Raw genomic sequence first — 72089 nt, 5'->3', positions numbered from 1 at the left:
CTACAACTAGGATACATGTTACAATCAAACAGCTGGTGTGTAATAAGGACAATACTTTCAGTAGAAACACTTTGTAGGACTCAACAAAAGACAACCCAGCAGGCACAAGATATTGATACAACGTTGATTATACATACATGTCCTTTAAAACTGACTTTGAAACAGCTAAGCAAAATAGTTGTATTTGTAAATTGAAACAACATTGGTTGGATTGTTGGGAAATGACCAAAATTCAATGGTCAAATCAACGTCAGAATCCAACATTGATTAAACGTCGTCAAAAAGCACGTTGTTCCAACGTTAGGTTTGAGTTGCTCAATGTCAGGACCTAATTCAACAAGTTCTCAATGTTGTTTTAATGTCTTGTGCCTGCTAGGGAGACTGGCATATTCAACGTAAAGAAAAAAGACTACTTCTTGACTACAGCAACAGACCTAGGACAAACTGAAAGTAAAGCATACTTTTAAATGATACTTAGAAGTGTACGAAAACAAGATAAAACAGCTGAAGCACAGTTATCATTTACGGCTCGCTGTTAAATTTTACATTTAAAAAATACATGTTTTATTATTAAAGAAATGAACATTTGTTATCACATGAACACACACAAAAGTACTGAAAATTGGTGTGTTGAATATCGGTACCGATTCAAAAGTGAAAATTACCCATTCTTAACTGTGTTACCTGTTTATGTACAAAACTTAAAGCTGTGACGAACAAAACCAGGATGCTCTGCCAGGACTGTCACAGTGAGAGACTTTGGTTAAAGATTAACTGCCAAGTCAATATTTAAACAAGCTTAGAGCAGAAACTCAAACTGGGCCACGACAAGCAAGGTTAACTTTCATTGAATATTGCTCATCTAAACACTTCAAATAGGAGACAAAATAGTTTTACTTCCGATATGTATTCAGGCATATTTCAGCCTTTGCGTATTACACTAAGGCGAACGTATAAAACAAGGTATTGAGGACAACAAGAAATAGTATGATGTGAAGAACTTAGCCAGCTTTTGCAACAAGGAAGAATGTATCAGCGGTGTCCAAAGTGCAAGTGGAATTCTTGTAGGAGGAAATGTGAACATTTCTACTGACACAGATGACAGTGCATGATATAATGTTATTTTATTGTACTTTGTAAGAGTTGTGCTGCCTCGTCTGACGTCATGTCACTTTTTGCAGTGTGTTGTTTGAGTGTGGTCATGTGACTGCCAAGCTCCGTTTGATTGGTGAAATGGAGTCAAAGGTTACTAGTCCTTACTTGGATTGGTGAAACAGTCATGTGACACTGCCTGCTGGAAGAAGTCTCTCTAACAAACCAAATGAATATGTTTTTGCAAGCAGTAATCCATCCATCCATCCATTTTCTACCGCTTATTCCCTTCGGGGTCGCGGGGGGCGCTGGAGCCTATCTCAGCTACAATCGGGCGGAAGGCGGTTTACACTCTGGACAAGTCGCCACCTCATCGCAGGGCCAACACAGATAGACAGACAACATTCACACTCACATTCACACACCAGGGCCAATTTAGTGTTGCCAATCAACCTATCCCCAGGTGCATGTTTTTTGGAGGTGGGAGGAAGCCGGAGTACCCGGAGGGAACCCACGCAGTCACGGGGAGAACATGCAAACTCCACACAGAAAGATCCCGAGGCCGGGATTGAACTCACGACTGATCAGGACCTTCGTATTGTGAGGCAGACGCACTAACCCCTCTGCCACCGTGCTGCCGCAAGCAGTAATCAATAGTTATAAATAAATATAATGATGATATAAATAAGTGTAGCAATCGGAATAAAAGTCAATGTACCAAAGTAAAAGTATAGTGCAGGGGTGTCCAAACTTTTTGACTTGGGGGCCGAAAAAAATGTGGTCAGGGGCCAAAACCATTTGCATATATATATATATATATATATATATATATATATATATATATATATATATATATATATATATATATATATATATATATATATATATATATATATATATATATACACATACATACAGTATATATATATATATATGTATATGTTTACATATATATACATCATGTATATACATATATACAGTATATACTGTATATATACACTACCGTTCAAAAGTTTGGGGTCACCCAAACAATTTTGTGGAATAGCCTTCATTTCTAAGAACAAGAATAGACTGTCGAGTTTCAGATGAAAGTTCTCTTTTTCTGGCCATTTTGAGCGTTTAATTGACCCCACAAATGTGATGCTCCAGGAACTCAATCTGCTCAAAGGAAGGTCAGTTTTGTAGCTTCTGTAACGAGCTAAACTGTTTTCAGATTTGTGAACATGATTGCACAAGGGTTTTCTAATCATCAATTAGCCTTCTTCAAACACATTGTACCATTAGAACACTGGAGTGATAGTTGCTGGAAATGGGCCTCTATACACCTATGTAGATATTGCACCAAAAACCAGACATTTGCAGCTAGAATAGTCACTTACCACATTAGCAATGTATAGAGTGTATTTCTTTAAAGTTAAGACTAGTTTAAAGTTATCTTCATTGAAAAGTACAGTGCTTTTCCTTAAAAAATAAGGACATTTCAATGTGACCCCAAACTTTTGAACGGTAGTATATATATATATACATCATGTATATACATCAATCAGTCAAGCTTTGTTGCAGACTCCAACGTCCAAGTAGACATATAATCACATACAGTACATAAAACAAACAAAATACAGTATAAAAGGCATTATCACACACATACATATATATATATATATATATATATATATATATATATATATATATGTATATATATATATATATATATATATATATGTATATATATATATATATATATATATATATATATATATATGTATATATATATATATATATATATATATATATATATATATATATATATATATATATATATATATATAAAAAATATATATATATATATATATATATATATATATATATATATATATATACCTCCTTAAAGTTTTGTAATCAATCAGAAATATCAAGCCGCTAAAATGCACCAAGCATGCATAAGTGTGGAAAGTGTTTTGCATTTTTCCCATCATGCTTTGTAATGGATTTAAATGGATGCAATTTAGATTTTTTCATGGCGAAAGGATGTTTTATAATAATGTCCACAAAGTTCAGTGATTAGGTTGTGTTATGTGTGACAATGTCTGCTGACATTTTGTGTTGGTTGGATTTTTTGTTTGTTTTTGCACCATGACTAGGGAAGGGTGTTTGCATTGGGTCATACTAGTAAATGCTGTGCATTCCTTCATTCAAAATATAATTAAAGGCTATTGACCTGTAATACCCACATTCTCCATTAAAGGGTGACATAATGACAGCATATAAATTATCAGACTGTCAAAAGGAATGTAGACTCCCTGTGGGTAAGATTCTTTATTAAACTCAGAACATATCGCGGGCCAAATTGAAGATGTAGATGAGCCACATTTGGCCCGCGGGCCGTAGTTTGGACACCCCTGGTATAGTGTATTTTTGTCACAAAAAATATTCAAGTAGAAGTAAAAAGTATGTTGCATTAAAACTACTGTGAGAAGTGAAATGTATTCAAAAAGTTACGTAGTTAAAGGTAACGAAGTAATTGTAACGTGTTACATCATAAAGTAAGCGGATAACAAAGAATAGAGTATGTGTAAAATATTTTTTATGAGGTTTTCACGTATAAAGTGGAACTTTTGTGAAAGTGTACTCATGTGGAGAGAAACTTCATGACATTTATATTCAAGCTCAAAGTATTGACTGAATTAAAAGGGAACTGCACTTTTTTTTAAATTTTGCCTATCGTTCACAATCATTATGAAAGACATGACGACAGAGGAATTTTTTAACGCATTCTAAATATTAAATAAATGCGATCAAAAGTCCGCTTACAATGGAGCCTATGGGAGCCGCTCTATTCTGCTTGTAAAGCCCTTAAAAAACGTCCATTAGGGTTTTATGTACATGATGTATCCATTAGGGTTTTATGTACATGATGTAAGTATATATGTAATGTAGTCACGGGCACATTTATAATAACACTTAATATTTACATATTTTGATCATTTTAAACATACGTTGTGCCTTAATTTAAAAAGTGCATCATGACATTCGCTTTTTTTTCCAATATCACGGATTATTACTCACTGCAGACTTCATGAGAGCCTGATTGGTTGGTGTTCGTATGATGAGTCACAATTGGCTACGGTTAGGGTGAAACATTCCGGACTGGCCAATCAGAGGCAAGATAAGGCGGGTCATTGAAACCAGTAAGCAAAATCATAACAGACGCGCACTCATGTCGCATGATGACGAGGGAGTCGGAGACAGAGGGACGCTTCAAGCTGACGACTCAAAAATAAAAGAAACATTGAAAATGGCAGAATGATTCTCTGCCACAGATTAGATTGTTCCTTTAGTGATGAAGACGACATGCAGGAAACCCACAATAATGCATGTTTTTAGCCAAATGTATGCATTAAGAGAAAACAATGCCCAAAACTTTAGTTTTTAGTTGTTTACTCAGTAAAGCAAAATCATAACTTCATCAAAGACGTCAAGCTGACGACTCAAAAATAAAAGAAACATTGAAAATGGCAGAATGATTCTCTGCCACAGATTAGATTGTTCCTTTAGTGATGAAGACGACATGCAGGAAACCCACAATAATGCATGTTTTTAGCCAAATGTATGCATTAAGAGAAAACAATGCCCAAAACTTTAGTTTTTAGTTGTTTACTCAGTAAAGCAAAATCATAACTTCATCGAAGACGTCCAATGAAAATTTAGGAACACACATTAAGGTGAGTTGAGTTCATGAAAAGTTGTACTGCACATAACCATTATCAACTCTTCCCAAACAACACACAAGTCATTGTTTGTTTTTTTGTCAAGATATAGATAGATGCAGTTTTTTTTAATGTTGGTAGAGAAAATTAATAACATTATAGGCATGGGCCAAAGAAAAGGCAAACTAAAATAAATACATAGAGTTGGGTGTGGGGACCCCTAGAGGTTGTTGTAGGGTGTCCCCAGCGAAATGACAGATAGTTAAAGGCCTACTGAAATTATTTTTTTAAATTTAAACGGGGATAGCAGATCCATTATATGTGTCATACTTGATCATTTCGCGATATTGCCATATTTTTGCTGAAAGGATTTAGTAGAGAACGACGATAAAGGTCGCAACTTTTGGTCGCTGATTAAAAAAAGCCTTGCCTATACCGGAAGTAGCGTGACATCACCGGAGGAAGGACTCCTCACATTTTCCCATTGTTTACAATGCAGCGAGAGAGATTCGGACAGAGAAAGCGACGATTACCCCATTAATTTGAGCGAGGATGAAAGATTCATGGATGAGGAAAGTGAGAGTGAAGGACTACAGTGCAGTGCAGGACGTATCTTTTTTCGCTCTGACCGTAACTTAGGTACAAGGGTTCATTGGATTCCACACTTTCTCCTTTTTCTATTGTGGATCACGGATTTGTATTTTAAACCACCTCGGATACTATATCCTCTTGAAAATGAGAGTCGAGAACGCAAAATTGGACATTGACAGTGACTTTTATCTCCACGACAATACATCGGCGAAGCTCTTTAGCTACTGAGCTAACGTGATAGCATCGGGCTCAAATGCAGATAGAAACAAAATAAATAAATCCCTGACTGGAAGGATAGACAGAAGATCAACAATACTATTAAACCATGGACATGTAAATACACGGTTGATAATTCCCAGCTTGGCGAAGCTTAAAAATGCTGTTGCTAACGACGCCATTGAAGCTAACTTAGCAATGGGACCTCACAGAGCTATGATAAAAACATTAGCGCTCCACCTACGCCAGCCAGCCAAGGACTTCACCCGATCATCCGTGCGGTCGGCAGCTAGCGTCAGCAGCTAGCGTCGGCTAGCGTGTCTGCTATCCAAGTCAAAGTCCTCCTGGTTGTGTTGCTACAGCCAGCCGCTAATACACCGATCCCACCTACAACTTTCTTCTTTGTAGTCTTCATTGTTCATTAACAAATTGCAAAAGATTCACCAACACAGATGTCCAAAATACTGTGGAATTTTGAGATGAAAACAGAGCTTTTTTGTATTGGATTCAATGGGGTACCAATACTTCCGTTTCAACGATTGACGTCACGCGCATACGTCATCATATATAGACGTTTTCAACCGTAAGTTTAGCGGGAAATTTAAAATTGCACTTTATAAGTTAACCCGGCCGTATTGGCATGTGTTGCAATGTTAAGATTTCATCATTGATAAACTATCAGACTGCGTGGTCGGTAGTAGTGGGTTTCAGTAGGCCTTTAATAGTAATGGACCCTTATTGGGTCCATTTGTACACTCTCAGTTGATTGAGACATTGATATTATATTATATTATATTATATTACATTGACATTATTATACATGTGGGACCATAGATATAAATGCCGTTACATGGAGCTTTTCCCGTGTAGCTAGTAGTGTAGCTTCTTACAATTCTACAGGGATCGCTTCCCCTGTAGCTTAGTACATTTAATCGAGACTAACTTGTAGTATCTAAGTAGCATCACTGCATGTATGTACAATCAACGTTGTATTAATGCGGGTACAGTTTTAAAATGCAAAACAAGCATGGAAACAGACGTAGCAAAACCACAGGCAGGAAGTCAGAGACTCGAAGCCATTCTAACCGCCAAGATACCTTGATTGTGAAGTAGAGAAACAAGAAAACAAGTCAGGACACAGACACATTAAAAAAGTTGTAAGGTTTATGCCACAATTAAACTATATTAACATTGTTGTTGTTCAATACAACTATGAGTACAAACGTGTGCGTTGAATGTTAAAAGCAGTCGCGTGCGGTGACTTGAAGCTTTTCGAGCAGGAAGTAGTCCATTAAAGGAAGAGAAAGACGACACTGGTGATGTTCTTCTCCCGCTGCTGATGGACGTGTGGAGGAGTGTTATTTATCGCCATGTCTACAGACGACTACTTCCTGTTAAAAGCCTATTATCAGGCTGCTCATTATCAGACTGCTCAGAAGCTTTTAGTTCCCATAAACTATCTTTCATGCCAGCAAAGACTTCCAGTCTTCCCAGCTTCTTATGACCGATTCAACAGCCACTGAAGTGAAAACTTGCAGATGAAAAGTGTGATGAAGTAGTTGGAGCTTGACAAGCCTGGACATGATTGCTTTTCTGGAATGTGTGGGTTGTTTTTTTTTACCCCACGGTAGGAGGGGAGGAGCAACTATATGGAGGGTCAAATGGGGGAAAAAATTATAGATAATAATAATAATAATAATACAAGTTTTCTTGCACACGAGAAATTTGTGCAAACTTCAAACATTCCTCACATTCTTCCTGAATAGTTGCTGTCCTGGGAAGATGGCGGCCTGAAGGCCTGTCACCTCATTGATCTGGAACAAAAGCTGCAGACCACACCCTGCACCTTAATCTTTGTGTTTGTCTACCATTGTGAAGGCATGCTTCTGCTCTGCAATTAAAATCATTGACATGCGTAAACAAAGGGGAAGGGTCGGGGGGGCGTAATCCCAAATAAAAACAAAGACTGCCGTGGAGAAGAATCAAGTGGTGCATTCCTTTTATTTCAAAGTATTAACTTGAAAGCAAGTCAAGGAAGACCCAACAAAAGCATTGAAATGTCAAGTAAAAAAAAAGTATCAGTATCAGCAATTATTGCAGTGTGTTTACTTGGTATCGGATCGATACGGATATTTGCAGTATCGGCCACGCCCTATAGCCTGCAGGACTTACACAGCTGGCTTCCAAACAAGCGGGCGTTGTCTTCTCCAAAGCAAATAATGTCAACACACGTGCACAAACACGCACACACGCACACACACACACACTGCGCCAACACAGACAATCTATTTATAGCGGCAATGTGATCACAAGCCCATGTACAATTTCGACATTATTGACTGGCGATGTGTTTCCTCACTTCCTTGCTCCCTGGGAGTTTATTGGAAATCCTGAATCATGTATCTCACCTGGATAGTAGAAGGATGAGGACATATTCCGACAAGTTGTTACACTTTGACAACCAGTTAGGGCCCGGAAATGGCAAGGACACAAAAAGAAGCTTGCTTCCACCCCCCCACCCCCCCTTTTCTTTGCGAGGATTATGTGTCATTCTTCATCTAAACAAGAATACATGAACATCCCAGCATTTGGCATCCTAATGACAGCAGACATTGTACTGTAAGTGATGTTTTAAAAAGTCTGCAGTGAGTAATAATCAGTGATGAAGAAAGAAAAAAGCGAATGTTGTGATGCGTTTTTGAAATGAATGCGCCGCGTATGCTTAAAGGCCTACTAAAACCCACTACTACCGACCACGCAGTCTGATAGTTTATATATCAATGATGAAATCTTAACATTGCAACACATACCAATACGGCCGGGTTAGATTAGTAAAGTGCAATTTTAAATTTCCGCGAAATATTCTGCTGAAAACGTCTCGGTTTGATGACGTTTGCACGTGACGTCACAGATTGTGCGGACATATTGGGACACCATTGTGGCCAACTATTAAGTCGTCTGTTTTCATCGCAAAATTCCACAGTATTCTGGACATCTGTGTTGGTAATTCTTTTGCAATTTGTTTAATGAACAATGAAGACAGCAAAGAAGAAAGCTGTAGGTGGGATCAGTGTATTAGCGGCCGGCTGCAGCTACACAACCAGGAGGACTTTGAGTTGGATAGCAGACGCGCTACCGTGAGTACGCAGCTTTGGCTTCCAAACATTTGATCGCTTGCCCGTACGTGCGTGCCGCTATGTGCATGTCACGTACGTAACTTTGGGGAAATATATGTGCTGTATGAACTTTACGGAGTTGAACGGTACTTTGGGCTGTGGGATTGAGTGTGTTGTGCGGGTGTTTGATTTGTATTGGTGGGTTATATGGACGGGAGGGGGGAGGTGTTTGTTATGCGGATTAATTTGTGGCATATTAAATATAAGCCTGGTTGTGTTGTGGCTAATAGAGTATATATATATGTCTTGTGTTTATTTACTGTTTTAGTCATTCCCAGCTGAATATCAGGTCCCACTCGCCTCTCACAGCATCTTCCCTATCTGAATCGCTTCCACTGCCCTCTAATCCTTCACTCTCACTTTCCTCATCCACAAATCTTTCATCCTTGCTCAAATTAATGGGGTAATCGTCGCTTTCTCGGTCCGAATCGCTCTCGCTGCCGGTGGCCATGATTGTAAACAATGTGCAGATGTGAGGAGCTCCACAACCTGTGACGTCACGCTACTTCCGGTACAGGCAAGGCTTTTTTTTATCAGCGACCAAAAGTTGCGAACTTTATCGTCGATGTTCTCTACTAAATCCTTTCAGCAAAAATATGGCAATATCGCGAAATGATCAAGTATGACACATAGAATGGACCTGCTATCCCCGTTTAAATAAGAAAATTTCATTTCAGTAGGCCTTTAAAATGAACAACACACATAAAAATACATACATTAAACATATGTTTATTATTGCAATTTAGTCCTTAAATAAAATAGTGAACATACTAGACAACTTGTCTTTTAGTAGTAAGTAAACAAACAAAGACTCCTAATTAGTTTGCTGACGTATGCAGTAAGATATTGTGTCATTTATCATTCTATTATTTTGTCAACATTATGAGGGACAAACTGTAAAAATTGATTATTAATCTACTTGTTCATTTACTGTTAATATCTTCTTACATTCTCTTTCAACCTGTTCTATCTACACTTCTGTTAAAATGTAATAATCAGTGTGTGAATGGGTGAATGTGGAAATAGTGTCAAAGCGCTATACAAGTATAACCCATTTTTAAATATTTTAAATGTACCCGCTACTACATTACATGTACCGTATACCTACATGTATATAAAACCTTAATGGAGGTGTTTAGATGTTTTTTTAAGGGCATTGCAGGCGGAATTGAGCAGCTCCCCTAGGCTCCATTGTAAGCAGACTTTTGATCTAATTTATTTAATATTAAGAATTTTAAAAAAAGAAAAAAATAACATTCATCGACATGTCTCTCACAATGATTGTGAAAGATGGGCAAAATTCCCCAAAAAAGTGCAGTTCCCTTTTAAAGGCACCATAAGTTAATAATAAATACTTTATAATAGGCTTCATAACTACCATTGTGTTGTCTTCGACTAATTTCATTTGATCACACCTTTTCTAACATTCCACATTACAAAATAAAAAAATGATGTATGATTCATGCTGATATTTTGTCTGATTATTATCGGTATTAGCAAATACTCAAGGCTCCAATATCGGTATCGTATTGGAAGTAATTATAGTAATAAAAGTTAAACGTCAGTAGCATCCTACAGCTGTATCAATTATTACACATGAATACAAACATTTAATACAACTTCATGTGCCATGTTGGCCCTAAACACTGAATGTTATCAATAAAAGTACTATAAGATGTATTTTAACAGAGAGACAGAATGTAAAAAAACGACAAATAAAGTTTATAAAATAGAATTAGATTAGTAATATTAGTATTTGATTCCAGAACAAAGGGTGGTTTTAGTATTTGGTGTAGAAATCCCTGTACATTTCCAATCTATTGATGCTCCTCTAGTCAGGGACGTGCACATGATTATAGAGGGGCAGGGGCTCAAAGTCAGAAAAGGGCAGGAATTTTTTTTTTTGGTCCTTTACACAATATGGAAATTAATGTAAAATTAAATTTGCTAATAGCAAGCTAACTACTTAGTGTCCTTTGTAGGTAAAAGTGATTGCCATTTCTTTTGTGTCAACAAATTATGGTCATAATGAGTTAATTCACATTATCATAGGCTTGGAAGACATGAAAAGCAACAAAACACTGGTTTATTATTAGGCTATTTTTTGTTAAAGATAAGCACTTTAATATTGAACATTGAACAGTGCAACATGAACTTAGAAAAAAAATACAAAAATAAATACCCAAATGGAAAAAACTTCAATGTGAAAATCTGTCCTTCTTCCCTTAACTTGATGAAAACACCATCAAGTTGTAACTTATGGTCTATCTCACTTAATGCTCAGACTAAACAACTGAAACCCAATACAGGGCCAAAAATATGGACCAGGGGCCAGTAGAGGGCTGTATCCTTTCTTTTTTTGGCATTGTGCTGCAGGCATAATCAACATGAATCAAGTTTAAATACAGATGGCAATATTCCTAACAGATAACCTACATCTTATATCCCCAGAATGCTGAAATTATTATTATTAATAATAATAATAATAATTATTATTATTATTATTATTATCATTATCATTGTTCTTCTTATTATTATTGTTATTATTATCATTATTATTATTATTATTTTGTTAACCCACACAGTAATAGCAAAGTCACAATAACCTTATATCTAAAACTCTACTGTGAGAGAAATGTGATCCGCCGTAAACGTGCATTTTATTTTGAAAATTAACCCGGTGTTTTATTTTGTACATTACTTCCTGTCCCGCACGATCCGCTCTGCTCTGTGCGGACTTGATGTGCCGTGCTCAATTGATGCGCCGTGCTCCGACGTCCGGCAAAAACAGTAATACAGCGTTTTTCTGAAATATTACCCATATTAGATGCTGAATAAGTGGACGGCGACTAGACCATAACTCACAGGTTCAAGTTGCTCCACTGTCACGTCTGAGTAACCCTGGCTCCAAACTCCAAACATCTCAGAACAAGCTAGTCAGGTTACTTCTAGACCTCCACCCCAGATCCCACCTCACTCCTACCCACTTCTCTAAAGTGGGCTGGCTCAAGGTGGAGGACAGAGTTAAACAACTTGCACTGAGCCTAGTCTATAAAATTCGCTACACTTCCCTGATACCGAAGTACATGTCAAACTACTTCCTTAACGTAAATGACCGCCATAACCACAACACCAGGGGGTGCGCCACTAACCACGTTAAACCCAGATTCCGAACTAACAAAGGTCTTAACTCATTCTCTTTCTATGCCACAACAATGTGGAATGCGCTCCCAACAGGTATAAAAGAAAGGGCATCTCTATCCTCCTTCAAAACCGCAATAAAAGTTCACCTCCAGGCAGCTACAACCCTAAACTAACACCCTCCCCGGATTGCTAATAATCAAATGTAAACAATCAAATGCAGATACTTTTTCTTTTTTTTATGCCTTCTGATCTCTCTCTCTCTCTCTCTCTCTCTCTCTCTCTCTCTCTCTCTATGTCCACTACTTGATGTCCATACCCCCCCCCCCTCCACACCCCTGATTGTAAATAATGTAAATAATTCAATGTGATTATCTTGTGTGATGACTGTATTATGATGATAGTATATATGATAGTATATATCTGTATCATGAATCAATTTAAGTGGACCCCGACTTAAACAAGTTGAAAAACTTATTCGGGTATTACCATTTAGTGGTCAATTGTACGGAATATGTACTTCACTGTGCAACCTACTAATAAAAGTCTCAATCAATCAATCAAAAGGCTGCAGCCCGCAGATCGAGGAGGGGCTAAACGTTTAAAGGAAGCGGCAGGCTCAAACAACCCGGTATTACAAGAAAACGTGGAGTTTTTGTACCGCTGGTTTTTTTTTTGGTTTTTTTTTACATCCCTGACAGGAATTTATTAATGTTGTTTAAAGAAAAAAAAACACACACACACAGGCAGAGGGCACTTTTTAAGACGAGGCAAAAAAGGGCAGGGGCTCAGGCACCCATAGGGCCCTATGTGTGCACGTGCCTGCCTCTAGTACATTCCAGTCTTGTGCAGGTCTACAGTCTTGTTACTGAGGTCAGCCCTTTGGTCTTGCCCCAGGTGGTGTAAAGGTTTGAATGTGTATTTTGTATAAATCACGAGTTGAGATTAGTACAGGACTCATTTGTGTGAGTATGGACAAAAACACTGTGTGGGTCACAATGCTTTTTGCTTAGTATGGGATCAAATACTAATATACTTCATGTACAGCAGTACCTTAGCACTGTCTTTATACTAACTTGCTTTTTCCCTTTTGTTGGCTATCACAACGTACTTGGTACTTTGTACCAGAGAGTGAGTAGTACTTTGTCATTGTTGTGAAATGAAAGTAATACAAGACGAGATTCTATCCTGTAAACGACGCTAGTAGGTTCTGACTTTCCCCGGCCTTGACAAGCCTGAATCATCAAAATTTCCAATATTGCAACAGTATTGCAATACAGAATATTTCACAACATAACCACAATTGTTCCTGCCTTTGTTTGTTTGTTGTTTACAATAATATTTTTTATTCTTACTGTGTAAGTGTCAATAATATCAAATTATTCACTGTTGCCCCTCTGCATGCAAATACTGTTTGACAATAACTCCATCTGCTGGACAACAGTGAAAACAACAGCTACAGAACTAACAGCAGTTCACAAACTTTTTTTTTTTTTTTTTTACTAAGGACCACCTCAGAAAAAACTCCACCATAATGACGAACATTAAAATACAGTAGCGTAGTAGCCCTAAGTATTCATTAAAAATAAGGCATAGGTTTTATTTAACAAGTATAGGTAACATTACACACAGTTTGAACAGTAACACACTGAAGAAATCCTGTACTTTAATCAAGTGATTCTATGGCGTACCACTAGTTAAATGAAGGCCGCGCACCACTTACTGAAGTAGCTTTCACAAGAATCTATGAGCAAATATTGATTGGCCTCAGCGAGTGGTGTGAATTTCAGCTTTTTAAGGGAGCTGGTTCTTTTGGCTAGTTTAAAAAAAAAAGAGCAGTCTGTTTCGGCTCTTCTGTTATGGCTCTTCAGATTTGTTGTTGCTTAAATTGATTTGATACCAAAACTTAAATTAATTTCTCATGTAAAAATAAAACAACACTTTTTAATTTGTATAAACATATCAAATGTTAACTTATTTATACCTCAACATAGAATATAATGCTACAAAAAATAACCATTAAAAAATGAATGGATGGTGTCAACTTGCAATTCTCAACTATCTCTTATGTGTGACTGCCATCTACTGGTCTCACATATCATTACACCATGTAACAAATAAAATAGCTTTAAAGTTATAAGCACAACCAGAATTAATCCGTACATTAGGCGCACCGGGTCACTGTTGATTTTTGAGAAAATGAAAATATTTTAAGTCCGCCTTATAGTCCGAAAAATACGGTACTATGATAAAAAAAAATGTTTTAACTACTATTCAGTTCAACTTTGCATTTTTAACATGACTGCAAATTGCAAGTTGTTTCTACAGGACTGCTTTTATTCAAGCCTGAATGCCAACCTTTTTACTCGTGAACATTTTTATTCATCCATCCATCCATTTTCTACTGCTTATTCCCTTCGGGGTCGCGGGGGGCGCTGGAGCCTATCTCAGCTACAATCGGGCGGAAGGCGGGGTACACCCTGGACAAGTCGCCATCTCATCGCAGGGCCCATTTTTATTCAAAGTATTAGTAATTGTGTAAAATACTGTTTCTTAACCATAGGGCTGGAACTCATTGTTAGGCTCGAAGGCTGCCAAAACTCATTGTTAGGCTCGAGGGCTGCCAAAAAAATATTTATTCTAGTAGAACAATTTCCTTAGTGGATCAATAAAGTTTGTCTAAGTCTAAGTCTTAGTCAGTTCTAATACACTTTTCCACCACTTGAGGCAGTAATGACAATCTCAGACTAACAATAAGTATGGAGCTGAAGTCATTGAGAAGTTTCTTAACCGCAAAAGTTATGACTAAAGTGGTGAATCTGTATTTTCATTTGCACTTTAATTTGACAGTTAAACATATTCATTATGTATTCCTTATTTATTTTAGCACAACATAAGGAGATGTATTCAGTTATTCATGAGTCCCTTCTTTTGCAGTGTAATTGGTTAGTACTTATTTTTTCTAATCAGCCTGAGCTAAGCCTAAGGTTTATGTGTTAAATAAATTATAATATTTGTGATTAACACGTGCTTTCATATCATTGGACAAGGTTGTGAACTGTAAGAAGGTTAGATAGTGTATAGTTATTGAGGGCGGTATAGCTCGGTTGGTAGAGTGGCCGTGCCAGCAACTTGAGGGTTCCAGGTTCAATTCCCGCTTTCGTCATCCTAGTCACTGACGTTGTGTCCTTGGGCAAGACACTTTACCCATCTGCTCCCAGTGCCACCCACACTGCTTTAAATGTAACTTACATGTTGGGTTTCACTATGTAAAGCGCTATATAAATATAATTGACTTCACTTCACCATTAAAATCAAGGGTAAGATGAGTAATTTAGTGTTAATATTTGAGTGGGCTATGGGCCCCTCTGTTGTGGAAAAGTTGGGCCCCGAGGTCAAAAAGGTTTAAAACCCCTGGTGTAAAATACAACTGTTTTTTTTAAGTATGTTCTAATCCAGTGGTTCTCAACCTTTTTTCAGTGATGTACCCCCTGTGAAAATGTTTTTAATTCAAGTACCCCCTAATCAGAGCAAAGCATTTTTGGTTGAAAAGAAGAGATAAAGAAGTAAAATACAGCACTATGTCATCAGTTTGTGATTTATTAAATTGTATAACAGTGCAAAATTTGCTCATTTGTAGTGGTCTTTCTTGAACTATTTGGAAAAAAAGATAGGTTTTTATTTATATTTATAAAGGATTTTTTAATTGTTGCTATTTTTAGAATATTTAAAAAAAAATCTCACGTACCCCTTGGCATACCTTCAAGTACCCCCAGGGGTACGCGTACCCCCATTTGAGAACCACTGTTCCAATCTACGGGTTGTCCCTCTCGGGGTCATGGGGGTGGCTAGAGCCTATCCCAGCTGCATTTGGGCGGAAGGCGGGATACACCCTGGACAAGTCGTGACATCATCGCAGGGCCAACACAGACAAACAGACAACATTCACACTCTAGGGCCAATTTAGTAAGGCTTAGTAAATCTCGTTGATGGTGTGCTGAGTCTGGACAGTTTTCCATGAATATCAGTCACAATGCTTAGATAATGTCCACAAATAATTATGTTAGTTTATAAGGGCCTGACAGAGTCAATTTTGGTAGTATGAAATCAACATTAGATAACATCAGAGGAACTCCTTCGACTTGTAAATGGGACAAAACAAACATCATGTTTAATTGACCCACTTCCTGGGAAACTTATCAAGGAGCTGTTTGTAATATTAAGACCATCAGTGCTAAATATTAACTTATCACTCTGGCACTGTTCCCCTGGCATTCAAAAAAGCGGTTGTTCATTCTCTGTTCAAAAGACCTGGGGCCGTACTTATCAAGCTTCTTAGAATTACTCCTAAGAAGTCTGCTAAGAGTTGACTTAAGAGTAAATAAATTCTTCGCTGAAAGCTGCACTTAAAAGTTAGTTATCAAGCGTCTTACTCACACTTTCAGCGAAGTGCAGGACTGAATCTTAAGTGTCACACTCAGAGCTGAATTACGACATTACTATGTGCCGTAAACGGAATTTTAGGTGACGTCATTTCTGTGTCCATAGAAATGACCAATCACGGAAGGGAATCCGTTGTCTAAGAATAAAGAAATATCTTGGAAATATTTAAGTGGACAATGGGAGTGTATATTTTGACAATAAACTACAAAATAATACAAAACAAACTAGTCCCCGCCGGCACTCACGCTACCGCTCCCTCTCTTCTATCGCCCACACACTCACTGACGTCACTCACCTCACGGCCACACACATACGCTACTGTCATAACATTTTCTTTCCAATTCATTAATTAGGCAACTAATTTGAAACTGGTGTGGGTGGCTCTATATATACTAGCCCACTGCAGCCACATGCAGAAATCAACAAGGAATCGAAAAATATTAAATATGTGACAAAAATTATATCCGCTCTGTCTAAACGATACCGTTTGATCAGCTGCTCGTCATAAAAATAAAAATAAACATTGTTCCGTTCCCTGAACGTTCGCGCACGTCTCTCTCGCCTCAGTGCCATCCCCTGCTGGCAACTCCTAACCACTTAAGACACCTCTGAAGGTCTCTTAAATATCGTGGAGAGTAGGAGTGATTCTTAGACTTAAGAACGTTGATAAAAAGCTTTTATTCTTAAGTTTGAGAGTAGGACTAAATTTCGCAAATTCTCAGGACTTAAGTGAAAAATGGCATTCTAAGAAGCTTGATAAGTACGGCCCCTGACCTTGATCGGGACCTCATGGTAAACTACCACCTTCCCTTTATTTCAAAAATCCTCTAAATAATTGTTGCACAGCAGCTAAATGAACACTTAGCATCTACAATCACTGTGAACTCTTTCAGTCCGGTTTGACTAATGATCTATTGCTAACTACGGATGCTGATGCGTCATCCATGTTGCTGCTACTTGATCTTAACGCTGCTTTCCATACCGCCAATCATAACATTCTACATAAGTATTAAAACATATCAAAACACATATTGGTATGTCAGACTTAGCCTCGTCTTGGTTTAACTCCTATCTTACTGACAGGATGCAGTGCGTCTCCCATAACAATGTGACCTTGGAGTATGTTAAGGTAACGTGTGGAGTTCCACAGGGTTCAATTCTTGGCCCTGCACTCTTGAGCATCTACATGCTGCTGCTAGGTGACATCATACGCAAATACGGTGTTAGCTTTCACTGTTATGCTTACGACACCAAACTCTACATGCCCTTAAAGCTGACCAACACGCCAGATTGTAGTCACCTGCAAGCGTGTCTAAATTAAATTAAACAATGGATGTCCAGTAACTTTTTGCATCTTAACACGAAGAAAACGGAAATGCTGATTATCGGTCTTTACAGACACCGTCACCTATTTAATAATACCACCTTAACATTTGACAAGAAAACAATTACACAAAGCGACTCGGTAAAGAATCTGGGTATTATCTTCGACCCAACTCTCTCGTTTGAGTCACACATTAAGAGTGTTACTAAAACAGCCCTCTTTCATCTCCGTAATCTCGCTACAATTCGTCCCATTTTATCCGCCACTGACGCTGAGATCATTATTCATGTGTTCATTACGTCTCGTCTCGATTACTGTAACATATTATTTTTGAGTCTCTCTATGTCCAGCATTAAAAGATTACATCCATCCATCCATCTTTTTCCGCTTATCCGAGGTCGGGTCGCGGGGGCAGCAGCCTAAGCAGGAAAGCCCAGACTTCCCTCTCCCCAGCCACTTCGTCCAGCTCTTCCCGGGGGATCCCGAGGCGTTCCCAGGCCATCCGGGAGACATATTCTTCTCAACGTGTCCTGGGTCTTCCCCCTTGCCTCCTACCGGTCGGACCTGCCCTAAACACCTCCTTAGGGAGGCGTTCGGGTGGCATCCTGACCAAATGCCCGAACCACCTCATCTGGCTCCTCTCAATGTGGAGGAGCAGGGGCTTTACTTTGAGCTCCTCCCGGATGACAGAGCTTCTCACCCTATCTCTAAGGGAGAGCCCCGCCACCCGGCGGAGGAAACTCTTTTCGGCCGCTTGTACCCGTGATCTTGTCCTTTCGGCCATAACCCAAAGCTCATGACCGTAGGTGAGGATGGGAACGTAGATCGACCGGTAAATTGAGAGCTTTGCCTTCCGGCTCAGCTCCTTCTTCCCCACAACGGATCGATACAGCGTCCGCATTACTGAAGACGCCGCACCGATCCGCCTGTCGATCTCACGATCCACTCTTCCCTCACTCGTGAACAAGATTACAGTTGGTACAAAATGCGGCTGCTAGACTTTTGACAACAAAAACGTTTGATCATAATACGCCTATACTGGCTCACCTGCACTGGCTTCCTGTGCACTTAAGATGTGACTTTAAGATTTTACTACTTACGTATAAAATACTAAAGGGTCTAGCTCCATCCTATCCTGCTAAATGTATTGTACCATATGACCCAAGTAAAAAAATCTGCGTTCAAAGATCTCCGGTTTATTAGTGATTCCGAGAGCCCAGAAAAAGGCTGCAGGCTTTAGACCGTTTTGTATTTGGGCTCCAGTATTTTGAAATGCCCTCCCGGTAACAGTAGATGCTACGCGATAGAAGCATTTAGACTTAAAGGCCTACTGAAACCCACTACTACCGACCACGCAGTCTGATAGTTTATATATCAATGATGAAATCTTAACATTATAACACATGCCAATACGGCCGGGTTAACTTATAAAGTGACATTTTAAATTTGCCGCTAAACTTCCGGTTCGAAACGCCTCTGAGGATGACGTATGCGCGTGACGTAGCCCGACGAACACGGGTATGCCTTCCACATTGAAGCCGATATGAAAAAGCTCTGTTTTCATTTCATAATTCCACAGTATTCTGGACATCTGTGTTCGTGAATCTGTTTCAATCATGTTCATTGCATTATGGAGAAGGAAGCCAAGCAAGCAAAGAAGAAAGTTGTCGGTGCGAAATGGACGTATTTTTCGAACGTAGTCAGCCACAACAGTACACAGCCGGCGCTTCTTTGTTTACATTCCCGAAAGATGCAGTCAAGATGGAAGAACTCGGATAACAGAGACTCTAACCAGGAGGACTTTTGATTTGGATACACAGACGCCTGTAGAGAACTGGGACAACACAGACTCTTACCAGGATTACTTTGATTTGGATGACAAAGACGCAGACGTGCTACTGTGAGTATGCAGCTTTGGCTTTTTTTTGCGTATGTACGTAACTTTTTTAAAATATATAAGCTTTATGAACCTTGGGTTAGGTGAACGGTCTTTTGGGCTGAGTGATTGTGTGTGTTGATCATGTGTTTGAATTGTATTGGCGTGTTCTATGGAGCTAGGAGCTAGCAGAGGAGCTAGGAGCTAGCATAACACGTACCGTACCGTAAGTGCGCGTCACGTACGTAACTTTTTAAAAATATATAAGCTTTATGAACCTTGGGTTAGGTGAACGGTCTTTTGGGCTGAGTGATTGTGTGTGTTGATCGGGTGTTTGAATTGTATTGGCGTGTTCTATGGAGCTAGGAGCTAGCAGAGGAGCTAGGAGCTAGCATAACAAACACGCAGGTGTTATTATGCAGGATTAATTTGTGGCATATTAAATATAAGCCTGGTTGTGTTGTGGCTAATAGAGTATATATATGTCTTGTGTTTATTTACTGTTGTAGTCATTCCCAGCTGAATATCAGGTACCGTGAGTATGCAGCCTTGGCTGCTAAACATTCGATAACTTGACCGTATGTGCGCGTCACGTACGTAACTTTTTAAAAATATATAAGCTTTATGAACCTTGGGTTAGGTAAACGGTCTTTTGGGCTGAGTGATTGTGTGTGTTGATCAGGTGTTTGAATTGTATTGGCGTGTTCTATGGAGCTAGGAGCTAGCAGAGGAGCTAGGAGCTAGCATAACAAACACGCAGGTGTTTTTATGCAGGATTAATTTGTGGCATATTAAATATAAGCCTGGTTGTGTTGTGGCTAATAGAGTATATATATGTCTTGTGTTTATTTACTGTTGTAGTCATTCCCAGCTGAATATCAGGTCACCCCCGGCTCTCACAGCATCTTCCCTATCTGAATAGCTTCAACTCCCCACTAGTCCTTCACTTGCACTTTACTCATCCACAAATCTTTCATCCTCGCTCAAATTAATGGGGAAATTGTCGCTTTCTCGGTCCGAATCTCTCTCACTTCATGCGGCCATCATTGTAAACAATAGGGAACTTTGCGTATATGTTCAACTGACTACGTCACGCTACTTCCGGTAGGTGCAAGCCTTTTTTTTATCAGATACCAAAAGTTGCAATCTTTATCGTCGTTGTTCTATACTAAATCCTTTCAGCAAAAATATGGCAATATCGCGAAATGATCAAGTATGACACATAGAATAGATCTGCTATCCCCGTTTAAATAAAAAAAATTCATTTCAGTAGGCCTTTAAACTTTATAAGTCCAATCTTAAAAATCATTTGTATACTCTGGCCTTTAAATAGACTCCTTAATCTACTTTCTCTCATTTCTGCTCTGCCCCCCTCTCCTGCATGGAGAGGTTATCAGGTGACCACGGATCAGCCTCCACAGAGAAGGCGGTAGCTGTTCAAAGTCGGTACCCAGGGTGGACCACTCATCTTTGCATCAGTTGGTGACGTCTCTGCGCTGCTGACTTGTCTCCATTCAAGAGGATCCCCTGCTGGTCTCCCAATGGACTGGACTTTCACATGAAGTCAGGACCCGGGGTGGGTCACTCCTTATGCATTAGGTGGTGATGTCTCTGCGGCCCGAGCCGAGGATGTCGTTGTGGCTTGTGCAGCCCAGTGAGACATTTGTGATTGAGGGCTATACTGTGTAAGTAAACTTTGATTGATTGATTATGTTCGATCTTGCTGGCTGCAAAACAAGTTTACATTTGGATTCTAATAAAGTAACCCAAACTAAACACAGCACACATTTTGGAATGTTGACCACTTTTATTAAAAACGTAAACACACATTAATCACATCCTTCAGAATACAAGCATTACATTAAAAGTGCAAAAATAAATGATATTCGCCAAATGTTACATACACAGTCGTGGTCAAAAGTTTACATACACTTGTAAAGAACATATTGTCATGGCTGTCTTGAGTTTCCAATCATTTATACAACTCTTATTTTTTGTGATAGAGTGATTGGAGCACATACTTGTTGGTCACAAAAAACATTCATGAAGTTTGGTTCTTTTATGAATTTATTATGGTCCTACTGAAAATGTGACCAAATCTGCTGGGTCAAAAGTATACATACAGCAAAGTTAATATTTGGTTACATGTCACTTGGCAAGTTTCACTGCAATAAGGCGCTTTTGGTAGCCATCCACAAGTTTCTGCTTGAATTTTTGACCACTCCTCTTGACAAAATTAGTACAGTTCAGCTAAATTTGTTGGTTTTCTGACATGGACTTGTTTCTTCAGCATTGTCCACACGTTTAAGTCAGGACTTTGGGAAAATAATTTTTTTCCTATTTTATGCAGTTCAATTACCTTTTCTCGCAGATCCTTTGACAATTCTTTTGCCTTCCCCATGACTCAGAATCCAGAAACATCTGTGCAGTACTGGATGAAAGATGCAATGGTCTGTCAGAAGCCCAGAAACTCATTGCCCTTTTATACACACACATTAATTACAAACAAACAGGTCACAGGTGAGGATTGGAACCTTGATTAGCCATTCAAACCGGTTTGTGTCAACTTTTGTGCATGTTATCAGATCAAAGTCACTGGGGTATGTAAACTTTTGATCAGGGTCATTTGGGTACTTTCTTTTGTCATTTTGATTTAAAAAGAGTAAACACAGTTGTTTGCCAATACATAGCTTCTCACAACCATTAAGCATGAGTGGAAGAAAGGTTTATGTGTTATCATTCATATTCTCTGTAGAATGGCCAAGAAATCATAAATTCTCCCAGGGTATGTAAACTTATGAGCACAACTGTGTGTATATATATATGTATATATATGTATATGAAAGACTTAAAGGTATACTAGAGGATGTTGTGGACCATGTTGACTATTGGTCCTCCTAATTGTCCATCATTCTGGTGATGTTACGTAAGGACATATATATATATATATATATATATATATATATATATATATATATATATATATATATATATATATATATATATATATATATATATATATATATATATATATATATATATATATATATCATATAAAAGAAATGGCTTATCGATAAGCCATTTTTTATTTATTTATTTATTACAACACCAAAATAGGCCTCACAACGCCAATGGTTGTAATTCTGTAGCACTGAGATTTGGAATCAAATGTAAAGTAGATTACAAATACAATCTATTATATAAATAAATAATATATATATATATGTCCTTAGGTAACATCACCAGAATGATTGACAATTAGGAGGACCAATAGTCAACATGATCCACCCAGAAATAAATAAAACAAATGGCTTATCGATAAGCCATTTAAAAAAAATTGTTTTAATATTTATTTATATGTATCATTATTCTCCTACTCACCTTTCCAGTAGAGGCCTCTCCCTTCTCACTTTCTGTGCTCCTCTGCCCTGACTCCTACTGGTCAATAGGGGTTGTGGAGTGATTATTATTATTATCTACTGATGATAGTCATACGTGAATGAGCTCAGCTCCTGTTCTCCTCCATGTGTAAAGTGAGAAACACAGCTGATGCTCCAGAAGGAAGTAACCCCAAAGATAGCAAATGGTAAAAAAGAGTGCACATTTAACTTTATAAATAACCAGGACCTTCATGATGCATTTCAGGCTAACTAGCTAACTAAGTAGCAGCATTGTTTTAGAGCGGGAATGTAACATTTTGTCAAACACAGACCTGGTGTAAAGTGGAGCTAATACATTTTACTACAAGCAGTGATGAATACTTACTTTCTTGAAAAAGTTTCTTATATCCATTTTGCATCCGTTAACGTTCTTGTTCTGCGGTGCTGTGTGCTTCGTACACCTGCAGGACCACAAAGTCGCAGAGAAAATGCGGACTGGATTTTGAGTGATGTGGGCATTTTCTATATGAACAAGTCCAAGGACCGCAAGCAAGCTCGCAGAGAAAATGCGGACTGGATTTTGAGTGATGTGGGCGTTTTCTATATGAACAAGTGGAATGGATTGGATACCGACGCACTAAAGGGGCTCTCTACTTTACGCTATGAAGTGAGGGGAAACTGAGTGAATAATGACAGGTTATATGATTATTTATTTAAACTCATATTCGGGCCACTTTATAATGAATATGTCGGCATGTATTTGTAAAAAAAATAAAAAATAAAAAGCCCCCCTAAAATAGGCCTAACAACGCCAATGATGGAAGACGTTTCCATCACCAACACTTCCACATACATTTAGTTAATGGAGAGAGAATTTAGAGAACGTGGTTCATGTATTCCCCCAATTTTTCCTCCATGCCACTTGCACTACATTTGTAAGTGTTAAATCATTAATGTTAGGAAAATTGTTTACATTTATTCTTCAGACTTAATTTTTTTGTGTTGACATGTCAAATACATAATTACTAACTGTGTAATGCTGCATATAGACTTTTCTATCGGGATTGGGGGAGGGGAGTTAACTTTTCCAGGGGGAGGTACACTCTTGCCTAGGGTGCAAAATGACTGCTTTTTTTCTGTAGGTGACTTGATTGGCAACACTAAATTGGCCCTAGTGTGTGAATGTTGTCTATCTGTGCCCTGCAATGAGGTGGCGACTTGTCCACTAAATGATTCCAGAGCGTGGCGCACGTTGCTGCTCACTGCTCCCTTCACCTCCCAGGGGGTGAACATGGGGATAATAATAATAATAATAATAACTGGGATTTATATAGTGCTTTTCTAAGTACCCAAAGTCGCTTTACATGTTAAAAACCCATCATTCATTCACACCTGGTGGTGGTAAGCTACTTTCGTAGCCACAGCTTGTCAAATGCAGAGGACAAATTTCACCACACCCAGTGTGTGTGTGACAATCATTGGAACTTTAGCTTTACCCCACTTTCTGCCCGAGTGCAGGTAGGATAGGCTCCAGCAACCCCCGCAACCCCGAGAGGGACAAGCAGTAAAAAATGGATGGATGGATGGAATATTCAATTGTAGTCAGAGAAAAGCTCCATGTTTTCCTCCAACCAGATTTTCACTCATTAATTTACATTATACAGATTAAATTCAAAAAAGGAGAATATGGTGTAAAAGTCCATTCATGTCAGCAATTCAACTTCAAATGTGAAACTAACATGTGATATTAACTCATCACATGCATAGTGAGATATATCAAGCCTTTATGAAACCCCACATTTTCTAAGATTTCATACACTGTAAACCATAATCATCAAAATTATAACAAATAAAAGCTTGGCATATTACAATTTGCAAGTAATGAGTTTAAATCACAGGTTACTAAATGCTGTAATTTGATGATTTTTTTTTTCTACATAAGAATATTTATTTCTTATGTTTATTTTCTAAAACGTTACGTATGTGCCTCTTAAGACTTCACTGTATTCTTTGTAAGGTCATGTTACCTGTAAACTACCGGTAAACAAAATTGATGCTAATCAACCTTTTTCTTTTCTTTTATTCCAAATAAGAATTGATGAGAGAACCAATAAAGAACCAAATTGTTAAGCAGAACCGAAAGTGGAATCGGAACCGGAATACATCTCATGAATTCCCTTCCCCACTGCAAAATAAAAAAAAATAGACTGTAGATTTTACAGTATAACACTGGCAGCTTGGTCGCCAGAATTTTACTGTAAAAAGAAAAAAAGTGGCACCATTTTTCCATTTACAGTAACGCACTGTAAAAACAATGACCCTAGAGCTTGGGGTTGGTTGTCACATATACATCGGCTTTCCGAAAAATATATTTATTTTAAGCATTTGTCAACTTCTCAATGATTACGAGTCTTCCCCCTGCTCCATTGGCATGGAGAATGTCACACTAGACACTGTAAAATCAGACCAAAACATCCTGTTTTACTTACTGACATTAGCTAACAGTTAACATTAGTTAATAACTAGCAAGACATGACTGTTTTTTCAACCTCGGGAAGGAGAAAAGTGAGAGGGAAGAATAAGAAGTGAATGATATTCATCATCGTCAAAAACACTATTGAGGTGTGCGTGTAGACTCTGCAAAGCAGTATGAGCTCAGCACTACTAAGATAATTGGCACCAGTGACGGGGGGTGGGGGGGGGGGGGGGGGGGTGCATTCATAGCACCCCCCCATATTAGTATCAACTAAAGCCCACACTTAAACTTTCCACATGCAAGATTGAATCTATTGTAACCTATTTTTATGGGCTTTCCTCTTTGTGATGTTAATTCCTGTTACACGCTGTTATACAGTATATGCCTTGCGCTCTTATTTTGAAGGCGCTAAGAGCGGAAGTGATGACACGGAGTGGAGCGGAGGTTTTTGAAAGAAGGTAAATAAAGTGGTCCTCGTGTAAACTGGAGCCTCCGTGTTTATTATTTTGTAGTTTCATACAGTATAGGCGACATTTATAAACCCTCGGTTACACTATTTAAAAAAGTTATTTAATAAGAAGCCAAAAAGTGCAAAAACAATAATGTTTATGTTGGAGGAGTTGTGAATGACCGTAGGGCCACAACATTAGGTACACCTGCAGACTGCAGCACGGATTTCATATTTCATTCATTCACAACTCCTCCAACACGAACATTATTGTTTTTGCACTTTTTGGCTTCTTATTAAATAACTTTTTTAAATAGATTAAATCTTGCACGTGGAAAGTTTAAGTGTGGGCTTTAGTTGATATAACACTCCCGTCGGGGGGTGCATTCTATGACGGGAGTGCATTAATCCAGCACAACAGCGGGGTATGGACTTCATTTATAAGTAAAGGTAAGACCATAATAACGTTTTTTTATTAAATATGCTTTTTTGTGTACTACAGTTTGTATGTGTAAAGTTAAAGTTAAGTTAAAGTACCAATGATTGTCACACACACACTAGGTGTGGTGAAATTTGTCCTCTGCATTTGACCCATCTCCTTGTTCACCCCCTGGGAGGTGAGGGGAGCAGTGGGAAGCAGCGGCGCCGCGCCCGGGAATAATTTTTGGTGATTTAATCCCCAATTCCAACCCTTGATGCTGAGTGCCAAGCAGGGAAGAATGCTGGTATGAGCTTTTAAACATAATCCGTTAACTGCTGCCAATCAAATGGTGAATAAGATACTCTTTAGGGTTCATATGTTTGTAAATCTGACTGTGATGAAGTCAGTGCCTCACCAGCCATGAACCTCACCGCACGTCACTGATTGGCACCATAATGAGGCAGAATGAGTCAATAAAGGATATAATAATAGCAAAAACGTGGTAAAAAATTCTAAACAACGGACATTTATCCATTAAAATATCAAGAAGCTGCTGATAGTGTGTATTCCAAAGCAGCCGGACTGTCCAACGCAATTGCTGTACATTATTATATTACAACAAAACTACAGTTGTTTGCAGTACATTCTATTGTATTGTTTTTCATACAATATGTCTTATCTAAAATGTTATTTTTAATTCTAAAAGGCATGTTACATGTTAAAATTGTGATGTTTTGGAAGGGCCAAGCACCAATTAAATAGATTTTAATTCATTTCAATGGGCGACGCGGTTTAACAATACACATCTTTCAAGGTATAAGCTGCATCACAAAACCAATTAAACACGCATCCCAAAGTACTACAGTGTATTGAGGATAAGAAAAGTAAATAAATCGTAAACATTTTAAATTCATACAGACATTGACCAAGTGGTCACTGCAGACCTGATCGTGTTGACTCTACTTCACTCAATGAGAGCGACAGATTCAAATGAGCAGCAACCTTTCTCTGCATTTTTTCCCTGTATGACGGGACTATCCCAAGAACTGTAATACTTTCTTTTGAAATACATGTTGGAACCATTTCCACAGGCAAGGACTGAAAATGTTGCTGTGTTGTTCACTTGACTTTTTGCTAGGAATTTGTGTGTGCATCCTATTAAGGGTTCTCTGGGACTCACAGGGAAGGTGGTCTGTTTTTGGATACTATGGGGCCTATTTAGGGTCTTTTTGGGGGTACATTGTTTCCTCGTCTTTCCCCATTTTAAGGAGGTTTGTGTATTGTATTAATTTTAATTTTTTAATAAAGAAACATACTAAAATAAACGCCTGCCTCTCACACCTTGCCGTGACCACCCACAGGGTCCTGCCTAGATAGTTGAGAGGTTGACTGCTCGCTGGTAAATAAGTTTGATCGTAAAACAAACTTGTTTGTAATCTACAGGTACCTTTGTTTATTGTATATGACAGCGTTCTTTGAAATCTTTGTGGAGTTTGTTGATTGTCACCAGATATGAACAAAAACATAACTGAAAAAATTGCCATAATGAAAAGTCCAGGTTGACATATGAAAAAACATGCGAGTGTTATTAGCAGCAGAGCACTGCAAAAGAAAATAACATGTTATCTTTTTTTATTAGTGAACTGAGCACACACGACTGATCTTCTTTTCAAAAACGATATGACCCCAATATGGACACCAAAGGCAAAACAATTCAAAATATAAAACATTTTGTCTTATGATATATACATGGAAGGTTCAGCAAAGGATAGCAAAATCTGAAACACAGGTCACTAAAACTTGTGAAAAACGGTTTATTTACAGGGAGAAATATACAGTATTTGAATTTACGATACACTGAGCTCAGAGATCTGTTTATGTTGTTTACCGGTGACCTATGATTATTCTTGTCTTTTTGGACTTATGTTACAATGTTGGTTATTGTTGGTAATTACAATTGTCATCGAACCCTTTTAACCAGAGTGTGGCGAACTTAAGACATGATGATTAATCTTTTTACGGGAAGTTCAGACATCAAAGTGATAGCTCTTTGCCTTGCACTCTTTCATACCTGACTAATCAATACCCACAGCTGATGTATCTCCTAATCTAGTAAACAAGCCAACAAAAACAAGTTGCTGATTTTTAACATAAAAAGGAACTTGGAAATTCATAAAAGGAATAATAAAACCAACGACACATGACTTACGACTAATTCTTCTTTTTCTTCTTCTTTTTGTCCTTTTTCTTTTTGTGTGACTTTTCTTTCGAAACCTTTCGTTTGTCGTCGTGGCTGTCGTCGCTACTTTCATGTTTTTCCTTTGCATCTTTTAGCTTTTTCTCATTGGATGTTCCTTTACTTCTTGTGTCCTCCCTAACTTTGGCATGGCTTTCAACACGCTGATCCTTGTTCTGCTCCTCTACATTTGGAGATGTAACACAACGAGAGACAGTAATGAGCATCCTCTCTTTCTTGATCTCCTTCCACATATGATTCTTCTGCTCATGCCTGTGAGCAATGTAATCATCCTCCTGTTTGATTCTGTCCTTCCCTTTGTCTCCTCTTTCAGTACCACTGTGGCCCTTGTTGTCTTTCAGACTTAAGTGCTGTTTAGCATCTTCGCTATGTTTATTCGCCTGCGTTTTCTGCCAAAAGACACAAACAAAAAAATTAAAGGTTACTACTATAAATCGTTTCCGTATTATAATAAATAAATAAATGTATTGTATTGTATTGTACACTTTATGTTGACAACTCGTCTATGTGGACCAATTCATCAAGTCTTGGTCCACTGTGTTCTTATTACTAAAAATAGTTTCTCTTAAAGGGGAACTGCACTTTTTGGGGGGGAATTTTGAGTATCGTTCACAATCATTATGAGAGACAAGAAGACAAAAGTTCTAACTAAAATCAGCTTGGTCCTGGTAGCTAGCAATGCAGCTAATGGGGGCAATAAATTCTACCTCAAAATCACTTTAAAAATGCATTCAAAGCTGTAAGCTGTATAATAACCAAGCTCTAGCAACATTGTTATTGTAAGAGCGTATGTACTGTAGTTGTAATAAACCGCATGATATGCTGCGCGTATCATGATAAATATTTAAAGTGTGACTCATTCGAAGCACAGTTGTACGTTTGGTCAAGCTGGGTATGTTTTTCCGGTTTATTTGGGTAAGCACTTCATTTATGTCGAAATAGCTTGGCTTTAAGTTCCACATTTACAGCTTCGAGTCAAGCCAACTTCACTCTCTCGGCTTCCGTCTGCTCCAACATTACACCCTTCCTTCGTGCTGGCTTCTTTCTATAAGCAGCAGTTCATCATCAGTATATTAAGCTTCAAAAACGATAAGGTTGTGAATCCTCATTTGACCAAAAATAGTGGTCTTCTTTTTCTGTTACTAAATCTGCCATGGTAAGAAAAAACACTCGCGTATGTTTCCAGAAGTGAGACACACAGTTGTTGCCAGAAGTCGAACGGGCGCTGCTATGGAAACGGAAATAAATGTGCGGAAGAAATCCGTTACTGCAATGATTAAAATGACCAAAATACAGAGAACATTGTACATATTGTTATGAACGTGCCTGTTAGTATATTATATATAGACTTGCAGTGTGTATACAAAACATTGATGGAGGGTTTTGAAGTTGTTTTAGAGGGCTTTGAAGGTTACAACAGTGACTCCAACTAAGGCTGAAACGACGCGTCGACGTAGTCGACGTCATCGGTTACGTAAATACGTCAACGCCGTTTTTGTGCATCGACGCGTCGCATATTTACGTCACACTACCGTCATGGCGGACCGCAAAGCAGACGATCAAAGCAGACGATGCGAGCGGTGCGAGCGAGGGGGGAAAAGCATGCCAAAAGTGGTCAAAAGTGTGGGAGTATTTCAATAAACGGCCTAATAATGTTGTGTCGAGCGGAAATGGCCTATCATAGCAGCACAACGGCTATGAACGAACATTTGAAAAGAAAACCATCAACTAGTCAATCGTCCGCGCGAGCATACGTTGTCATCATTACACAAAAACATGAATGTGTCATTTGTATCTGCTAGGGGTGTAACGGTACGTGTTTTGTATTGAACCGTTTCGGTACGGGGCTTTCGGTTCGGCACGGGGGTGTACCGAACGAGTTTCTAAGCTAAAGCTAACTTTAGCTGCTAAAGTCTTACCAAGCTGCTTCGCTCCTCTGCCTCTGTCTCAGCACGCAGCATTGTCCCACCCATACAACCATCTGATTGGTACACACGCAGCATTGTCCCACCCACACAACCATCTGATTGGTACACACAAAGCATTATCAGCCAATCAGCAGTGTGTATTCAGAGCGCATGTAGTCAGCGCTTCAGCGTGGAGCAGATAGGTGTTTAGCAGGTGAGCATCAGGCAGCGGACTCTCCCCAAATGATAATAAACACCTCCCAGTCAACTACTAGTAACATCACTATGAGCCCGTTGACCTTCTAGAAATATAAACTGCAGCTCAGCTCACTCGCAGTCCTGGCTTGAGGTGAAGGCTAATTACCTCTCAGTTCCAGCCACATCGACCCCTTCTGAGCGCCTATTTTCAGCTGCTGGGAATATTGTAAACAAGAAAAGAACCAAACATGTAGACATGCTAACCTTTCTTCATTACAACTGTTAGTCACTCACTGGAATGAGTAGAATTGGTTATTGTGTACTGTGTTGGACTGGATGTTTATTTTGCACATTTTAAAAGCAATACTTAATGTTTACAGTGCTCCAGAATATTTAGATTGGCACTTTTTTGTATTGGATGTTTATCTTTATTTTTGCACATTTTAGCAAACAAGCAATACTTTCACTTTTGTTGAAATGTTTACACTGTTGTTACAGAATATTTCGTTTTGCACTTTTTTGTATTGGATGTTTATCTTTATTTTCGCACATTTTAAAGCAAAATAAGCAATACTTTTACTTTTGAAATGCTTATACTATTGCAGAATATTAAGATTTGCACTGGATGTTGACTTTTATATTTGCACATTAAAAAGCAAAAAAGCTACTTTTAATTTTGTTAAATGTTAAAAGTTTTAAATGTTTACATTGTTACAGAATATTTAGTCATGTTGTTGTCAATGTTGACTGAGTGGCCATAATTCTTTTTTTTTGTAAATAAAAGCCATGCCTTTTGAAAAAACGGGCCTACATTTATTTTTTTCATCTTCATTTTGAATAAAAAAATAATCGGTAAAAGGAAAAATAATCTATAGATTAATCGGAAAAAATAATCTATAGATTAACCGATTAATCGAAAAAAATAATCCATAGATTAATCGATAGAAAAATAATCGCTAGCTGCAGCCTTAACTCCAATTAGCTGCATCTTCGAAGCTTATTTAAAATACTAAAAAAAAAGTCATGTGTTCTTGTCTCTCGTACAGATTGTGAATGATTGGCAAAATTCCCAAAAAAGTGCAGTTTCCCTTTAAGTCGACATTGACATACATGGTCGACCGCTTTTGTCAACACAAAATGTGAGAGCCTAATGAGTCATTTCTATGAAAAATGTGTTTTAGTATTGTTAACTTCCTCCTCATCACTATCGCCTTAGGGAGTGTGTGGCACACTTACTGGCTGTATCGGCACTGCACTGGTTACTAGAAGCTAGCAGCTATATAACAGTTAAGCACGCAAGCTAGATATTTGCAGACCTGCCAACATTTAGGACATTTTAGTAGTACAACAGTATGCATCCATTGCCACACGGCTTCTGGACCAAATCTTAAGGTACAGTGTTCTTTCCATTTTGAGCGAGCAGTACTAGGGCCACTTGTTGGGAGTGGCAGCTTAGAAGGGAGCGCTCTGAATGTGTACATGTTGGCCAGTCAGCATTTGTAGCAAGTGTCCTTAATTGAACAACATTGCAGTCTAAAACAGCACATTTGTTAATACAAACCAGTATCAAATCGTTATATTTACATAAGTCTCCAAGACAGAAGTGTATTAGAAAGTGTCCAGTAACAAACATGTCTGCACCATTCAATTTACTGTGCCATGAACTTAACTTTATTAAATTATTGTGGCCACAAAGTGACGCAAAAAAAGAATTACCACTCATAAATCAATTCCAGATGTTAATTGTGGAGGTTTCCCTCCAGTAGGTTCTGCAGACTACCACACACTGCCAGGAGAGCCCGCATCAGAGTTACAACACTCTTTTATTTCCATGACAACGTATACGTGTTTTGCTTTCCAGCAAATGCTTTCTCTGCTTTTGCGTCTCTCTCGCTCTCCCTCCAGCTCCAACAACGTGTCTCATCCCGGCTGCTGCTAATAAAGGCGACAGGTGATTAGATAACAAGGCCCACCTGGGCCATCTACGCACCTGTCGCTGTCTTTGAGGACGGTCCTGGCACACCCCGTTCCGCGGCAGGCCCGCAGGCCACGCCCCCCTCCACATTAATATTAAATAGTTTAGTGTTTTTCATACCTACCATTGTTATCTGTTTGAATAATTTCTCATGATCAAAGAGGCATATGGACACAAAGTGCAGTTACGTCTTATGGCCATCAGGTGCCATCCTTTCAAAATTCTTACATAGTTTTTTATTTTTGAATCTTTTATGCCCATAAATTGCTACCTTGCACAATTTTCACATTTATTGTAGTTATTTATGTTGTTATTGTTATTTTTTTCTTCCCTATTACTTTGTTTATAATGCTTTTGTTGCTGTTAATAATCACTACCCAACTTCACTCAGTATGTCAGCTGCCACACCAGAGGAAATAAGATCCTGGACCTGCTGTACGCAAACATCAAGGATGCGTATAGCTCCATACCACTACCAGAGCTGGGCTGGTCAGACCACAACCTTGTTTACCTCAACCCCTGTTATGTGCCTCTGATCAAAAGACAGCCTGTGACCAAAAAAACAGTGAGAAGGTGGTCAGAAGGGGTCCAAGAGACACTACATTGCTGTTTTGAGGTAACTGACTGGCAGGTGCTCATGGAGCCTCATGGAGAGAACATTGACGGGCTCACAGAGTGCATCACAGACTATATCAACTTCTGTGTTGACTCAAATGTACCATCAAGGACGGTCACCTGCTACCCAAACAACAAGCCGTGGGTGCCCAAGGACATCAAAGCCCTACTGAATGAGAAGAAGAGGGCATTCAATGCTGGTAACAGGGAGGAGGTGAAAAGAGTTCAGGGGCTGCTGAAGACCAGACTCAGGGAGGCCAAGGAGAACTACAGGAGGTGGAAGGGAAGCTGAAGGACAACAACATGAAGGCGGTTTGGCGAGGTATGCAGACCATCACCAGCCTCAAACTGTCGGGGGGTAGGTGGGTGGACGGAGACAAAGCGAGGGCCAATGAACTAAACCAGTTCTTTAACAGGTTTGACACAGTGGCTCCGACAAGCTCTTGCCCCCCCCCCCCCCCCCCCCCGGGACATGCCAGCTGGCCCCCTGACAACTTCAGCGAACCGATCCATCCCCACCTCCCCTCCTCACAGCCCCCCAACTCCAATGACTACCTCCCCCCACTTAACACCTCACCCTCAGCTTGATGAACCCTCCCTCCCCCAATCACCTGAGACCCCCTCAGTGTGTCTGTCTGCAGAATAGGTGAATGCAAAGCTAAATAAGCTACAAACAGGCAAGGCCGTGGGTCCTGACGGTGTGAGCCCCAGGGTATTCAAAGCCTGCGCCCCACAGCTGTGTGGTGTGCTCCAGCACATCTTCAACATGAGCCTTAGGCTGCAGAAAGTCCCCACACTGTGGTCCCCATCCCCAAGTGCATGCGACCTAGCACGTCGAAGGACTACAGGCCGGTGGCTCTAACCTCCCATATCATGAAGACCATGGAGAGGTTGGTCCTGGAACAACTCCACCCTACAGTCAAGCCCCACCTGGACCCACTCCAATTCGCCTACCAGCCCCGACTGGGAGTGGAGGACGCAGTCATCTACCTGCTGAACCGAGCCCACACCCACCTAGACAAGCCTGCGAGCAGTGTGAGGGTCATGTTTTTTTTACTTCTCCAGTGCTTTCAATACCATACGGCCTGTGCTACTGGGTGTGAAGTTGGAGACGATGCAGGTGGAGGCCCCCTTGGTGTCCTGGGTTGTTGATTACCTGTCTGACAGACCACAGTACGTGCGACTGCAGGACTGTGTGTCTGATAGGCTGGTCAGCAACACCGGGGCCCCGCAGGGCACAGTCCTCTCGCCCTTCGTCTTCACCATCTACACCACCGATTTCCACTATCACTCAGAGTCCTGCCACCTTCAGAAGTTTTCTGATGACTCCGTGATAGTGGAGTGTATTGAGGATGGTGATGAGGAGGAATACAGGGCACTGGTGGAGGACTTTGTCACATGGTGTGGAAAGAACCACCTCCAGCTTAATGTGATGAAGACCAAGGAGCTGGTTGTGGACCTGGGAAGGAGGAGAAGTACTCCGGCGACACCTGCTTCCATCAGGGGGGTCGATGTGGACATGGTTGAGGATTATAAATACCTGGGAGTACACATCGACAACAAGCTGAATGGGTCAAAACACGCTGAGGCACTCTACAAGAATGGACAGAGCCGCCTCTACTTCCTCAGGAGGCTAGGATCCTTCAACGTCTGTACAAAGATGTTGAAGATGTTCTACGAGTCGGTGGTGGCGGGCGCCTTCTTGTACGCCGTGGCCTGCTGGGGCAGCGGGCTGAGAGTGAGGGACGCAAACAGACTGGACAAGTTGGTAGAGAAGGCCAGTAACGTGGTGGGAGCGGAGCTACACTCTGGCGGTGGTGTCAGAGAGGAGAAGTCTAGCAAAACTCCTAGCCATTATGGACAACACCTCCCACCCACTACACTCGGACCTTGCGGGGAGAATGAGCACGTTCAGTGGAAGGCTCAGACTCCCAAAATGCAACACGGAACGACACAGGAGATCCTTCATACCAACAGCCATCAGACTGTATAACGCATATGTTCCTTCTTGACTGCACTTAAATGTATAGTATATGTAGTATATGTAGAATATATTTATATTATTTATATATTATATAATATATTATATATATTATATTATTTATTATTATTTTTGTCTATTGTGAGCGAACTGTGGTGCTGAATTTCCCCCAGGGATCAATAAAGTACTTTCTTTTCTATTCTATTCTATTCTATTCTATATGCATATTCAATTTCTACTTGAGGTCCATGAAACAGTGTTTTTATCTACAATAATGTTTCTCCTGCAAAATAAATCATTTTGAATGTGTTGTGTTTTTTAAATAAAACTTGGTTAATGATTGATTTCAATATACATTTTTTTTGAAAATTTTGAGCACATTCAAAAATACAGCGATAATAATGATAACCGTGATAAGACATTTTCATACCGTGACATCCCTAATTCACATACAAAAGAGACCTGGGTTGGATTTGAAAAACAAATGACTGAATTGGACTGCTCATACTGACATAAAAAAATAGATACCGATCACATATGGGCAAAAAATCCATTAATGCTGCAATATCGGTATAGTATTGAAAGTGAAAACGTATCAAGACACCCCTAATTGCGACGGTAAAGGGACTCACACGGCCGATGTTTCGTTGGCAGTGGGCGGCTGCGTGACTTTCAGCACCATTCAAATCGCCGATGAACTCCTCACATATCTGGCAGTAAAAACCAATCACTGGTGAAAGGAAACCAAATCCTGCAGCAAAGAAACAAGACAAACCAAGGAGGGACTGAATGACATGAATCAATTTGATAAAGTGCTAAAGAGTAGACCTTTAAAAAATACTTTACCGTCCTCTTTGAACAATGTCCCAACTTCTTTCGTCAACACTTCAACTTGATGTATTTTGCTTTGTTTCACTTTGTTCCTTTTGGTTTCCTCATCAGACTGAAAAAAGAAGGTGACAAGTTAGATCAAACCACCAATATAAAGTTGCATTGTTTAGTGCACCTGTTCGGTTGTGTGCAAACAGGCAGTATTTGTTTCTCTCTTTTTTTTTTTTAAAGAAAGGTACTGTTAAGCCCGAGGGTTATTTTTAGTGACCGATTATCGTCAAGGTGTAAAAAATCCTGTACCTTGTGTTGAGTGCAGGATGACTGAGATATTCCAACCCCTTCGCTCTTTTCCCGTTTCTCTTTGGTTACTAGAAAGGTAAACACAAAATCTTCTAAGTCAACAATAAAAATCATAATTAGGCAAGTATAAAGAATCAGGTGGCAACAGTCTTTAACAGATTTAGTCCACCTACATGGCCAGACGGCACAAAAATGTATCCTTCACAAACTGGAGAACTGAGGAAAAAAAGTCAAAAATCAACGAGAAAAATAAAAAAAATATTTATAATTTCATCTGAACGAAGAAAGCACATTCTCCATAAACAATATCCGAAGTATAAAACAACATTCCTAGTCAAACTTTAGCCTGTTCTTTTTTCGATTGTATAAAGTACATGAGGTTGGTACCAATGAATAAGTTGAGTAACTGTTTTCATAAATCCTCTCACCTTTAATGAGTGACTGTAAAGAAACCAAAGCTTGGCGTATATTGTGTTTGTGCTGAGGTGGTAATCCTGAGGGAGCGACCAATGGGACTGAACTGAGAGTTTGCGCAGAAATCAACGGTTTTCCTTCACTGTGGCAGGCTGTCTTTTCCGTTGAATTACTACTTTGTGTTTTGCGCAAACCTTTTAATATATTTTTTAGCTTCTCACATTCTTTGTTGTCCAGAGAAGGAAAGGCTTGGCTCGAATATAGCTGACCACCCGAAATACTGAAATCTGATTTATTACTGAGATGCTGCTGGCTGCCCAGATTGCAGCTCTTCTTTTTGTCACAGTCTGGTTTGACCAAGTCTCCAGTTGGGAAAGTGGCAAACATTTTGTCTGTTGCGTCTTCATTCCCATACAAGAAAGACTCCTCGTCTTCATATTCATCAGCTCTTGTCGTCATCTGACTTTGGGGCTGAAGCCAAGAGAAGTCACTGCCTACTCTGTCATGAGGCAGGACCATGCTCTCAATTTCAGACGACGTTGAAGTCTCCATTTTGGGATGTTGCATTTCTAGGCGTTTATCAGAGGCCTGTAAATAGAAAACATTTTCTTTAACACATGCAGCACATTTGCCTAATTATATAGTCAAAGGTCAATGTGTTTTTTTCACTACATCTTTGATTGATGCTAACACTACACAGGAAACTGATACAAAAAAATAAGTGTTGCTGTTTTAGGCCATGGCCACACAAACATGGATACTTAATAAACCCATACTTCTCTAAATGTAGGCCTCTTGCCCAGATGCAAACACATACTTTTGTCCTTAAAGGCACACACTTTTGGACACCATAAGCAGGAAGTCAAGTGTGTTCGTATAAGTTAGAGAAATTGGTTTTTTTTTACATTTCCTGAAAAATTCAGTAGAATCTATCCATAATTGTTTGAGTTATGTTGCTAACAAACACACAATCAAACCCTGGCGAAAACATAACCTCTTTGGCGGAGGTAAGAAAGTCTGCGTTCTTTAGTACTTGTCTCACTCGATGTCGCGGGGGGCTGCAGCCTATCCAAATGCACTCGAGTGGAAAGCAGTGTACACACTGGACAAGTTTCTACATATTAAACCGTCACCCAGAAAATATTTTTGAAGTCAGCAAAGCCAAACATCAGTTTGTGAAGTATTTACATTATTATACTGTTAACTTTTCTGAGAAACAGCATTTTTTAAACTGATTTGAACCAAGTGCAGCTGGGATAGGGTCCAGCACTTCCCGCGACCACGAAAAGGGACAAGCGGTAGAAAATGGATGGTATGCGGTTAGAGAAAACAATGCCCAAAACCTTAGTTTTTAGTTCTTTACTCTGTAAACCAAAATCATAACTGCTCTCTTCATCTAAGACAGTGGTCACCAACCTTTTCAAGCCAGAGATCCCAGGTCTCAGCAACAAGCCAAAGCAAGATCGACCCCTGCTTTAAATATGTTTTATATATATATATATATTTTGGCAAGATGGCGGCGCCCTAAAGGCAGCGGCTTTCAAACGCTCTTGGGAGTGTAGAGCGATTTGGCAAAAAACACCCGTCATTTCTGTCAATTTCATGGCTGGCTCAAAGCGTGAACACTCTGTGATCACATACGACCGACAGACAATTCTGGATGTGGATGGATCGGGACGTTATAGACTGAAAGATGCATGTACGGTGGACCTCCTCGCTAGCATGGGAATACTTCGCGGGCTACATCGAGCGGCCTTTGTAGCAGCGGAGTCAAGTACTAGCGGTGACCGCCAATGGAGACGACGTAAGCGGTGTGAGCGGAAGCAGAAGCGGGGATGCCGAGCGGGGCTAACAACAAAGGGAAAAGCTAACCAAAGAAGCGTGGAGTGTCCGGGTAAGAAGTCTTTTAAACTAGAACTAGCCGGCGCCAGGCTGGATAATCCCTGCACACATAGCAATTCTCTTAGAATAAAACACAACTCACATAATGTTTTTTCTTTTGTGACGGTGTCAGAGGCAGACATACATTGTACTGAGGTGGCTAACTACGATGCGTTCAGTCTATCGCAGCATCAAGCAAACAATCTTAAAATTCCCGTTGTATCAAGTCCTAGAAATGGTCGAAACTATTTAAAGTGCACTACGCATAATAAACGCAACATTATTAATATTGCTACTTCGGATAATTTCAACAAACAATCCTCAAAACAGCCCACTACCTATAATATGGGCTTTTTAAACATAAGATCATTATCTTCCAAAACGTTATTAGTTACTGAGGTCATTAGAGACAACAAACTTGACATCGTTGGTCTCGCCGAGACCTGGCTCAAACCAGACGATTTTTTTGCGCTAAATGAGGCATCTCCTCCTAACTATACCAATGCGCATGTTGCCCGTCCTCTTAAAAGGGGAGGGGGTGTCGCACTAATATACAATGAAAACTATAATTTTACACCTAACCTAAATAATAAATATAACTCGTTTGAGGTGCTCACTATGAGGTTTGTCACACCGCTGCCTCTCCACCTGGCTGTTATCTACCGCCCCCCTGGGCCCTATTCGGACTTCATCAGTGAATTCTCAGAGTTTGTTGCTGATCTAGTGACGCACGCCGACAATATAATCATAATGGGGGACTTTAATATCCATATGAATAGCCCATCGGACCCTCCATGCGTGGCGCTCCAGACTATAATTGATAGCTGTGGTCTTACACAAATAATAAATGAACCCACGCATCGCAACGGTAATACGATAGATCTAGTGCTTGTCAGGGGTGTCACCACCTCTAAAGTTACGATACTCCCGTACACTAAAGTAATGTCCGATCATTACCTTATAAAATTCGAAGTTCTGACTCATTGTCAACAAACTAATAATAATAATAATAACTACTATAGCAGCCGCAACATTAATGCTGCCACAACGACGACTCTTACTGACCTACTGCCTTCGGTAATGGCACCATTCCCAAATTATGTGCGCTCTATTGATAACCTCACTAACAACTTTAACGATGCCCCACCATTGATAGTGTAGCACCGCTAAAGCTAAAAAGGGCCCCTAAAAGGCGTACCCCATGGTTTACAGAAGAAACTAAAGCCCAGAAATTATCATGTAGAAAGCTGGAACGCAAATGGCGTGCGACTAAACTTGAGGTTTTCCATCAAGCATGGAGTGATAGTTTAATAACTTATAAACGCATGCTTACCTCAGCTAAAGCTAAATATTACTCAAATCTCATCCACCTCAACAAAAATTATCCTAAATTTTTGTTTAGTACAGTAGCATTGCTAACCCAACAAGGGACTCCTCCCAGTAGCTCCACCCACTCAGCAGATGACTTTATGAATTTCTTTAATAAGAAAATTGAAGTCATTAAAAAGAGATTAAAGACAATGCATCTCAGCTACAACTGGGTTCTAGTAACACAGATACGACTGTATATACGACGGACACTGCCCTCCAAAATAGTTTCTCTCTCTTTGATGAAATAACATTGGAGGAATTGTTAAAATGTGTAAATGGGACAAAACAAACAACATGTTTACTTGACCCAATTCCTGGGAAACTTATCAAGGAGCTTTTTGTATTATTGGGTCCATCAGTGTTAAATATTATAAACTTATCACTTTCCTCTGGCACTGTTCCCCTAGCATTAAAAAAAGCGGTTATTCATCCTCTATACAAAAGACCTAACCTCGATCCCGACCTCATGGTAAACTACCGGCCGGTGTCCCACCTTCCATTTATCTCGAAAATCCTCGAAAAAATTGTCGCACAGCAGCTAAATGAACACTTAGCGTCTAACAATCTCTGTGAACCTTTTCAATCCGGTTTCAGGGCAAATCACTCTACGGAGACAGCCCTCGCAAAAATGACTAATGATCTATTGCTAACGATGGATTCTGATGCGTCATCTATGTTGCTGCTTCTTGATCTTAGCGCCGCTTTCGATACTGTTGATCATAATATTTTATTAGAGCGTATCAAAACGCGTATTGGGATGTCAGACTTAGCGTTGTCTTGGTTTAACTCTTATCTTACTGACAGGATGCAGTGTGTCTCCCATAACAATGTGACCTCGGACTATGTTAAGGTAACGTGCGGAGTTCCCCAGGGTTCGGTTCTTGGCCCTGCACTCTTTAGTATTTACATGCTGCCGCTAGGTGACATCATACGCAAGTACGGTGTTAGCTTTCACTGTTATGCTGATGACACTCAACTCTACATGCCCATAAAGCTGACCAACACGCTGGATTGTAGTCAGCTGGAGGCGTGTCTTAATGAAATTAAACAATGGATGTCCGCTAACTTTTTGCAACTCAACGCTAAGAAAACGGAAATGCTGATTATCGGTCCTGCTCAACACCGACATCTATTTAATAATACCACCTTAACATTTGACAACCAAACAATTAAACAAGGTGACGCAGTAAAGAATCTGGGTATTATCTTCGACCCAACTCTTTCGTTTGAGTCACACATTAAGAGTGTTACTAAAACGGCCTTCTTTCATCTCCGTAATATCGCTAAAATTCGTTCCATTTTGTCCATAAGCGATGCTGGGATCATTATCCATGCGTTCGTTACATCTCGTCTCGATTACTGTAACGTTTTATTTTCGGGCCTCCCTATGTCTAGCATTAAAAGATTACAGATGGTACAAAATGCGGCTGCTAGACTTTTGACAAAAACAAGAAAGTTTGATCATATTACGCCTATACTGGCTCACTTGCACTGGCTTCCTGTGCACCTAAGATGCGACTTTAAGGTTTTACTACTTACGTATAAAATACTACACGGTCAAGCTCCTGCCTATCTTGCCGATTGTATTGTACCATATGTCCCGGCAAGAAATCTGCGTTCAAAGAACTCCGGCTTCTTAGTGATTCCCAGAGCCCAAAAAAAGTCTGCGGGCTATAGAGCGTTTTCTATTCGGGCTCCAATACTATGGAATGCCCTCCCGGTAAAAGTTAGAGATGCTACCTCAGTAGAAGCATTTAAGTCTCATCTTAAAACTCATTTGTATACTCTAGCCTTTAAATAGACTCCCTTTTTAGACCAGTTGATCTGCCGTTTCTTTTCTTTTCTTTTCTACTCTGCTCCCAACCCGGGGTGGACCGCTAGCCTGTCCATCGGATGGGGACATCTCTACGCTGCTGACCCGTCTCCGCTCGGGATGGTTCCTGCTGGCCCCACTATGGACTGGACTTTCGCTGATGTGTTGGACTTTCACAATATTATGTCAGACCCACTCGACATCCATTGCTTTCGGTCTCCCCTAGGGGGGGGGGGGGGGGGGTTACCCACATATGCGGTCCTCTCCAAGGTTTCTCATAGTCATTCACATTGACGTCCCACTGGGGTGAGTTTTCCTTGCCCGTATGTGGGCTCTGTACCGAGGATGTCGTTGTGGCTTGTACAGCCCTTTGAGACACTTGTGATTTAGGGCTATATAAATAAACATCGATTGATTGATTAATTGATATATATATATATAACTCAGGACTACTCAGGACCTTCGTATTGTGAGGCACATGCACTAACCCCTGCGCCACCGTGCTGCCGTATATATATATATATATATATATATATATATATACACACACACATAAACATATATATGTATATGTATATATATGTAAATTGGTACAGTAGCGTTCCGTTATTGAATTCCAGGTACCGGGAATTGGTACTGCACCGATTCAATTGTGAACGTACTAAAGTTGTATGGTATACCGGTACTAATAAAATACCGCAGTAGTAATGAATTGAAAACGGTACTATACTGCTGTTGAAAAACACCAGTGCTTTTTTTTCATCCGCATGCTGTCGTGCGGCGAAGACGTACAGAGCTGAGGAGCATGCTTAGTGTATCAGCACACGCACACTCACAGAGAGCACAAGAAGAAACAGCATGGAGAAGAAAAATGGCAAATATAGGCAATTGTTCTGGTTAATAAAGAGGGTGCGTGAAGCGCAATATAGATGGAGGTATTTGGGCTTCAAAACTATCGATCAAGGTGACCCTTTTAACACGGAAGCGCCACGCTGAAAGCTATGCTTCAAAACATGCCTCGCCAAAGGTGGAAAGACCGTATTACCACTTGCGCTTCAAACTTGGGTAAACATTTAAATAACAATCAAGACTTGCAAAATGAGTTTTATCTCCCCTGTTGTGCCCATACAGATATGTAGACAGGCACACAGCTGTGGCTTGTAGCCAAATATTAGCAGTTAAAACCGCCCATGTAGCGCAAACTAAAGAAAGTGAAATGACTGAATTTTGTAACAAATTCATACAATTTGTGTTTTAATTTTAAAAATGTGTGTTTTACCTATTACATGTCTTATCTGTGTAGTATCAGCCATAGTATTGTTTTTAGTATTTACTAATGATTGTATTTTTCCTAATGCACAGACCAAGAGTGGCAACCATGAAGCATTTAATATAATGTCAGTAAAGCTTCATATTCTTTTCTAACCTAATGATAGATTATGGCAGGCTATATGTAATATATACACCGTATTTTTCCGATTATAAATCGCTCCAGAGTATACATCGCACCGGCCGAAAATGCATAATAAAGAAGGAAAAAAACATATATACGTCGCACTCGAGTATAAGTCACATTTTTGGGGGAAATTTATTTGAAATTTATGTGACAAATAGACATTTGAAAGGCAATTTAAAATAAATAAAGAATGGTGAACAACAGGCTGAATAAGTGTACGTTATAAAAACGCATAAATAACCAACTGAGAATGTGCCTGGTATGTTAACGTAACATATTATGGTAAGAGTCATTCAAATAACTATAACATATAGAACATGCCATACGTTTACCAAACAATCTGTCACTCCTGATCGCTAAATCCGATGAAATCTTCTTCCTCGTTGTCGCTCCTGGTATGCGCCGCTAGCGTCCTTTCTTTCTGCTGCTCGATCGCCGTTTTCTGCTGCATATTTCACTACGTTCAGCTTGTAATCTGCAGTATATGATTTCCTTTTCGGTGCCATTTTTGTTCGGCCCTTCTCAGTTTTTTTTAAATTATCCATTTTAATAGCTACGGCAGCATATAGCATATAGCAGTTAGCATTCCATGATCCACAATGCACTTCTGCAATGACCCTCCCCCACCAAATTCTTATTGGTTGACGTGTGTGTGACGATTGCTGACATTTGCTTCGTCTCTTCCGTGAATTAGATAAATATTTTGATTTGATATTTTATGGTAATGTGTTAATATTTTCACACATAAGTCGCTCCGGAGTATATGTCGCACCCACGGCCAAACTATGAAAAAAAATGCGATTTATGATCCGAAAAATACGGCACTTGTAAATTGTTCTTTTAGTGCAACAAGAAAAGCCCAAAGTGTTTAATGCTTTTTAATTTTTATTTTAATCTTTCTTAAATTATTCTTTGAGCGCAATAACAACCATATGTTTAATGTATCGCAAGATTGTTTTGTTAAAATTAAGCCAAAAATTACATTTTTTTAAGGTCCTCTTTATTTTGAAAAGTATCTAAAAGTACCACCGGTACCAAAATATTGCTATCTGGACAACCCTAGAACGTACCATCCATATCTAGCTGTGTCCCCTGATCGCCAGGAGTCTTCAATAACGGTTAAAGCGATGTTAAATGTTCATGTATACAGTTCATTCATCATTTCTATGCATTGCACATTGCTTTTTGCATGAAATACTATAAACATTTTTTATAATATATTTTGAGGTCTTTATTTTTTTTTCAATATTTATGATGGGAAAACTTGCTTCGGATTTCTCATGATTCGGTTTTGTTTGGAAAGGATTAGTAGGTAAAAGCATGGTAGCATTGTATAGGCATACATAGTGAAAAAGCATGTGACTCTGGGTGTGGCCTGTATAACAGATGAAACTACAAATGTAAAATAAACAAAAGAAAGACAGTATGTACCTGAATTGTGAGGACTGCATCTTTGAGAGTGGGCAGCCGCTCTTCCAGGTCTTTGTTGTTCATGACCAGTTTTAGTCCGTCCAACAAACTATTGCTTTGGAGACTACTACTACAACTAGCACCACCATTGCTGTGCTTGGGACTCCTTTCCTGTTTGTTGTCTTTGCCATGCTGTCTCTTGCTGCTACTGCTACTTTGTGATGTCGAACGCCTATGTCTGCTTTTGCTCCTTGTGCGATTTTTCTTGCTTCGGCTTCGGCTTCGAACTCTGCTTTTGCTTCTTGCACGACTTTTACCACGAACACAACTTTTACTCCTTCCTTTGCTTCGGCTTCGTCCACGACTCTTGCATCGAGATCTTCCACGGCTACGGCCATGGCTTCGACTTCTGCTCCGACTTTTGCTTCTGGTCAAATGCTTCTGATAAACACGATCTGATTTGACAGCCTCTTTTAGGACATTTGCCGACTTTAACGCATCCGCCAGGTTGCAGGCCATGTTTCCTTTAAGGTAGTCGGGAAAAGGTTTATTTTGGGCAATACATCTCAAGAACTCTTCACCAGCATGGTCACTGAAAAGATGCAACCAATCAACAGCAAAATCAAGAAGAATATCATTAAGAATGTTCCAAATTGGACTTAAATCAAACGCGTATTAACACATACCTGTTGTCTGGTCGATGTTTGGCAGGAGGGAGATTCCATGGCGCTGGAGAGGCAAGCGGCTGGCTGCCTCCTGCAGAAATCGCTGTATTAGGGTCCATGGGGAAGCTGCTACAGTGGGGCTGAGAATATTCACAATGCATGAATGGTGATACTTAAGCAATGTTTATACTATATCAATTACCATGTAAAATTAAGAGAAAATGGTACTTTCATTCGTAATGGGAGTTTTTGATGCGGAACATTTGGTTCAGTGTAGAAGTGTACCGATTTCTCACACAACATGCCTCTACTCAGTAAACAAATACAGTGCAGCCTTCGGATAGCAGTACTCATGACTCGCAATAGTGCCAACAAGAAACTTAAGTAGTGCAGTGCGATATTACAATACAGTATGTAACCTTATGTCACTAAACAAGGCGCAGAAATCCTAGCCGCCACACCTTGAAAATTAATTCTTTTTTTTTTTTTACATGAAAACTAATTAAAGTAACACAATGTATTGTAGGCTCCAGAAGAAGTCACAAAAAGACATTTTTTTTTACTTTTATTGTCAATCGTATAACAACAACCGGCCCAAATCCAACAGTTTTTACCTCCGTACAAACACTTTCGTCTCTGTGCTTTCTGAGACACAAAACAACACTTACTCATTCTCCGCCAATCTGGTTTCAGGCACAGATGGTGTGTTTGCAACCATGGGGAAAAATGAACATCAAATGAAAACCACAGGAACATGAAGCATTACCACCAGCAAGTCGTTACAGTATGAATGCATCATAAAATGTCTATTGGGCAATGTAAAAGTAATTCTTTATTTTTTATATAGTAATTTTACGTCTGGGCTGCGGCAAATGTAACTGCAGCAACAATGCTACTTTCTGGTAGCATTTTTAAATCACTTGACAGAACTTTAGGGCTAGAGCAGGCAGGAGTACGGATGTAAACAGCACTGCAAAAGCGGAGACCACAATGGAAGATAAAACAACAAAACCCGAAGAGGTATTGGTGCCGAAATGAGGAAAGATTTAAAACATCAAACAGAGGAAGGGTAATCTTTAAAACATGTCGCCAACAAGTTCTGAGAGACTTGAAGACGTCTATTATTTTTTTATCACTTGAAGACATGGCATGAAGAACAACACATACAGTGTCAAAATGTGACAAAATACTCCCATTACCTCAAAACCACGAGGTGATGAAAAGAAAAATACACCAAACAAGCCTAACTGAGTTGAGTTTATGACAAGCAATCCTGCAGACAAAGAGAAATTACAGATGCCATCTCTAAATTCATATGCGTCAACATGAATTTGGTATTCACGGTTGAAAAGAAAGGCTGGCTGGCACTAACAATATTTTTTTGTTTTGTTTTTCAATTGTCTTGTAATTTTTATATATAAAATACAGTATATGTTTTATAAAATATAGGAAAAAAGACAAGTGACATATGAGTGTGTATATAATTTTGAGAAAAAATACTATTGTGATTTGTATTCAGGGTTTCCCCTTAATGTAACTTAACGTGGCGCATTGCGGCCCATAGAGCGTGTCCATTTTCAGCCCACAGCTTTTATAGCATATGGCATATAGCAAAAATAAAATGTATTTATTTTAAGCAGGTATTAGCCACTATTGTCTTTCCACGCACGGGACAAAATTACAATAATTTTTTTAAAGAGCTTGACTTTTCACACTTGGTCACTGCTAACCCTGTTATCTTGACTGTATTCAATATGTCTTTGAATCTTTGATTCAGGTTTTTAGCAGTAGGTCCTTCAAAATAGCAGAGTAGTCTTATCATGTAGAGGAGGTTCTCCAATAGAAATGTCAGATAATATCGGACTGCCGATATTATCGGCCGATAAATGCATTAAAATCTAATATTGGAAATTATCTGTATCGGTTTCAAAAAGTAAAATGTATGACTTTTCAAAACGCCGCTGTACGGAGTGGTACACAGACTTAGGGAGAAGTACAGAGCGCCAATAAACCTTAAAAGGACTGCCTTTGCGTGCCGGCCCAATCACATAATATCTACAGCTTTTCACACACACAATGCATACTTGGTCAACAGCCATACAGGTCACACTGAGGGTGGCCGTATAAGCAACTTTAACACTGTTAGAAATATGCGCCACACTGTGAACCCACACCAAACAAGAATGACAAACACATTTCGGGAGAACATCCGCACCGTAACACAACATAAACACAACAGAACAAATACCCAGAACCCCTTGCAACACTAACTCTTCCGGGACGCTACAATATACACCCCCCGCTACCTCCTAACCCCCCACCTCAACCCTGTCCACCTCAACCTCCTCATGCTCTCTCAGGGAGAGCATGTCCCAAATTCCAAGCTGCTGTTTTGAGGCATGTTCAAAAAAATAATGCACTTTGTGACTTCAATAATAAATATGGCAGTGCCATGTTGGCATTTTTTTTCCATAACTTGAGTTGATTTATTTTGGAAAACCTTGTTACATTGTTTAATGCAGGGGTCACCAACGCGGTGCCCGCGGGCACCAGGTAGCCCGTAAAGACCAGATGAGTAGCCTGCTGGCCTGTTCTAAAAATAGCTCAAATAGCAGCACTTACCAGTGAGCTGCCTCTATTTTTTAAATTGTATTTATTTACTAGCAAGCTGGTCTCGCTTTGCCTGACATTTTTAATTCTAAGAGAGACAAAACTCAAATAGAATTTGAAAATCCAAGAAAATATTTCAAAGACTTGGTCTTCACTTGTTTAAATAAATTCATTATTTTTTTTACTTTGCTTCTTATAACTTTCAGAAAGACAATTTTAGAGAAAAAATACAACCTTAAAAATAATTTTAGGATTTTTAAACACATATACCTTTTTACCTTTTAAATTCCTTCCTCTTCTTTCCTGACAATTTAAATCAATGTTCAAGTACATTTATTTGTTTTATTGTAAAGAATAATAAATACATTTTAATTTAATTCTTCATTTTAGCTTCTGTTTTTTCGACGAAGAATATTTGTGAAATATTTCTTCAAACTTATGATTAAATTTTAAAAAAAAATTATTCTGGCAAATCTAGAAAATCTATAGAATCAAATTTAAATCTTATTTCAAAGTCTTTTGAATTTCGTTTAAATTTTTTGTTCTGGAAAATCTAGAAGAAATAATGATTTGTCTTTGTTAGAAATATAGCTTGGTCCAATTTGTTATATATTCTAACAAAGTGTAGATTGGATTTTAACCTATTTAAAACATGTCATCAAAATTCTAAAATTAATCTTAATCAGGAAAAATTACTAATGATGTTCCATAAATATATTTTTTAATTTTTTCAAAAAGATTCGAATTAGCTAGTTTTCCTCTTCTTTTTTTCGGTTGAATTTTGAATTTTAAAGAGTCGAAATTGAAGATAAACTATGTTTAAAAATTTAATTATCATTTTTTTCGTGTTTTCTCCTCTTTTAAACCGTCCAATTAAGTGTAAATATCATTAATTATTAATAATAACATAGGGTTAAAGGTAAATTGAGCAAATTGGCTATTTCTGGCAATTTATTTAAGTGTGTATCAAACTGGTAGCCCTTCGCATTAATCAGTACCCAAGAATTAGCTCTTGGTTTCAAAAAGGTTGGTGACCCCTGGTTTAATGCATCCAGCGGGGCATCACAAAATCAGGCATAATAATGTGTTAATTCCACGACTGTATATATCGGTATCGGTTGATATCGGAATCGGTAATTAAGAGTTGGACAATATCGGAATATCGGCAAAAAAGCCATTATCAGACATCTCTAGTCACCAACATTCATCCCTATTAGAGCTATTTTGACTGAAACAGGAAGGTATAGATAAGAGACAGAATGTCCGATTGAACAATTATACAAATACTGAGCATTTCAGCAATTATGCTTCGACCTTTTGGCGAGCTACTCAAAATCAGACGCATTTCCAGAGACGCAAATTTGCATAGTACAATGTGCAACATTATCTCACGTTTTAGACCTTATTTAGCGACAAAACTTGACATTATTTACTTCCGACTGTTTGTTTCATTTGGTCCAGCAGCACAAGTGCGTGCGATTAACACAACATTCTGATTTTGAATAGGATATCATCATTGTATATGTAATATACCACTATATTGATGCACAAATGATTTACAGTATGTTGAGCAAAACACATTCCGAGGTGCCGACATTTCTCCATAGATCGTGTAATAGATAGATGCATAATACGCAAAATAAAAAAAACAAGACAACACACATACTTATACAAATATAAACTCACTTCTGACATGTCTACGCTATTATGAACATTTAACACTTTTTGTTGGATATAATTTGTCTTATCACCATTATGAAAAGCTGCTAACATCACACATTTCCCTTGGCCAGGTCTCGTGACAGAGTGGGACCTCTTTTTCACTTTGGCCACATATGACCACTGTGCTGCATGGTGCTGAGTGTTAATGTTGCTGCAGTTGTCTTTAGCAGGCTAGTCTTACTCCTTTAATTAATATTATCAAAATATATATTTTTTTACTATTATATATACTATTATATATAATATATACTATTTTACTATACTAGGAAAACTTATTTCAAAATATACATCTTTATCGTTTTATCGGCGAGCCCTGATTTGTCTTGGGCTGCACCAAACCTTTATTCCCTGAATCGATTAATTTATCGATTATTATTCGATTAAAATGTAGATTTAATTTATTTTTGTAACAAACTGTTTTTTTTAGTGTAGTAGTGCAACTATTTTTATGAACTCCTTAAAAATACACCGACAGTATTCTTGTATGCATAATATTTAAATGCATGTTTGGACGGAATACAAAAGAAAATGACTTTAAAGAGTCGTTTTACTTCCTCTGCTTTCCTGGAGAATCGCCCTTGATGCCTTTTTAAGTGTTTGTGCATTACAGTGTGCTGGTCTGAAAAGTTAGTTTTACTTTGAAGTTAACAGAGCACTTCAAAAGGCTCATTTTCTACGGTGTCATCTCAGGGTGTTCTGATCAGGGTTTTATGCTGCCAATTCCTATAGCGAGTATCTATAAGTGAGATCAGCTGATACGATAACATGTATTAAATGTAAATTGTATTATTCATTTATGGTGAGGGCAATTCACTATATGATCTAAAAAATGAACCATAAAATCACCTTAGTTTATGGGAAGTTAATTATTTAATGACTGATACTAATACTTTAAATCATTTAAGATCACTCAACGATTTTGCTTTTATATTTATAATCACAATTATAATCAGCGGGACAACACATGAAGGTATCGTAACAATATCAGTGGGTGATCGTTTGGAACACAGTGGCATCTTTTTCGCCGTGTGCGGCCATCTTTTCTCGACGCAAGGTACATGACGTCAACGTATTTAAATTGTTGGTGACGTCGACTAAATCGACAAATCGCAGCAGCTCTAAATTTGAGATATACCCCCTTTTTAGACCAGTTGATCTGCCGTTTCTTTTCTTTTCTCCTCTGCTCCCCTATCCCTTGTGGAGGGGGAGTTACACAGGTCCGGTGGCCATTGATGAAGTGCTGGCTGTCCAGAGCCGGGACCCGGGGTGGACCGCTCGCCTGTGCATCGGTCGGGGACATCTCTGCCCTGCTGGCCCCACTATGGACTAGACTCTCACTATTATGTTGGATCCACTATGGACCGGACTTTCGCTGATATGTTGGATCCACTATGGACTGGACTTTCACAATATTATGTCAGACCCACTCGACATCCATTGCTTTCGGTCTCCCATAGAGGGGGGGGGGGTTACCCACATATGCGGTCCTCTCCAAGGTTTCTCATAGTCATTCACATCGACGTCCCACTGGGGTGAGTTTTTCCTTGCCCTCATGTGGGTTCTGTACCGAGGATGTCGTTGTGGCTTGTGCATCCCTTTAAAACACTTGTGATTTAGGGCTATATAAATAAACATCGATTGATTGATTGATTGATATTAAGTCACAGTTTAACATTGATAACCAATTGGTAATTTTATATGCTATCGCAATGTTATCAAAAAAATAAGCTTCACAATTTTTGAAAAAACTGCCACAAATTCAGGCATTTGAGGTCGCAACAATCACCCCCAAAAAAGCCTTTAAATCTTGTCATATTGAGGATTGTCGACTTGCACAAATGTACATCTACAGTAGTACATCAAATTACGAGTATTTCAAGATACAAGCTTTGTTTAATGCTATAAGTTGCGGCCATAAATTGAGTTACGAGCCTCCCCGTCACCAGGTGAGGTAGTACTTGTCCACAGACCACAGCCAGATATGTACTCAATTCTGCCCTCCAACCACCGAACTGAGACAGACAGTGCGAAGGAGAAGAAGCGGACAGAAACAGAGAAATAAATGATTAAAAAACATGTTCTACCCGGTAGCCGACCTGGTAAGTCAGCCCGACACTGTCAGTTCGCAATACACAAGCTGCAGCCAGTCTCTGCAGCATGCAGCAACAAAAGTTCAAAAGACGTACATGTATCCATAAAAATATGGAGCTGCTGCCGCTGCTTTGTTTGACGCGTTACAGTTTGTGGTGTATCCTGACTCAAAAAACTGGACAGTCGAGCATTACCTTTGGTACACAAACATACATATCGCTTTCTGTCAACTCTGACCTCTCCGGTTCGTCACTCATAGACATCGGTGTGCAACATACAGAACACTTTCCTAGTTCCTATTGCTACATGAGAGAGAAGCACCTGTAGACCTGCTCAGTGGCCTTGTGGTTAGTGTCCGCCCTAAGGTTGTGAGTTCAAACCCTGAGTCATACTAAAGACGATAAAAATGGGACCCATTGCCTCCCTGCTTGGCACTCAGCATCAAGGGTTGGAAATGGGGGTTAAATCACCAAAATGATTCCCGAGTGCGGCCACCACTGCTGCTCACTGCTCTCCTCCCAGGGGGTGAACATGGGGATGGGTCAAATGCAAAAGATAATTTCACCACACAAAGTGTGTGACTATCGTTGGGACTTTAACTTTAGAAGACACCTACTAAAGTCTGCTTTGCAAGTTAAAAACTGAACAATATTTTTACAATATAACCAACATTACATTAGTTCATACATCTACTGCAGTTGTTTGTAGTGCATGTTATTGTAAAGTTTTTCAAACAACATTTATTTCCTAAAAGTTCGTTTTTCTTTTGAAAAAACATACTACATTCGTATGCGTATTAAAATGGTGGTGTTTTGGGAGGACCAAGTACGGATTAAATTTATTTCAATGCACAGGTCTGATTTGACATAGGATTGTTTTAAATGATCTTGGTCGTGGAGGTAAGTTGAGGTACCACTGCATTTTCATATGACAGACTATGTTAGTCAATTGGTGAATTAAAAAACACAACATAGATCTGTAAAAAACTACAGAGCCCCTAAAGGGACATGGAGGGAAAAAAATGTTTTGCGAGATCTTGCAATACTTTTCTCGCAAAACATCCATGTACCTTTAGAAGCTCAGTAAAAACAAAAAAGAAGACCAGCTACAAAGTCCTAAGATTTTTGGAACTATTTACTCTAAACAATTGAGTAGAAAAAGCCCCGCTCTACAGCCTTATGCTGCTAGCATTAGCTTACGAGTTGTGAACGTACATTGACTGGATGAGGTCCTGGAGGGCTGTTGAGTAGAAATTGATTGCCCGGCATCGGCGAGGACGAAAATGTTCCACACGGTGCAGGAGGAAAATGTATCGGAGGCAGACAAGGAGCCCCGGCATTGTACAGGCTGTTGTGATGTTGAGGTACCCCAAAAGGCCGCGGAACGCCAACTGGCTGATCGGGACGGTACATGCTCGTGTGTGTTAAATAAATCTAATAAAAGACCAGGAACCGGATAACATAACCGAATATAAAGTGAAAATCCAACGTAACGTAAATGTGTTATGACGAAGCTGTTAGGCCAGTCAGACAGAATGAAAATACTTTTTTTTCTTCTTCTTTTGTTTAATGGCGGTTGCAAGCAACCTTCTAGTGTGTCTTCTTCTTCTTCTTCTATGGAGTTTATTGGCGGTTGGCAAACCAACAAAGGTGCATTACCGCCACCTACTGGACTGGAGTGTGGGACTGTAAATTGGGATTCCAAATAAATACAAATAATAATTAACTAAATAAATAATAAGAAAAATAAAGAAAATAAAAAATAAAATAAAGAAATAAAGAAACAAAACAACTAAATAGGGAACTTAAATCCTCTCCATTAGGCCTGTGTTTATCAGATATGCCATAAGATGCTTGAGCATAGCTTCTGCCTCTGCTCCTAGCAGGTTCCCAACACTTAATATCATCCTGGATTCCTCTGCCGCTGCTGTTAGCGTCCTCCTTTCCTCCTCATACCCTCTACATTCTAACAACACATGCTGGACACTTTCATCCTGCCCACATTGGTCACATCTGCCATCAGGGTGTTTTCCTATCCTGTGTAGTGAACTATTCAGTCCTGTGTGCCCTATCCTAAGTCGTGTGATCACTGCTTCTTCCCTCCGGCTCCTGCCCCTCCTCCTTCCCAACCCAACGTGTTTCTGTATGTTGTAAAGGTGTCTTCCCGTGTCTTGGATGTCCCAATATTCTTGCCACACTTTACCCACATGTTTCTTGATTATTGATTTACCTTCTTCCCTACATAACGGTATGTCCATATCTACAGTGTGTGATCTGAGTGATTGTTTGGCCAGAATATCCACTCCCTCATTCCCTTCTATCCCTACATGGGCAGGAACCCAGATGAAGCAAACAGCTAATCCCCTCTTATTCATTCTGTGCAGTTGATTATGTATTTTGAGAATGAGATCTTGCCTACATGACTTCATGGTTTTGATGCTTGTAAGTGCTGCCCAACTGTCTGATGCTATTAGTGTATTTTTATGGTTATTTCCTTCTATCCATTCCAACCCTAAAATGATAGCTGCAAGCTCAACTGTGAATACTGATAGATGGTCTGTGGTTCTTTTCTTGATGTGTATCTTGTATTGTGGAATGAAAACTGCAGCTCCTGTTCTTCCAGTATCAGGGTCTTTTGACCCATCAGTAAAAATCAGCGTTTTGTCTGAGAAATGTTTTTCCAAATAGCCTTCGGCTACCCCTCCCGCAGAGGCCTGCCTATTCCTTTTCTTTAATTGTTGCTGTATTTCAAAATGTATTGTCGGTTCTATGAACAACCAGGGAGGAGTACATGAGTATGGGACTGTCGGACTGAATAGAATATGACCTAAACCGGCTTGTACTGCCTTTACATTTCCTATCCACCCAAAACTCATAAAATGTGACTCATTATGCTCCCAACAGTCCTCTAGGATGGCTTTAGCAGGATGTGAAACACTATGCCCTTGGAGATTGACCCAGTAAGCTAACAGCAGTTTCAGTCTCCTGATCCCTAATGGTTGTTCCCCCATTTCTACCTGTATGGCTGCTACTGGAGAGGATTTAAATGCCCCACTGCATATTCTCAGACCCTGTGTCTGCTGCACATCCAGCTTTTTCAGGTGGCTGTCTGCTGCTGCTAGATAGCCTATGCCCCCATAGTCTAGCGTTGCTCTCATGATGGCCTGATATATATTCAGCAGTGACGCTCTAGTTGCACCCCAGTGTCTTCCTGAAAGGCATCTTAAGAGATTGTTGACTCTTTTACATTTATCCCTCACTTTGTCAATATGCTGCCGCCAAGTCAGCTTTTCATCCATCCACATTCCAAGCAGTCTAACGACACTAACCTGCTCAATTTTTTGACCATATATTTTCAAGGAAACCTCTTTGTGACGTCTAGAGAAGCAAATCCCTTGCGTCTTTGCGATAGAAAACTTAAAACCCCATTCATCTGCCCACTGCTCCACCGTCCTAATTGCTGCCTGCAATTTCTTCTGAATATATGCAAGATTCCGCCCCCTTATCCATAATGCCCCGTCATCCGCATACAATGACTTCCCTATACCTCGCTCCACTTGCTCAAAAATATCATTGATCATGACATTAAACAGGATTGGACTGCAGACACTTCCCTGTGGTATTCCATTCTCAACTTGATATATTTTAGAATATTCTGTACCCACTTTCACTTCTATTGTTCTTCCAACCATAAAATCTAACACCCAGTTGTACAGTTTTCCATTCACACCTAATTTTTTGAGTTTGATAAGTAGTCCCTCCTTCCATAACATATCGTATGCTTTCTCAACATCAAACATTACCGCCACCACCATTTCTCTGTTGGTCTGGGCTTTCCTAATTTCTGACTCTAAACATAAGACACTATCCATTGTCCCTCTTCCCCTGCGAAATCCACTTTGATAGTTTGAGAGAAGGTTTCTACTCTCAAGAAAATGTGACAGTCTCTCTGTCACCAACCGTTCCATAGTTTTCCCTAAATGTGATGTTAAAGCAATGGGTCTATAGCTAGAGGGATTTGATGAGTCTTTACCTGGTTTTAATATTGGTACTATAACTGATTGCTTCCATGTCGACGGGAGTTTACCTGTGTCCCATATGTTATTAAATAGCCTTAACACTGCTTCAAGTGCACTATCCGTCATATGAGCTAACATACTGTAGCATACACCATCTTTCCCTGGTGAAGTTTGTCGTGCGTTTAAAACTGCTCTCCTCAGCTCAAATAGAGTAAACGGTAAGTCCAGGTCTTCTCCTGACAATATGCTTCTTTCTGTACCTCCTATATTTTGTGCAAGGGTGTTGTCTCTACACTGCTTAGCTTTAACAGATAAATTTTCTGAGCTGTGAACCTTCACAAATGTCTTTGCTAGGAGTTCTGCCTTTTCTACAGTACTTATTGCTGTTGTATTATTGCTATGCATCACTGGTATCTCAAAGTTACTTTTTATGCCGCTCATTTTCCTAATCATTCCCCACACTTCTGCCAGCTGTGTTTCTCTCCCAATTTTATTGCAGTATTGTCTCCAGTATGTCCGTTTTGCTGATCTTATTGTTTTCCGAACTACTGCCTGTGCTCTTTTGTATTGTATCAATGTGTCTAGCGTGTGGTGAACTTTCAACTGTCTGAATGCTCTATTTCTCATTTTTATTGCTTTGCTACAATTGTCCTCCCACCATGGCACACTCTTTTTCCGCTTGCTTCCTCTACTCTTTGAAATAGTTTCTTCTGCTGTCTGTATCATTGCCGTTACCAATTTTCCATTCATTTCTTCTATATTTGTTATATTCTCTCCCAGTAGCTCTACACACCTGCCTTCACTTATTTTTTGGAATGCACCCCAATCTGCCTTATCCAACCTCCACCTTGGTGTCCTTGCTCCCCCCTCTTGATGTATTTCTATTCCAATCTTGACCATTATTGGATAATGATCACTTCCTACTGTTGACTGATTCAATACTTCCCAAGTACTAACACCTGCAATTATAGTGGATGTGAGCGTTAGATCTATTACACTCTCTGTATTCTGTGAGCTATTATACCTTGTACCTCTTCCATCATTGATACACACCAAACCCATATCATCTATAAACTCCTCTATTATTGACCCATTTGCATCTGTATTATTGCTCCCCCATAATGTGCTGTGCGCATTAAAGTCCCCTAACCATATTACCTTCCCTTGTGTCGGCCCACTTGCATCATTCAATATATCAGTACTTAGTCTATTACATGGGTTATAGTAATTTACTATTGTAATGCTACTCTTTTCTGTCCATACCTTGATTACAATAGATTCTTGCTCCTTTCCTATCTTGACTAAACTATAGCTCAACCCATTCCTCACAAATGTTGCCACTCCTCCACCATTCCCAGTTTCCCTATCATTCCTTATTGCAGTGTAGCCATACATAACAAAATCCCATTGTGGTTTTAACCATGTCTCTTGGATACATATTACATGCGGTTTGTCTGACAAATTTGACACAAATTTTTTAAATTCCTGTCCGTTAGAGGTAAGACTCCTTGCATTCCACTGTAAAATAATTAAGAACATGAAGATCCACCAGCCCATGTCTGAGAGTTAGGTGTTTCTCTAGCTAACATGTCCTCTACTGCTTCCCAGCTTATCCCCTCCAGTCCAAGATATTTCTCAGCTGCTCTCACAATGATCTTAATCTTTTCAGTTTTCCTGCTTGTTTGTGCCGAACAGTTGATCACCTCAACCATAAACATTACAAATTCATTCTTGCCTACACTCAGCATATCCTCCTTTATGTCTGGCTTAGCACATCCTCCACAAGGTCTGCTGTCACTGTGCTGTGTTGTTTCTTCTGCCACTGGTTTAGGGGCGTCTGCTTGCTTTACTTTCTTCACCGCCTCTGCATATGAAATTCCCTGGGAGCTTTTGACTCTCTGTACCTCAGCCGCTTTTTTGCTCATTTCACACCCTCGATACGCAGAGGTATGCTCTCCTCCACAGTTGCAACATTTTAGCTTAGCCCCTACTTCACATTTACCGTACTCATGCTCACCTGCACATCTACCGCATCTTTGCTTGCCTTTGCAAATTGCTGCTACATGACCATACTTTTGACATTTAAAGCATCGCAGTGGTGGCGGAACATATGGTCTCACCTCATAGCTCATATATCCTATATAAACTTTGCTCGGCAACTTGGGCTCATCAAATGTAATCAACACTGACAAGCTATCACACTTCTCTCCATTTCTGGTCGCTTTCAGCCGCCTGGCTTCCAAAACCTTTGCACCCACCACATTATCTTTAATCTGGTCATCTGACACAACCGTAGGTATACCTGAAATGACTCCCCTAGTCGACTTCTTCCTATCCTCAGGTATTGAGCACTGCATTTTTTTACCATCAATCTTGTCCAGTCTTATGGCCTTTCCTTGTTGCATACTATTTTTACAGAATATCAACAATGAACCATTCCGCAACACTTTGGCATTCTTTACTTCACCCATAAACTTATGTATCGCTTTTGTCAACAGAATTGGGTTCCACTCACCGAACGACGCACCGTCTTGAGAAAGTTTGATGATAATTTTATATTCCTCACTCTGACTTGCTATTGGTGTACCACTTCCCTCACTATCCGTTCCTTCTAAGTTGACTCTATCCGCTTGCTTTTTCTGTTTTTTACGCTTTCTCTTGTTTTTTTCCCCTGCCAGATTCCAGTCATCTCCCCTCCCGCCATCTGCTTCAATTCCTCCCATCTCACTTCCTGATCCGTCACTTGCGCCTGCCATCTCCTGCCCATTCACAGTCCAGCTTTTGCCAACCGTCAATCTCGACTCACAAAGCTGTCTTCCTTCCTCCGTTGTCGGCAATAGCTACGACCAGCAGGACGCACCAACCAAAACGACCGACCGACTGTTCTCAATCAATCGACCACCTTCTAGTGTGCATTACCGCTGCCTACTGAAATGGAGTGTGGACCGTTGTGTCGTTCGCGAACGATTCGTTCGAAAGAACGAATCTTTTGAGTGAACGTACTGAACCGAATCACTTCATGAACTGATTCGTTCCTTTCTCAGTTCAGTTGAGCTCCGCCGCGACCATGCCGGTATGAGTGGAACTGGCGCATTCTGTGACTCACTGAACCCTCGACGTCGGCGAACGACGCAGCCAATGAGAGGGCTCAGTGAACGTCAACGCTCTCGCTCTCTGCTCTGCTTGCCCCAATGCCGCGAGTGATTCTCCCCCCGTCGCGGGGATATGTTTCATGCCATTGGCATCCGTTCTCCATTCATTCTCCAAGCTAACGGCTAATGTTGACTCAAGCCACATGAAAACAAACACACGTCCCCATTATCTCAACACATAAAGTTAAAGAAAATCCGTGCAGGCTGGGCCAAGTGCCCCTGGCTGCAGGAGGGGCTTATTTTCCCTCAATGTGGGCGGGTCTCAACGTTGAGCCCGCGGGCTCCATCTGGTGGCGGAGATCCGGCAGCACACATTCTCAAACGTCAATAAAGCTACTTTTAACTTGTCAAATGTATTTTTTTTACCATGAAAAAACAATAAAAAAAAAATATATATATAAACCATAGTATGAAAAAAGGTTCATGTATTTGATAGACTTAGACATTCCTATTTTTAACTTGTCAAATATATCTGCCATCTTTTTTGTAGTTTTATTCCTTTTTTATTATCTTCATTATTTTCTGTATTGATCCTACACTATTATTGTGTTTTTTTGTTACCTCTGATATGGCCTTGCCACGGTTTACTTGCTTATTTATTTATTTATTTATTTATTTATTTATTTATTTATTGTGTCTTTTTATTTTGTATTGTTTTACATCTGATCAACTTCTGTGACTTTCCTTTTCTTTTTTAAGTGTGAACGGTGGAGAGGTCCTCGAGAGGTGATCTTGGGATCACTTCCTGAGGATCCTTGATGCCGAGGAATGTTCATCCACTATGGTCTGGATAGCCTGTAGCTGATCCTGAGCCAGAGCGGGATGGATGGATATATATATATATATATATATATATATATATATATATATATATATATATATATATATATATATATATATATATATACATACAATATCTGGGTATCTTTTCTAATACTGTTTATACTGTAAACCTTGAATTGTTAAAGTTTAAGTGCACCTCTCTCCTCAAGTGTGCATGTGAGTGGGTATGAGTGGATGTGCGATTGTATGAAGGTTTTGCGTGACCAAAGTATGACTGTTAAATGTGATTTTAACTGTAAAATTCAATACAAATATTTGCAAAAAAAAACACAAAAAAAACTTGTCAAATGTATTTTTTTTACCATGAAAAAACAATTTAAAAAAAATATATATAAACCATAGTATGGAAAAAGGTTCATGTATTTGATAGACTTAGACATTCCTACTTTTAACTTGTCAAATGTATTTTTTTTTACCATGAAAAAACAATTAAAAAAAATATATATCTAAACCATAGCATTTCCATAAGAGTATAGACACATATTATTTTGCACACTCAATTATATTAGCAAATTCAAATAAACCAAAGACAGAAGACTTTGCATCATTGATTTTATTTTTCACCCCAGGCTAAAAATGTTTGATCTGTAAAGAAAAAAAAATGTTGTAGCCTAGCCAAATACATTCCTTAAGCTCCCATAAATGTTTAACAATGGCAAGTATCAAGGTATTTTTCTGGCCCATAACAAGCAACCCTGTTCCCTGTTTCCAGTTCTGTTAATTTTCCACTGTCTAGAAAGGAAACAGATTGCAGTTCTTATAGGCACAATAACAATGCAAGATGTAAAACTAAGGTAATTGAAATAAGCGGAGGAATTACGCTTTAGTCTAGCAATAGTTGACTACAAGACTAATTAATCACATGACCTCTCACCTGTAGCCCTCCTTGCACTCGTCGCCGTTTTCTGTCCTGCAATCGGTCTTCTTCAGACCTTAGTGATTTAATGACAACATACATTCACTATGAAAACATTCATGTTGGTCTGTTGACCGTGAGTAAAACATTTTTTTGGTGATTTGTGATATTCAAAGCACTTACGGCATGGGGAAGTTCTGCAGGAGAGCGAGACACCACCATCTCCTAATTTGCAGCATGTTTTCCTTTGAAGAAGGAAATGCAGGAAGATGTTAATATCCATCCATCCATCCATTTTCTACCGCTTATTCCCTTCGGGGTCGCGAGGGGCGCTGGAGCCTATCTCAGCTACAATTGGGCGGAAGGCGGGGTACACCCTGGACAAGTCGCCACCTCATCGCAGAGATGTTAATATGTTGTAAAAAAAATAACACCTTGTACACTAAGCATAATGTGTCACGATTTACACATACCTCTCTGAAATCACAATTGGCCCCCATTACAATGTACAGAGTGTACTGTAAGCCAAGAGGTACTGCTTAATATAATGTCAGGCGTATTCCCAAGGATACATTTTTTTCAATACAAATTAATGTGGTTTTAATGTAGCAAGCAAACATTTTGACAGACAACAGCAATGCTATAACATGCTGATTTGGTCTTACCATCAAAACAAACACGCCACAGTTGTTGGAGCACCCTTGCTTTGTTAGGCCCTGAGGTGTGAACAATGTATTTTAATAAAAGTATGGCAAGAAAATAGTAAAAAGTTAGCAAATGCTATTATGTAATGTCTCACCTGGACATCATTCACACCAAGCTCTCTCCAGGGGCCAGAAGAGAGGCTGTGAGCAACGTGTCTGTACAAATAATAAGCGAAATAAAAGTCACTCAACTTCAATCAACTTTTGATTGAAAAGCACGCATAAACGCTTGGAACAAAGCCTGAACTGAATAAGGAAAAGGTTGGAACTTCAAATCAAAAAGTTTTGGCTCTATTTTGCACATCATTCAAATGAGAAATGTGACATTTCACACTTGATTTTATTTTTCGGTTGTTGCTTTCTACACTAGTAAATGATGACAGTGAGCAGAGACCTCATGGAGACTTCCCTAGTCTCCACACGTTTTCAGCACACACAGCATACTGGGAACAGAAACTCCAAGACAGCCAGGAACAACTGGTAAAGTTAACTATTGTGCCACTGTGGTTATCTATGAATGTCACTCATATAATCATACATGTATTAAGACTTTGTTTTCTTCCACTAGCTGTCTCATGTCTTGGAGAGATGAGAGTAGAACCAGTCTATTCAGGTTTTCAGGGCACCTCCTGGACAGTGGTAGTTCTGTTTTAAACCACTTGTCCTTTGTTTGTTTTAATTAATGGTTCTGTTTTTATTTGATCTAAAATATTCCATTCCATATTCCAACTATTTTGATTCCTTAAACAGATGGAAACAGAACTATTTATCTTTTTTCAGACGGGCAGTTCTGTTTAAGCCTGTTATGAAAACTTTTTGATTTGAAGTTCCAACCTCTTCCTTATTCAGTTCAGGCTTTGTTCCAAGCGTTTATGCTTGCTTTTCAATCAAAAGTTGATTGAAGTTGAGTGACTTTTATTTGGCTTATTATTTGTACAGACACGTTGCTCACAGCCTCTCTTCTGGCCCCTGGAGAGAGCTTGGTGTGAATGATGTCCAGGTGAGACATTACATAATAGCATTTGCTAACTTTTTACTATTTTCTTGCCATACTTTTATTAAAATACATTGTTCACACCTCAGGGCCTAACAAAGCAAGGGTGCTCCAACAACTGTGGCGTGTTTGTTTTGATGGTAAGACCAAATCAGCATGTTATAGCATTGCTGTTGTCTGTCAAAATGTTTGCTTGCTACATTAAAACCGCATTAATTTGTATTGAAAAAAATGTATCCTTGGGAATACGCCTGACATTATATTAAGCAGTACCTCTTGGCTTACAGTACACTCTGTACATTGTAATGGGGGCCAATTGTGATTTCAGAGAGGTATGTGTAAATCGTGACACATTATGCTTAGTGTACAAGGTGTTATTTTTTTTACAACATATTAACATCTCTGCGATGAGGTGGCGACTTGTCCAGGGTGTACCCCGCCTTCCGCCCAATTGTAGCTGAGATAGGCTCCAGCGCCCCTCGCGACCCCGAAGGGAATAAGCGGTAGAAAATGGATGGATGGATGGATATTAACATCTTCCTGCATTTCCTTCTTCAAAGGAAAACATGCTGCAAATTAGGAGATGGTGGTGTCTCGCTCTCCTGCAGAACTTCCCCATGCCGTAAGTGCTTTGAATATCACAAATCACCAAAAAAATGTTTTACTCACGGTCAACAGACCAACATGAATGTTTTCATAGTGAATGTATGTTGTCATTAAATCACTAAGGTCTGAAGAAGACCGATTGCAGGACAGAAAACGGCGACGAGTGCAAGGAGGGCTACAGGTGAGAGGTCATGTGATTAATTAGTCTTGTAGTCAACTATTGCTAGACTAAAGCGTAATTCCTCCGCTTATTTCAATTACCTTAGTTTTACATCTTGCATTGTTATTGTGCCTATAAGAACTGCAATCTGTTTCCTTTCTAGACAGTGGAAAATTAACAGAACTGGAAACAGGGAACAGGGTTGCTTGTTATGGGCCAGAAAAATACCTTGATACTTGCCATTGTTAAACATTTATGGGAGCTTAAGGAATGTATTTGGCTAGGCTACAACATTTTTTTTTCTTTACAGATCAAACATTTTTAGCCTGGGGTGAAAAATAAAATCAATGATGCAAAGTCTTCTGTCTTTGGTTTATTTGAATTTGCTAATATAATTGAGTGTGCAAAATAATATGTGTCTATACTCTTATGGAAATGCTATGGTTTAGATATATTTTTTTTTAAATTGTTTTTTCATGGTAAAAAAAAATACATTTGACAAGTTAAAAGTAGGAATGTCTAAGTCTATCAAATACATGAACCTTTTTCCATACTATGGTTTATATATATTTTTTTTAAATTGTTTTTTCATGGTAAAAAAAATACATTTGACAAGTTTTTTTTGTGTTTTTTTTTGCAAATATTTGTATTGAATTTTACAGTTAAAATCACATTTAACAGTCATACTTTGGTCACGCAAAACCTTCATACAATCGCACATCCACTCATACCCACTCACATGCACACTTGAGGAGAGAGGTGCACTTAAACTTTAACAATTCAAGGTTTACAGTATAAACAGTATTAGAAAAGATACCCAGATATTGTATATATATATATATATATATATATATATATATATATATATATATATATATATATATATATATATATATATATATATATATATATATATATATATATATATATATATATATATATATATATATATATCCATCCATCCCGCTCTGGCTCAGGATCAGCTACAGGCTATCCAGACCATAGTGGATGAACATTCCTCGGCATCAAGGATCCTCAGGAAGTGATCCCAAGATCACCTCTCGAGGACCTCTCCACCGTTCACACTTAAAAAAGAAAAGGAAAGTCACAGAAGACAACAATACAAAATAAAAAGACACAAAAAATAAATAAATAAATAAGCAAGTAAACCGTGGCAAGGCCATATCAGAAGTAACAAAAAAAACACAATAATAGTGTAGGATCAATACAGAAAATAATGAAGATAATAAAAAAGGAATAAAACTACAAAAAAGATGGCAGATACATTTGACAAGTTAAAAGTAGGAATGTCTAAGTCTATCAAATACATGAACCTTTTTTCATACTATGGTTTGTATATATATATTTTTTTAAATTGTTTTTTCATGGTAAAAAAATACATTTGACAAGTTAAAAGTAGCTTTATTGACGTTTGAGAATGTGTGCTGCCGGATCTCCGCCACCAGATGGAGCCCGCGGGCTCAACGTTGAGACCCGCCCACATTGAGGGAAAATAAGCCCCTCCTCGATCTGCGGGCTGCAGCCAGGGGTTACTCGGCTGGGCAGCAGCGACGCGAGGGGGAGGGGCGGAGGGTAACGTGTCGGGCAGGCTGTTTTGAGAAGATTTAAAATAAAAATAATAACTAATGTATGTACACATACATAGGCTATTATTTACACAGTTATTGTAACAAAAATACATTTCTCCTTGGGGATCAATTCTGATTCATATTATTATTATTATCAATTCTACTGCAACTGTTGTTGTTGTTGTTGTTGTTTAGTAGCTATCATCATCATTATAATAATTCTGATTTGCAATTAAACTGTACTGCTGCTGCAGAAGTGATTCGGTACACATACTGAACTGCGGCCACAGTGTGGCGTTGTCAGTCACTGATTCTAGTGATTCGTACTGTCAAAAGAACTGCAGAAGAGATTCGGTACACGTACTGAACTGCGGCCACCGTGTGGCGTTGTCAGTCACTGATTCTAGTGATTCGTACTGTCAAAAGAACTGCAGAAGTGATTCGGTACACATAATGAACTGCGGCCACAGTGTGGCGTCCCAGGTAACACCTAACGTTAACGTAACGTTCCCTTATGGTTCTCTTTTGGCAAGATGAGAACGTTCTAAGAACGTTCTTATAACATATAAAAAAAATAAAAAGTTTTTGATATGTTCTAAGAACGTTCTAAGAACGTTCTAAGAACGGTCTTAGAACATATAAAAAATATGGTGGTTTTTTTATATGTTCTAAGAACGTTCTTAGAATGTTCTTAGAACGTTCTCATCTATATACCAAATACAATTTGCCTGCAATGGAAACAGCAACTGTTAGGCTTTTAGAAGTGTTTTTTTTCGCAAATTTACTTTTTATACAGTATGTTGTAACGTTTCCCTAACTTTCTGCGAAAGTGTTGTGTTTTGTGAACAATCTGACGCCGGCTGAGTCAAGGCTGCACGCACAGTAGGTGGCGGTAATGCACACACAAGGTTGCTTGCCAACCGCCATAAAAATCAGAAGAAGAAGAAGGAGAAGAAGACTGCACGCATGCACAATTGAAGCTGCTCCGTGAGACAAAGAAGGACGAAGGCTAACTGCTTCCAGAATCCCGATTTTAAAGCAATTTGGTGCGCCATCCCTTTATCACAAGTAAGTATAGATGAGTGAAATACGAATCACGTTTTTGTATAACAATTTCCAACCTACATGATTAATTTCAGACCATTTTACGGTTTTAGCGTTGTGTATAAAGGCGCGCCATGCGCCGGCGCTAACTAGCATACATTTCTCGTGCAGGTTGGCTGTTATAAAGTTTCCAAACTGACCAAAGACCAATGAATGACTTCTGAAGAAGGGTGGATTTATTTGTAGTTTAGTTAAACAATAATTTGCCATAGCATATTCATGGGGATACTGCATGAATTTTGAACAGATCAATAACCAGTAGTAAGTATAGAAGGTCTGCTTGGAGCATGTCTAACCAGAAGAGTGTGTGCAGACTAAGAATAACTGACTAACTGTATCAGGATTCATAAATAACCCTTTGATGCAGTATTGAAATGGTAATATTATCTGATTGTTTTCCAGATGGCTCCTTCTTTTGTGGTCGTTGAGTTCCTTGGTGAACATTCAGTCGCTGTTGTACCAACCAAATGGACAGAAGATGATGGAAAGGTTATTACTTTTTCTGAAAAGTACTGTGCATAGGCATAATATTGTAGCTTATTATTATTATGTCATTCATCATGATTATTTTATCTTCAGAATACCTTCTGCTGTTGGCCAAGGCCAAATCCTACCCACTCCAGAATCCGGAAAGCTGAGATTCCTGACAAACAATTCTGGGAGAGGCTGCCAATTCGGGTTTTCAGGAAAACATTGATTGGTAAGGGAATATTGTCTAAGTCATATCATGTATATTTTAAACAACATAAGTTAAATTCATCTTGAGTCATCGTCATACTTTGAAATTTTGCAGAAGACTTTGACAAGGCCCTTCAATACGAAAAACAAGCTGAAATGTTTTCGAGCCCAGAAGAAGTGTTAACCAAACGGAGCCACATCACCCCTGAACGTTATAGAAATGATGAGGAAGATGTGTTTGATGCTGACGGTATAGTCACTTTTCAAAGACTGTTTACTTACAATACTCAAATACTACTTCGTGGTGCATACATTTTTTTGTCTTCGTTGGTTTAGATGAAGAGGAAATTCGGCCAAAAAAGAAGTGCAGAAAAGAGAAAACACAGATCTTCGTCCAGGCACCCCCACTGCCAGAGCTCCGAACCTTTAACTTTCCAATCTCCAGCAAGTACCAGACCACTTCAGCCAGTACCAGCCAATACCAGACCACTCCAAGGCATCCAGGCCGACCTCACAGCCCAGCGAGAAGCAGCACTTCCAGGCTCAGTCCAGACAGGAATGCATCCAGCTCAAGCCAGTACCAGACCGCTCAAGCCAGTACCAGACCAGTCCAGCCAGTACGAGTCAGTACCAGACCGCTCCAAGAAGCAGCAGGAATGCCCTTGACAGTGAACGTTAGTTGGCTATTTAACTGTTGATAGGTGGTGTTAAACAGGCTGTTACAACGGGCAGTAATACGAATTACCTCTTTGACTTTTGTTGTCTTTGCAGTTTTCCAGTTGAACATGAAAGTTCAAAATATACTTGAGAACCAGGGAGAAATTATGCGCATGCTGAGAGGGCTGGCAGCACAGTCTGTGGGGCCAGAATCTGTGGATGTTCAAGATCTCATTGATCAGCCTTTCGAGACTCTTGAGCAGCTGAAGGCCTTCTGTGAACGGCTCGACACTGATCTTCTGCTCAGAAAGCAGCTGGTAATTAGTTTTAATTCCCCACTGCAAAAATATCTTGCTCAGTTATCAAAAAACAATTTCTAATCAAGTACAATATTGTTGTTTATTTATTTGTATAGGTGAAAGCTCTTACTGCTCTTGGTGGGCAGAATTTGGCAGACACGGTGAGGACAATGCTGAGGAAAATTGCCACAAACAAAGTCCTGGATTCCAGACTTTCTCATTTTCTATTGTGGATCACGGATTTGTATTTTAAACCACCTCGAATACTATATCCTCTTGAAAATGAGAGTCGAGAACGCGAAATGGACATTCACAGTGACTTTTATCTCCACTACAATACATCGGCGAAACACTTTAGCTACGGAGCTAACGTGATAGCATCGGGCTCAAACGCAGATAGAAACAAAATAAATAAACCCCTGACTGGAAAGATAGACAGAAAATCAACAATACTATTAAACCCTGGACCTGTAAATACACGGTTAATGCTTTCCAGCTTGGCGAAGGTTAACAATGCTGTTGCTAACGACGCCATTGAAGCTAACTTAGCAACGGGACCTCACAGAGCTATGCTAAAAACATTAGCTATCCACCTACGTCAGCTATCCCTCATCTGCTCATCAACACCCGTGCTCACCTGCGTTCCAGCGATCGACGGAGCGACGAAGGACTTCACCCGATCATCCGTGGGGTCGGCGGCTAGCGTCGGATAGCGCGTCTGCTATCCAAGTCAAAGTCCTCCTGGTTGTGTTGCTGCAGCCAGCCGCTAATACACCGATCCCACCTACAACTTTGTTCTTTGCAGTCTTCATTGTTCATTAAACAAATTGCAAAAGATTCACCAACACAGATGTCCAGAATACTGTGGAATTTTGCGATGAAAACCGAGCTTTTTGTATTGGATACAATGTGTCCGAATACTTCCGTTTCAACGATTGACGTCACGCGCATACGTCATCATACATAGACGTTTTCAACCGGAAGTTTCCCGGGAAATTAAAAATTGCACTTTATAAGTTAACCCGGCCGTATTAGCATGTGTTGCAATGTTAAGATTTCATCATTGATATATAAACTATCAGACTGCGTGGTCGGTAGTAGTGGATTTCAGTAGGCCTTTAAGTCGAGGTCCACGTTAATCAATTCATGGTAATGTCTGTAAGGTGTGTAATTTGTTGTGAGTTCATGCACTGTGTTGGTTTTGTTCTTTGAACAAGGTGATGTTCATGCACAGTTCATTTTGTGCAACTAAATCTTGTCTTGTTTCTGATGCTATGTTTTTTATGCTCATCAATGCACTGCTGGAGTCCGAGCACACGACTGCTTTCCTTGCTTTATTTTCCTCTATCCAATTAACTGCCATATAAATTGCAACCAATTTCCCCGTAAAAACAGATAACTTATCACCAATTCTTTTATTTAATACTATGTTTCCTTGTGGGATAACTGCTGCAGCTCCGACTTTATTATTTATAGTTTTTGATGCATTTGTGTATACCATGATGTTGTCTAAAAACGTTTCCTCAATCCATTGTTCTACCTGGTAACTATTTAAATCTATATTCTTTAATAATTGCATGTTTACCTGTGGGTTGTCATACAAACGTTTGTACATCCACGGTGGTATTGCAGGGATTGGTACTGTAGGGCTCACTTTAATATTGTCAATTTGAGCTTTATTACATACATACTCCTATTATCCACCCGAAACTATTCATTTTTTTCTTGTCTTTTTCTTGTCAGTTTAGTAACACTTGGTGAGTTGGATGTCCTTGCTTGGACCCTTTTAAGTTTGCCCAATAAACTGCTGACAGTTTATCTTTTCTCATGTCTAAAGGTTTTTCATTCATTTCTACTTTTAATGCTGCAACTGGGGTTGATTTAGTAGCTCCACAACATAACCGCTTTTTGAATCTTCTTTTCTATATGATTAGTATTTCTACCTCTGTTCCACATCACTCCATCATCAGCAAACAATGCCACCTCCACTAACCCTTCCAGTTCACTAAAAACTTCATTTATCATTATCGAAAATTGTACTGCACTTATTATACTCCCTGGCGGGGTCCCATTTTCCACTTCATATTCTCTACTATATTAATTCTCTATTTTTACTAATATTGTTCTACTTGTTAAGTATTTTATCCATCTATACATTTTCCCTCTAATCCCAATTTTATTAAATTTTATCAGCAACCCATGTTTCCACAACATATCATAAGCTTTCTCTATGTCAAAAAATACGGCAATTATACTTTATTTATTTATATGTCCTTTTCTCATTTCCTCTTCCAGCTGCACTGCTGGGTTGTTTGTGTTTCTTGCTTTCCGAAATCCCTTTTGGTAGTTTTTTATTATTTCTTTTGACTCTAAATAATATACTAGTCTTTCATTAATAATTTTTTCCATTACTTTCCCCAAATTTGAGGTCAATGCTATCGGCCCATAATTACCTGCCTCTTCCGGGTCTTTCCCTGGTTTGCATATTGGAATTATTACAGCTTCTTTCCACTCAGCTGGTAATTTTCCTTCTTCATATATCCTATTATATAATTTCAAGACCACTTTGCCGATGCTGCCTACATTTTTGATCATCTGATAACTCACCTGGTCTTTTCCTGGTGTTGTATTTTTAAACTTTTTCAATATTCGAACCATTTAATTTAAAGAAAATGTTGCTAAAGCCATTATCGTTATCTTCCATCGTTTCCCCAATATTTAAACTAATTGTTTCTTCTCTCTTTTCTTTTTTTCTACATTTCTCAAATTATCATTACTGTGCACTTTAACAAATGTTTTTGCTAAAAGTTCTGCTTTTTCTTTATTTTCTCTCACATACCATGTCCCATTGGCGTTGTTAGGCCTATTTTAGGGGGGCTCTCTATATATATTTGTATATATACATATATATATATATATATATATATATATATATATATATATATATATATATATATATATATATATATATATATATATATATATATATATATATATATATATATAATTTATATAATAGATTGTATTTGTAATCTACTTTACATTTGATTCCAAATCTCAAAGTGCTACAGAATTACAACCATTGGCGTTGTTAGGCCTATTTTGGCAATGTAATAAATAAAAAAAAAAAAAAAGCCTTATCGATAAGCCATTTGTTTTATTTGATGTATATATATATATATGTCCTTACGTAACATCACCAGAATGATTGACAATTAGGAGGACCAATAGTCAACATGATCCACAACATCCTCTAGTATACCTTTAAGTCTTTCATATATATATATATATATATATATATATATATATATATATATATATATATATATATATATATATATATATATATATATATATATATATATATATATATATATACATATATATATATACATATATATATAATCAGTGACGTGCAGTCATTAGAGGCAGGGGAGGCGGGGCCTCACCTGCCATCATGGAAAGAAAAAAAATGTAAATAGAAAAAAAAAATTATTAAATAGTTATATGTATCTAGTGATTATACTAAAGTTATTTTCCATTTAACTTCACCAGTTTTAGATTATTTTTATTTTTATTTTCACATTTGCCGTTCAAATACAGAGAAGAGACGGTGTGGTGATCAGCAGCCAGTTGAGGCACGTCACTCGGTTGTGCCTCAACATGGATTGTGCGCAATGACTGGGCTAACTGCTGGCCTGCTGTGCAGTGAGACTGTATTGCTATATGAATTATATCAGCTAACTAAACTATGGCATAGTTTAATTAGCTGAGGTATATAATGTACAGTGTATTTTGTCAACAACTGTATGTGTGTAACGTATTTTTTGTGCTGAGCATTCATAAAACTGCTGCAAAAGACGTCCTGGCTGAGGCTCGCAGTAATCCGGCCTCCTGGTGGTAGAGGGCGGTAGTGATCCCAGAGATCATTCCTCGGCCGCAGAAGAAAAAAAAAAAAAAAAGTTAGCAATAAGTGCAGCGATTGTTTATTTCCTCTCGCCTGAACTTTTATTAAAAACATGGAGGATTACATATGTAAAATAAAACAGTTTTCTAAACCGGACTTTCAATCGAAGCAGGAGGTAATAATTTAAGGTAGACCAACGCCGGAGCTAAAAGGTTTGCTTTTGACTTCGGGACAGAAGACCCGTTCTTTTCAAACGGCGTGGTACACACGCAAAGGCTGGCTGTGTGGATGTCCAGCAAGACAGGTAAGACCATAATAATGTTCTTTTTATTAAATGTGCTCTTTTGTGTGCTACATTTTGTATGTGTAAAGAATGCTGGTATGAGCTTTTAAACATAACCCGTTAACTGCTGCCAATCACATGGTGAATAAGATACTCTTTAGCAGGGTTGTCCAAAGTGCGGCCCGGGGGCCATTTGCGGCCCGCAGCTTTACCGGCCCGCCACACATTCTGGAAATACTATTGTAAAAATAAAAAAGAACATTAAAAAAAGTGGAATGAGGTGAAATCTAACGAGAAAAAGTTGCTATGTTGACACAAAAGCTGCCATGCAGGCTGTTTTTTTTTCTTTTGTCTTTCTTCATTTTTCTTTTTTTTGCCATTGCTCAAAAAAAAAATATAATGACAAAAAATCCATGTTATAATGAATTATTTTCAGGGCTCCAATTACTTC

General features: G+C 39.0%; 2 protein-coding genes across 2 annotated transcripts in view; one reads left to right on the top strand and one right to left on the bottom strand.

The window, feature by feature from the left end:
* Positions 1 to 26179: 26179 nt before the first annotated feature.
* On the bottom strand, positions 26180 to 58461 carry si:ch211-195b21.5 (uncharacterized). The gene is made up of 9 exons (XM_062058970.1): positions 58322 to 58461; positions 53003 to 53473; positions 45387 to 45505; positions 44722 to 45292; positions 36784 to 37357; positions 36356 to 36423; positions 36071 to 36167; positions 35857 to 35975; positions 26180 to 28937 (listed from the first exon to the last, which is right to left on the bottom strand). Exons 2-9 carry the CDS (start codon positions 53198 to 53200, stop codon positions 28503 to 28505), a joined length of 2181 nt encoding a protein of 726 aa, XP_061914954.1. The 5' UTR covers positions 53201 to 53473; positions 58322 to 58461; the 3' UTR covers positions 26180 to 28502.
* Positions 58462 to 71461: 13000 nt separating this feature from the next.
* The window catches only part of fam98a (family with sequence similarity 98 member A), a 51686-nt gene continuing 51058 nt past the window's right edge, over positions 71462 to 72089 (top strand). Inside the window, exon 1 of the mRNA XM_062058969.1 lies at positions 71462 to 71659. The gene's annotated coding sequence lies outside the window, so the exon portion shown is untranslated. The remainder of the gene's footprint in view (positions 71660 to 72089) is intronic.

Source organism: Entelurus aequoreus, linkage group LG09, assembly GCF_033978785.1.
Source record: "Entelurus aequoreus isolate RoL-2023_Sb linkage group LG09, RoL_Eaeq_v1.1, whole genome shotgun sequence".
NCBI lineage: Eukaryota > Metazoa > Chordata > Actinopteri > Syngnathiformes > Syngnathidae > Entelurus > Entelurus aequoreus.
Note: the sequence above shows the minus strand (reverse complement) of the source record. Positions and strands in the feature narration are given on the sequence as shown.

What these genes read in the sequence shown, in the direction of transcription:
- si:ch211-195b21.5 (XM_062058970.1), bottom strand. Translation starts at nt 53,200, where the DNA reads ATGTACCGTCCCGATCAGCCAGTTGGCGTTCCGCGGCCTTTTGGGGTA. An exon ending in ATGCAGTCCTCACAATTCAG is followed by an intron (nt 37,358 to 44,721) that starts GTACATACTGTC and finishes TTCTATTTACAG; the next exon opens with GCCTCTGATAAACGCCTAGA. An exon ending in TTTACAGTCACTCATTAAAG is followed by an intron (nt 36,424 to 36,783) that starts GTGAGAGGATTT and finishes TTACCTTTCTAG; the next exon opens with TAACCAAAGAGAAACGGGAA.